Source organism: Hakea prostrata, chromosome 7, assembly GCF_041222555.1.
Source record: "Hakea prostrata isolate BN-2017 chromosome 7, UWA_Hpros_2, whole genome shotgun sequence".
NCBI lineage: Eukaryota > Viridiplantae > Streptophyta > Magnoliopsida > Proteales > Proteaceae > Hakea > Hakea prostrata.
Window position 1 is genome coordinate 39,944,656 of NC_142606.1, and position 72,089 is coordinate 40,016,744.

Genomic DNA, 72,089 nt, shown 5'->3' on the forward strand with positions numbered 1-72,089 from the left:
TTAAACCTAATTATTTGTTTATGTGACCCCAATTTCATGGGTTGCTTGATCAAGATGCATATTTATTTCTTAGGGAGTTTGAGGAGGTTTGTGTTCTTATGCAAGTACAACAACTCACTGATGATGCCGTAAGACTACGGTTTATTACCTTTGCATTAAAGGACCAAACAAAAAAGTGGCTTTATAGCCTACCTTTGGATAGCATTACCACATGGGAACAATTCACTGTCCTATTCTTGAAGAAATTCTTTCCTTTTTCCAAGATGAATAAGATAAGAAATGACATTTTCAATTTCGTCAAAAACCCAATGAGTCTTTTGCTAAGGTAATGGAGAGGTTCCAAAGCCTCCTCCAAGAATGCCCTCACCATGGTTTAGAATTGTGGCATTTATGCCAAATAATTTATGAGAGTATTGATTATCAAACTAAGCAACTTTTGGAATCTATGTGCCCCACAGGATTTACATCGTTCACTGATGATTCCAAAGCTTGGGAATTTCTTTTAGACCTAGCAGATAGAACTAGAGAATGGGAATCAACTCAAGAATCTGAAAGGACTAGTAAGGGATATTTTGTTGATAGCCAAGTTCGTAAGGATGCACAAATAGATAATCTTTTGAAAAAGCTAGAGACTTTGGTAGTAAAAGCTACACCACCACAACCAAATCAATCACTTTTTGTTGACAAATCTGTTGCTATATGTGCGTGGTGTCAGTCTCCTACACATGTAATTGAGGAATGCCCTAGCTATTCTGGAGGCCAACATGAAAATGTTAGTGCGATGTTCCCAAACCCGGTAACACGTACAATCCTGGATGGAAGAGTCATCCTAACTTTTCATGGTCTGAAGGGCAAAACCAAAATGGATTAAGCAATTATTTTACACAAAATCAATTTGGTGTTCCTCAAAAAAAAAGTGCACAATTTTTTTATCATCAACATGTCCAGTTCCCTCAAGCCCCAAATTTTCAAAATGCCAATCTAGCTAGGCCTGTCAATCCACCTGTTTTGCCTCATATGCCTCTCACTGCACAAAATCAATCAACACTTGGTTTCAATAGAGGTAATAATCCGGAGTTTTCTCGTCTCTCTACCTTAGAGAAAAATATGGAAGTACTTTCCAGCACCTTCATGACTTCTATGCATAATATGGAAAGACAAATTTCCACTCTTGCAAGTGCTTTGTCTGAGCGAGAAAAGGGTAAAATGCCTAGCCAACCTGAGTTAAATCCTAGGATTCAGATTCAACAAAGACCATCAAATTTACCAAATCAAGTCAACCAAGTTGAATCCTCCCCTTCTTCTTTAGCTTCAATAAATTCTGTGTCTGCATTGCAAAGTGGGAAAGGGTATTTAACAGGTGAGTCACATATTAATGAAAAGAGCAAGAGTAGTGACCACTGTGATGAGGAATATGTTCAAGTACCTCCTAAAGAGGGTTTGTCTGAGAAACCCATAGAAGTTGAAGATGAGCCAACTACTGTAGCAGTACCTAAGTTTGTTGAACCATTAGCTGAAACAATGAGAAAAGAGCAAATTTCAACTAAGAGTCCTTATGTTCCTAAGGCCCCTTTTCCCAGCTGTCTAGTTAATAAGAAGAAGACTGTAACTATGGAGAAAATTTTTGATGTCTTCAAAAAGGTAGAAGTGAATATCCCTCTTTTGGATGCCATATCCCAGATCCCTACCTATGCAAAAGTGTTGAAAGATCTATGCACTCATAAAAGAATCACTAGTGTTCCCAAAAAGGCGTTCTTGGTAGGTAACATCAGTTCCATAATTACTCAACCTGTAGCAGCCAAGTATAAGGATCCAGGGAGCCCTACCATAGCTTGTGTCATAGGCAATACACACATTGAACATGCTTTACTTGATCTTGGTGCAAGTGTGAATCTTTTGCCTTACCATGTTTATAAGCAACTAGGATTGGGAGAATTGAAAGCAACTAAAACTACTCTTCAGTTGGCGGATAGGTCAATTAAGATTCCTAAAGGGATGATTGAAGATGTTTTATTGAAGGTGGGAGAATTTATTTTTCCAGTTGATTTTATTGTGTTAGATACTAAACCTTTTTCAATCAAAGATGAAATCCCAATAATTTTAGGAAGACCATTTTTGGCTACTAGTAATGCTTTAATCAATTGTCGAAATGGCCTCTTATGGTTGTCTTTTGGAAATCGAACTGTGGAGTTTAATATGTTCAGGATAGGAAAACAACCACAAATTGAGGAAGAAATCAATATGCTTGAAGAGTCTTTGGATTTTCCTAATGATTTGATTACCAACTTTGAGATTGATTTTGATCAGGAATTTCAAGAATGTATGGATATGTTGGAAGATGATAGTGAAACTTTCTTTTCTGAGGTCTCAAGTTTCACATACCTTTGGAGCCTATTAAACCCCCATCCATCTCCATCTCCATTCCTAAACCCTCAATAATTGAACCTCCCAAGCTAGAATTGAAAGAGTTGCTTTCTAATTTGCAGTTTTCTTTCTTAGGACAAGATAGTTCTCTTCCTGTCATTGTTGTCTCTGATTTAACTTCTGACAAAGCAGAAGAGTTTATCACATTGTTGCATGCTAATAGAGAAGCGGAGTTGGTCTCTTACTACTATCAAAGGTCTAAGTTCTTCCTTCCAACAATCTCATATTCATCTTATGAAGGATGCCAAATATTTTAGAAAACCTCAGCGTATGATGCGTATTTTGTCTGACATTGTGAAGGTTTTTCTTAAAGTCTTTAGGGATGACTTTTCTATTCATGGTTTTTCTTATTTGGAGTGTTTTCCCCATCATACATTGATATTGAAGATAAGGCTAAAGCTTCCAATGATAAGAACATTTTGATTGAAAGGTATACCCCTCTTTTGCCTTGTCATTGTCTTTCTTTTCATGCATGCATTGAGGACATTGCATTACTTAAGTGTGGGGGGAATACCTTTGGCTCCTTTGTGAATTTTAACTTTGCCTTTTGGTTAGTGTACATACTATTTCAATTGCAATGATGTGTGAAATGAGAGTGATTTTGGTACCCATTGTGAACACATAAAAACCCTGTTGAGAGGAAGGTAACTTGTATGTATGTTGAGATGAGAATTTCCTTAGAAAAATAAGAGGCCCTTAACTTGAGGCGTTGGATCATCTATGGGTTTTGTGGGTCCTAGTTTCTTTGGCTAGAGGTTGAGATCAATCTTTTGTATGGCATGACAAAAGTTCAAAAAGAAGTGAAAAGAAAAGAAAGAAAGAAAAAAGAGTAGAAAGTAAAAGTTGAATTTCTTGGAACTAGACAGGGCACTCCGACTCAGGAATCGAGGTGACTTGATCGAAACTCTTAGGAATGATATTATTGAAAAGAACTCTCGTATCACTGTCTATGTGGGCATATGCAAAGCAAAGCTACAAAGTAACTTGGGTTTCTGGTGTTTGCTCCACCATGTCATTCAAGCCAACCGTAGTGGAGTAAAGTAGAGTTCACTACTCAAAAGAAAGAAGAAAAAAAAAAAAAAAAAAAAAAAAAAAAAAAAGAGAGAAATAAATGCAAGTGTCATCAATGCCTTGGTAGAAATGTTTGGTCAAAAATACTTAAAAACCTTAGTCCTTGGTCCTCTTACTCTATTAGTGGTTTTGCTTAAAGGAGAGGTGTACTTGAAAGATATATGCAAGTATGGGGGATCTTAAATCAATGGTGAGGAAAGTTGTCATAGCTATTGATTCTGTATAAGTACTAACCAATTGTTAGAGTTGAAATTTGCAATATTTTATTTTGAGCTGAATTGGAATTTTTGATGTATATTCTTTGCAAACATCCACGAGACAAAACTCATCCTCTAGGGTAACCTAGTGGTTTAAAGGCTTGTTGCACATGCTAAGTGTAACCGTGATTCCAACAAAAGTGAGTTAGGATTTTATGTTGTTGCATTAGTTTTTTTTTCTGCATATGTCATTTTTTTATTCTTGCTTGAGGACAAGCTTAGTCTAAGTGTGGGGGAATCTGATGAGCACATTTATGTGTGAAATCTTAGGGCATAAATCATGCATTTTTAACACTTTGAGTGGAGCTACCTTGGGTTTTATGTTGTTTTTGCAGATTTTATGAATTTCTAGGACTTTAGCGAATATCTGGAGTTTTGGGTATTAAACATGCGGTTTTACACATCAAGAGGTCCGTTCAAATTCTCAAGTGCGAAAGTGGGCCTGATTTGGAGCATGATGGACTAGAGATGTAATTATAGGCCAACTCCAGAATATCTTTTAAAATTAGATCAGGATTTTTATTTTATTTTTGTTTATTGTAATTGAGAATTGTATGGGGCCCACAAGTAGTCAAAGACTAGGATTTTCTATTTTTTTAGAATTATTTTTATTTTGTTAGATTTTATTTATTTCTCTAATTAGTTTTTTCTCTTTCTTCCCACTTTCTATTTTATTTACTTTCTTATTTCCTTAATAACCAACCCACCTATGTTTTTGTTAACAAAATATATATATTTTTTGTTTTATTTTATTTTCTTTCTCTTTCCTTCTTCCACTTTTCTTTCTTTCTTCCACCTTGTCTCCACGTGAACTTCAAAAGCAAGTTTTTATTTTATTTTATTTATTTCTCCACTTATTCTCTCTCTCTCTCTCTCTCTCTCTCTCTCTCTCTCTCTCTCTCTCTCTCTCTCTCTCTCTCTCTCTCTCTCTCTCTCTCTTTCTTTCTCTCTTTCTTTCTAACGAATTTTTTTTGCTCCTTCTTTATTTGTTTTTTCTTTTTCTATTTTACTCTTATTATTATTATTATCATTATTTTTCCTTGTTTGTAAACTATTATCCTTCTTCTATAAATATTACCTCCCTCTTAGGTCTAAAAACACTTGATTTTCTCTTTAGTTTACACTTTACTTTCTCTTTAGTTTTACTTTAGTCTTGCACTTTCTATTCTCTTTAGTTTGCTCTAGTTTTCTCTAGTTCTTTGATTAATTTTTGGGCTTTAGTTCTAGTTTTTAGATTGAATGTTTAGGAAGATTGAAGTTGTGTAATTTTTCTTTTATGCAAGTGTAATTCCTTTAGTTTTATCAATGCAATTTCATGTTCAAGTTCAAGTTCAAGTTTCAAGAGGATTCGCTTTCTCTTTGGGTCTAGCAATTGCAGATCTAGTTTATTCTAGATCTGGTTGTTAGGGTTGGTTGAGATTCGAATTATTTATTCAAGTTTTGTTTAGAAGATGCAAGTAAGTAAGATTCTTCAATAGTCTTCTCTCCCATTCCCGCTTCTATCTACCCCTCAATATTCTTAATTTAGGATTTACTTTCAGCATTATTTATTGTTCTCCCTTCCCTTGAATCCTTGATCAGAGATGCCTACAGTCGTGCCTCTCTTTGGTTAAGGCTTCCTTTTCCTTTTATTGCTTTGTTATTTACTTTCTGTTATTTACTTTCTGCCTATTCATTCATTATCTCGGACCACATAACCAGAGGAAGCCTACAGTCGTGCCTCTGTTTCTGGTGACGGGTGGTGTTGCATCTGCATTTTTTTACCTGTATTTTATTTATGCATTAGTTATGTTTGCTTTATTTTTATTTTTTTTTTCGTTTCAATTCGATTGCATTAGATGTATGGATTAGGATCGTTGATTTAGTTTAAGTAATTAGTTAACAAAAATTGAATCATTCCACTCTCGCATTACTATTAAGAAGTTGAATTCTAGGTGGCATATCCTCTTGAGATCGACCCGTTAGCTACACGATACCGTGCGCTTGCTGTTATTTTATTTTGCTAACACGTGCTAAGGATGATTTTTCATCCTTTCCCTAATTGTTTCTCATTTGAATTCTTTCCATATTATTCCCTCCTCTCATTTGAATTATTTCCATATTATTTGCTCTTCTCATTTGAATTCTTTCCATTTGAATTCCTTCCATTCGTCATTCCTTCAATTTGAATTCTTTCCATACATTGTATTTCCATACAAACATTTCCATGTATTATATTTCTATACAAACATTTCCATGTATTAATAAAACACATATTGAACATGTAATGTACAATTGCCGTACATGACTTATTGGACCGAATTATTGAAAATACAGTACTTGTCAAAGAAAAAAAATATGGGCTGATTAATTATCATTCGTATGCGTACCTAAATTTACTAACTAGGGGTTAGAGTCACGGTCAACGTCAAGCCAAGATCAAGGATTATTGTTTAACCAAGCTCAACCCGACCTTGTAGGGTTAGGTTAAGGCTTCAGGGTTTGTTGGCCTATTATAGGGTTGGGTTAGGCCAAGCTTTTAAACCCTAACCATAACCTTACAAATACTCTAGTCTTTTGCTCAGCCTCTACCCATAACTTAACCCTACAAGAGTGCATTGCACTAAGTTGGGGTAAGCCAAGTTAGACACACAATCCTGCACCTAACCTGGACCTTAATCATAGGACAACAAAATGATGTGTATTTGCATTTTGTTGCCTAATTTACTAAATAAATAAAACCTACAAGGTGGAAGGGTCAAGTTCGCCCAACATGACTCACTCTATCTTGATCAGATAGGGCTCACCCTGGCCAAGTCCAAAACCCATCCTCTGGGTTAAGGGTGTCAATTCAATAAGGAATTGGTATTTGGTACAATATGGTACTGTACCAGATGAATTTACCTCATACTATCATTATACCAAATCCAAAATAGTACAAATAAATCATATTATTATTGTACCATATCAATTTGATACAAGATGGTTTTGTTATGTTTAGAATTGGCTGAATATTGGTATGTGTCTATTATTGAGAAGCTAATGTATATAAATATGTGCGTAGAATATTACCTAGAATAGAATATTATAATAAATGAAAGAACTACTTATAAATAGAAAATTACAATAAAAGAAATACCTATAATAGAATATTATAGTAAGATCTACTTAGATTACAAAATTACAATAAGAGACATACTTAGATTATAAAATTACAAGAAGCAATCCACCAAAACTGCAAGATATTTACAATAATATCATAATACTCCCCCTCAAGATGGAGCATGAAGATCATGAATGCTCAGCTTGAACTAAGGATGATAGACCGATACACACCAAGAGACGTTGCATATAAATGGGGAAGTTGCTCAAATGAAGCAATCCTGATTAGGTCGAAGATAGCATTTAGGATTTTGAGTTCAGGGTTTAGGATTTGAGATTAAGGATTTTGAGTTTAGGGTTTAGAATTTAGGATTAGGCTTTGGTAGAGATTTGAATCAAGATTAAGTGTTCATGGTTTAGGTTTGACATTCTATGAAACAAAAATGTTTAGGTTTAGCATTTGGAGATAGCTTTTGGACACTCCCCCTCAAGGTTTAGGTTTAGCATTTAAAGTTTCAGATTAGGATTCGGACTTAGGAAAGTTTAGTACTAGGATTCAGACTTGGGAAAGTTTAGGATTAGGATTCCAACTTGGGAAAGTTTAGGTTTACCATTCAAAATTGGGGAAGTTTAAGATTAGGATTTGGAATTATGAACAAAATAAGGACAAGATGGATTAGCAATTGTGATGAAAGTTTGGTTGCCATGATGAAGAAGACTCCTGGCTAAAGATATAGATCAAACGTTATGCTGTTTTCATGTTAAGTTTAGAATTGCCTGAATATTGGTATGTGTCTATTATTGAAAAATTGGTGTATATAAATATATGAATGGGAGATGGACTTTCTTCATAAGGAAAATAACCTATCTATTAACCTACCTAGAATAGAAGATTACAATAAATAAATGTTCTAACTAAAAAATAATAATAAATAAATAAAATAAAAATAAAAAGAAGAGAAAAAAAAGATGTACCTAGTTTAGAAGATTACAATAATGTATACTTAAATTAGACTATTAAAATAAGAGATAGATTAGAAAATTATAATAAGCAAACTACCAAAATTGCAAGATATGCACAATAATATTGTAATTTTGATATTAAATACAACATCAGTGCAATATGGCTCATACCATTATCGTACCATTTATCAAACAACAGCAATATCATGTTGATACTATACCATAATTATTCGGTACAGTATAAATGGCCCAATTTCAGTTTCACTAAATGGCACATTGTATGAATTGACACCCATACTCCAGGCCAGAATTTTGAGCTCGAATAGTTTTAAGTTTTACATGAACTAGGGTGTGGGGGTCGTGGGGGGGGGGGGGGGGGGGGGCGGCCCCCCCCCCCCCACCTTATCTTGGGGGGGGGGGGGGGGTTTGGGGTTTGCGCGCCCAATTTGGGGTTTTTTTTTTTTTTCTTGTTGAGAACCGGACCACCCGGGTTGGCTTTCACGTGATGTCCTGCAAAACGAAAGCGTCAGATGTGGCCCGACCGCTGGGGTCGGGAGTCCACCTCCGAAGGCTAAGTCAATTGATGAACTTAATCACAAACGGCTCTGCTAGAAGCACAGAGCTAAGGAATGAAGAACTGGGAAAGGTGATCTAGATAGCAGATCGCTGATAGTTTAGGTCTATCAGTATGTATCTGAACCTGAGTCTCAGATAGTATTCTTTTCGATCGATTGATCCGTCCCTCACCTTGTATGGTAGTGAGGTTTATATAGAGTGTACCTTCGAATCTCCTTCGTTGGATGCACTTGAGCCTTCTTCGGGTAGTCGTTGGATCTTATCAGTTAGATCCGTTGAGCGATAGACTTCTACTAGTTTGGGCTAGTAGAGGACTCCTGAGATAACCTTTAGGTTATGCGATGGTTATCCCTTCGATAATGATTATCCGCAGCCGTCGTTTGAGTCCGCCATCATCGGGGTGATTACCCTAATCCATAAGTAAGATTAGGGCACGCTTGTAGCCGAATAAGCTTTCTTCTTCAGCAAGCCATCTTCCGGATCCGGTTCGCTCGGGAGCGATTCGGTTTTCTCCGTCTCCACCGGGGTCGAGGGTCGGACCAGGTATGAACCCGGTCTGATCATAAACTCTCCATATCACGAGCCCCCCAGACCAAGCGTTCGGTCCATCCCGAGGGCTTGGTTTTTAATCGGGTTCGTCGTCAAGTGATGATCTCTGCGTGCTTCATTAAATGTCATATCACATTTAATGCGGTGGTCACTTTTCCTCGAGCGTTGCCTGAGTGTAAGGCCACATATCTCGTTGCAGCTTGATCCGTCGTGGCTCACATCATCCAAGCGACGGTTTCCAAACGCCTATTTCGGATTCGTGAGTTCAAACTTTCAAAACGTCTTTCAATCTTGATCATTGATTTTGAATCAACCTCGATCGTTCAGATTCCCGAACACTCGTGCGGGAGTTTTAAAAGCGGTTCGTTGTCTTCGTAGGTTTCATTCTTCCCGTCTGGAATTTGAACCTTTGTTGTCCGCTTTCGCGCCTTCCCCGCTCTCAAGCTTCCGTCTCACCGAATCAGTAAGTTTAATGGTCTTTTTCTTTTTGTAGTTTATCGAAACGAGTAATGGCGGACGATAGGGCTTCTTTAGTACCCCATGTTGGTAATAGCAAGTGATGCTTTTGCTTCTCCCACTCCCGAACAATCGGATAGTGATAACAAAACCCTAACCGTCCTCTCGGGCAGGAGTTCGCCGAAGTTTCTCAAAAAGGTTTTGAAAGAGAAAACCGAAACTTCTCCCGTCCTTCTCGAGTCTGGATCTTCCAAGATTGCCGAGTCTTCTAGGCAGCCTCAAATCTCCGGGTCCAATGGTGGACCTGGCTCTGTTCCCTCCATTTACAATGAGGAAACCCTTCTTTCAGCCGTTTAAGATTTTGATCTTCCTTCCTCATATCAGGTTAGGGCTCCCTCACCCTGATGAGAGGGTTGATTCATCCCTTTCGGGTGAATTTTCTCTGTATATAGATGCACTGGAAAGTGGGGTTCGCTTTCCCTTTTTTAATCCTTTGTTCTCCGCAGTTTTGAATCACTGGAACATTTGTCCCGGAATGCTCCTCCCCAATAGCTGGCGTCTCATCGTCGGCTTCTTGGGTTTGTGTTTTGAGGTTGGCATTACGCCATCTCTTTCTCTTTTTGTACATTTTCATGTTCTTTCTATCTCCCATCCTCCCGGATGGGTTTTTCTGTCCAAACGCAATAAGGCTGAACTTGATTGGAGAGGCAGCATCCTTGTCAAAGGAACTTGCCCTTCTAACCACAAAAGATGGCGCGAACGATACTTTTTCAGTCGAGCGCCTCCATCAGATCTTAACTTCCCAACCACCTGGAGGAGGTTTACTTCTTCGTCCGAGAGTAACCGAGGCCTTCCCTTATCCAGAGAAGACGAGGCGGCCATCAGGAAGATCAAATCCATTCCGTGGTATCAAGAGATACATGGATATGAAGTGGAGTATAACTCCATCCTTCAAGATCGGGGCTTGGCTCATTGTGAGCTTCTAACCATCATCCTTTGATTTGATCGAAGAGATATGTTTTGAATTTCGACTCTTGTCCTTCTTCTTTGCAAGGTGCCTCCCGAAATGAACCCCGAAAGCCTCGGGTGAAGGCCGCTAGGGCTGTTGTGACAGCCGAGCAACGATCGCCCTGTGGTCTTGACCGTAGATCAAGAGGCTTCTCTTCCCTCTCCCGACCCCTCTTATAGGGGTATCAGGAATATCAGGCCTGTAGCCGATGCTTTGGGTAAAGGGAAGAAACCAATGGTGGAGAGGGCTAATGTCTCTTCCTCCGCCTGAACCAAGAGGAGGCATGACACAATTGATGCTCCCTCCAATAAAAAATCCAAAGCTTCGACGGATGGTGAGGAGGTCTTCACCCCCCAGTGGACCCTGAAGATGACCGACAGGGTTACTCGGGATCCCGAGAAAGCCGCAGAATGGAGCTCCCTCGGCCTTGCTCCTTCGATCGCCAGGAGTTTGAAGCCCCGGATGACACCTCCCTTGTTAGTCAATCTACAAGGTACCGGTCTTCTTGCTTACTTATGTTTTCATAATTTCTTATGACTTCTTCTGATATCTTCCACCTTCCCAGGATGCTGTGTTGAGCTTTTATCAACACATGGAAGCATTGAGCCGGGTTGGTCGCACCAGCTCCTTGCTGCAAACTTGTGAAGAGAAATTGGCCAAGGCCAATTCCGAAATAGACCAGCTGACTGCAGCTACCGTGGAGCTGCAGAAAAAGCATGAGGAAGAAGTGATCTCCCTCAAGGAAGCCCTCGAAGCTTCGAAAATTCGTGTCACTGTTGCCGAGCGCGAGGCCAGAAAGCAAAAGGCAGCTGCCACATTGTTTGGTGACAGCCTTGAAATCAAAAGTAGGGAGCTCGAAGAACATCTAAGTTGGCAATCCCTAGCAAGCCTGAGCATATAAAGCCAGAGCTTTGGAAGGAGTGCATTCGGAAATACCTGAACAGCGTACCTTTCTCCGAGTTGCTAGGTCTCTACAACATTCAAGCTTATCGCATGGGTCAGAACGACGTTTGGGAGCAAATCCTTGGATCGATCCCTGACTTCGACATCGCTCCTTTTCGTGAGGTATGCCACCAAGAGGTCTTCGGGAAAGTTGGTATGGATCTCCTGACCGGGCTCGGGAAGAAGATGATCCTTTTCCAGCTGACCCTCAATATGAGGCATACCTGAATGACGAGCCGGCACTTCCAGAGGAGAAATCACAAGCCGAGTCTCAAGTTGTTGCTATAGAGGACTCAACCGATGCCACTCTTGAGGAAGGCTCTTCTCATGGTCTTGAGAAAAGTCCTCCCGACCGTGGTCCCTCGGGCAACAATGAAGAAAAGGCTTAGGGAGTTGTCCTTTTGTAAAGATTTACCCTCAATTTAATGAATAGACATTTCTTTTTTCATGTTGGCCTCTAAGTTTCCCCCTCTCCTGTCGGAATCTTGCCTTGAATATCAAAGTATTAATGATAAAACTTATCACTTAACTTTTCATTCCTCGCCGAATAATAATCTTGTAGAAATATTGTGAAGATGCGTTTCGGGAAGATGCATTAATCTTCCCCACTACTTCATTTATTGCAAAGTCCACACGTTTCCCTTCTCGCGAAGTTCAAACGTTTTCCCGCTTTTTGTATACCATTCATCGTTTCCAATGAATCGGAAATACATCCGTTATTTTAATGGCAAGTGCGACGATTGGAGGTATCTCTCGCATCAGGTGCTCGCTTCCACATGTTTCCATGTGGCATCCCTTCGACCGTTGATCTTGCTTTTTGCGGATTTTGAAGCGTCATTTCGATCTAGGTCGTCGGTTGTCCTTAGCCTTCAACCGTCTGCCTTATACATGAGGCTATTTAAAGCCTTCGTGGGTACTCTCCATCTATCCCGACTTCGCAAGTTAGATTTGCTAAAGTGCCAAAGCGACCTTTCGTCCTTCGGCCCGCTTCCGTATTCCTCGTACTCCAACAACAGCTCTATCCACTTCGAACAAGTGAGTTTTTTGATTACTCATCTCTTTCCCCACTTCCCCCCCGAGTAAACCGCACAGTAGTTATACTTGGGGTTTAGTTTGTTGGTTTGTCGGAAGCTGTAAAAAACTAGGGTTTCCCGCCGTTGTCGTTGTTTATTTCAGATCGATACGGCTGGTTTTTTTGTTGTTTTGCATAGTGGCTCCCAAGATCAACCCAAACTTTATCAGAGCAAAATCTTGCAAGAAAATCGTTTCATCGGTGGTGGTTGGGGCCGCATGCGGTGGTTTCAGCTAGTGAATCCTCCAAGCGTAAGGCGATCGCCGGCGGTGAATCTTCAAGTCGATTCCCGCAGTTACTATTGATGCCGTCCCTCGCGCCTCCTTTGCCCGAAGTGATCGCTCATCTTTCCCGAGGAAGATCTTGATCACTCCCGCCGTGCCGATGGTGCCGCTGGTGAGCCTGTTGGTGAGCCCCCGAAGGACACTCTTCGGGTCATCCGAGGCAACTATGTTGGCATCTCGATGAAGGTGTGGTCCCCAGCAGTGCTGCTCCTATTTCTAACTCTAGTGCTTGTTTGGCATCCTCCTCCTCTCCTTCCGAGTTGGAGGATTTTGCCACTAGGAAGCGCCGTCGGGTGACAAGTGATGAAGCTCATCCTTCTCTTGGTGTAGTTCATCCTTCTCATCCTTCGCCCGAATTAGTGTCAAACAAGTTTGACAGAGCGTTGGAATGGTGTACCGCTGCTCGAATGACTTCGAGAGCGCAGCTTCTTTCCAAACTTCCAGATGAAGTCTTTACGAAGCCACCGGTGATGTAAGTCTTTCTTCATTATCCTCCGATTTTGAAAAATTACTTTTCTCGCTCCTCGCTAACTCGGAAGTTGTTTGCAGGAGTCTTTGCCGGTAACTTCCACAACCAAGTGGAAGCAAGTTACTAGACTCAATAGGTTGAGCAATGAAGTTTCTAGGCTTCGGGAAATCTCTCGAAGCTAAAGATGTTGAGATTGCTCGCCTTCGGAATCTAGCTTGGGAGGTGGCAGGAGAAAAAAATTCGATGATTGGTCGTCTTCGGTCGGACTTGGATGATGCCAGGGAGAAGATCCGGCGATCGGAGCGAACATTTGGAAAGTCGGGAGCCAAAGGATCCGAAACGTTACCCGAAAGGCAAGTTGTCATTCCTTTGCCCAAATCCCTTCCAACTGATGTTCGCAGAGCCTCGCGTCTTCAAGTATTTACACAAGAAGCCTTTTGTTGATATGCTGAATGCTTATAACTTGTAAGGCGCATCGGGATGGTGAGAACGAAGTATGGGAATCAATATTAAGGAAGGATCCTCATTTTGATACGACTCCCTACAAAGTGTTGTTTGCCATCCCGAAGTATTTACCGACCGGGTATTCCTCCTCCCGACTGGACCAAGGATAAGATTGATCCTCCACCTTCCGATCCAGATATTATGCAATATCTGGAAGATTCTCCTGTTTATTCTCCGCTAGAAGAAGTCAATTATGACGAGCTTGTACTGAATGCAAGTTTGGTCGAGGACCATTCTTCTCCTGGACAAGCTGGACAAAGAGTATGAAATTGCGGAGGATTTTATGCATACCGAAATATTTTTGTAATCCTCATTTCTTCTCTTCTTTTCCTTGAATCCCCACCAATGGTTGACTCATATGTTTGTTCTAGCAAAGTCGCGTCGATCTTGTATAACTTGTTAACAGTCACCTATAATGACTTTCTTCTTTGATCGAAGATTGTATCCAGCTCTTGTAATTGTTTTGATACTGGCCTCTTTGGATCTTTTGAAGAAATAAGAAATTACTTTATCTTGAACTTTGCTAGCCACTTGAATCGCCGTTGTATTAGGTCTTAGTTAAACAATGCCTTTACTTAAGGATTTCCGGAGAAATACAATAAGTCCGAGAAGGAACTCACTCGGGTTTTAAACCGATGCCTTTACTTAAGGATTTCCGGAGAAATACAATAAGTCTGAGAAGGAACTCACTCGGGTTTTAAACCGATGCCTTTACTTAAGGATTTCCGGAGAAATACAATAAGTCTGAGAAGGAACTCACTCGGGTTTTAAACCGATCCCTTTACTTAAGGATAATTCAAAAATTCAATAAGTCTCGAAGGAACTCACTCGGGTTTCAAACCGACGCCTTGCAAAAGGAACTCACTCGGATTTTCATCCGATGCCCCGACTTAAGAAAGTTCAAAAAATTTCCATAAGTGTTGAAGGACCCATACGAATTTTCATCCGATGCCTTATAGTTGGATCTTGTTCTTGAATGTGGTGTATGATGCCCCCCAATCAAAAGATAGTTTGTTGAAAGCCAAAAATTGCATTGATTGAGTTGAAAATGATTACATCACGAACAAAATTGAAATCATCCTCAAGGATAAAACTTTTTGAGATGCCTAGCATTCCACGAACGATCCAACTCTTTTCGGGAATCGATGTTCTTCAGCCTCGTAAGCTCCCGAACCGACCGATTTCACAACCATATAAGGTCCTTCCCAGGAAGGGTCCAACTTTCTTTGGTGACGCGGGTCAGAAGCTAGGGTGTTTCTCAACACCAAATCTCCGGCTAAGTATCGACGATTCTTCACTCGAGTATTATAATGAGACGCTATCCTTCTTTGATAATGTTGAGTTCGTGCTATTGTCTTTGCCCGAACTTCGTCCAACAAATCAAGGCTATCAAGCAGTCCTTGTTCATTTGCTTTTTCCTCGAACTCACGATCCCGTAATGTGCCCGCCATTATCTCCACTGGTGCCAATGCTTCGGATCCATATGCCAACCTGAATGGAGTTTCTCCGTAGGTGTTCGAACCGTAGTTCTATAAGCCCACAAGACATTATGTAGTTCCTTCGACCCAAGAAGCTTTGTCACCTTCTAGTCTTCTCTTTATTCCTTCCAGTAGCGTTCGGTTAGTAACCTCTACCTGGCCATTGCTTTGGGGGTATGCCACCGAGGACATACGATGCTCGATCATATATGTTCCACAGAATTGCTCAAATTGTGGACAAATGAACCGAGTACCATGGTCGATGACAATAATCTTTGGAATCCCAAAGCGATATATGATTGATTCAAGCACAAATTTCTCCACCTTTTTCCCAAGAATTGTCGCCAGTGCAATCGGCTTCTACCCATTTTGTGAAGTAATCAATTGCTACTATCGATATTCCCGTCCGCCCGATGCCTTGGTGAATTTGCCCATGATATCAATTCCCCACATTGCAAAGGGAATGGGATTTAGAATTGAAGTCATAGTTTCCGCCGGGCGCTTCGACATCTGTAGCATGAATTTGACAATTACTACATCGACGAACGTAGTCCATAGCAGCCTCTTGGACCTTAGGCCAATATAACCCAAGTCTTAGAATTTTGTGGGCCGGGGCTCGGCCACCCATGTGAGCTCCACAAATTCCTTCATGAACTTCAGCCAAAGCTGATTTTGCTCCTTCGGGGCCTATACATCTCATAAGGGGTCCAAGCATAAGATCTTTTGTATAGTCTCCCATTCCGAATGACAAATCTAGCTGATCGAATCTTGATCAACCTTGCCTCTATTGGATCCTCGGGTAATTTGTCATCCCTTAGATACTCGATTATTGGATCCATCCAAAGAACGTTCGCTTCAATATAAGAAATTTCTTTCTCATGATAACTTGGAAAAGTTATCTCTTCACTGTAGACCGAAGGGTCTAGATTCTTTTCCTTGGCATTGGCTAGTCGGGATAGCTCATCTCGCCATCGACATTCCTCGAAATCCGAGATATCTTCAAATTCGAAATTGGTTTTGAAATGCCCGCACTATCTCCCAATATTTTTGCAAGCGTGGTTCTTTAATGCCATACTCCCCCCTGGACTTGGTTGACTATAAGCCGAGAGTCACTATAAATAGTAACATCTGCAATAGCTAATGCTTTTGACAACCGAAGTCCCGCTATCGGGGCCTCATATTCCGCTTCGTTATTACTTGCATCAAATGCGAATCTCAAAGCATATCGAATAATAAATCATGCTGGACTTTTTAATAGAATTCCAACGCCTGCTCCATCTTTATTACTCGAACCATCCACATATACCTCCCAAGTGGTTGGTATAATGGGATCCTCAATGGTGGGCTCCACCGGTGCAGTAGTTTCTACTACAAAGTCGGCTAATGCCCGAGCCTTGATTGCAGTTCGGGCTTAAAGCTCACTTGGAACTCGCTGAGCTCAACCGACCAGGACACCATCCTTCCGGACAAATCGGGTTTGTTAAGAACTTTACTAAGAGGAAAAGTTGTAAATACCTCAATTGGATGAGCTCGAAAATATGGCCTTAGCTTCCCGGCGGCCATCATGAGAGCCGGAGCCTCGCTTCTCAATCTCGTGAATATCTCGTCTCCGCATCTAGCAACACGTGGCTTACATAGTAAATCGGCCACTGTTTCTTATCTTTCTCCCGAACAAGTACCGCACCGACCGCCGAAAGGGACGTCGCTAGATATAGCTGTAATATTTCCCCCTTCTCCGGTCCCGGACAGATCGGTGGTTGTCCAAGTGCTTCTTTTAATTCCTTGAAAGCTTTTTCGGCACTCTTCAGTCCACTTTGCTTCCTTATCGCCCTTCAGGTCTTTAAGTGCCTTGAAGAAAGGCAAACATTTTTCTCCGGACTTGGAGATAAATCGATTCAAAGCAAGAACTCTCCCCTCGTCAAACATTGTACATCCCGAACGGTTTTGGGAGCCTCCATATCAATCAAAGCTTGTATTTTGGCAGGATTAGCCTCAATTCCCCTCTCGTGATACCATGAAACCCAAAAATTTGCCCGAGGAGACTCCAAAGGCACATTTTTTCCGGGTTTAACTTCATTTGATGCTTCCGCAAGATCGAGAAAACCTCAGTCAAATCTGCAATATGATTTACTTTTGTAAAGCTTTTCACTAGCATGTCGTCAACATAAGCTTCAACATTCTTTCCTATCAGCTCTTTGAAAAATCTTGTTGACGGCCCTCTGATATGTTGCTCCTGCATTCTTTAGGCCAAAAGGCATGACCTTGTAATAATAGCTCTCACGATCAGTCATGAAAGCCGTATACTTCTCATCCTCCTTATTCATAAGGATCCGATTATACCCCGAGTAGGCATCCATGAAACTTAAAGTTTCATATCCCGCAATCGCATCTATCAAGAGGTCAATCCGAGGCAACGGGTAGCAATCTTTTGGGCAAGCTTTGTTTAGATCTATGTAGTCTGTACACATCCTCCACTTCCCATTCGCCTTTTTCACCATCACCACGTTGGCCAACCAAGTTGGGCACTCGATTGATTCTATGAAACCAGAATTCTTAAGTTTTTCAACTTCGCTCCGAACGGCTTCATACTTTTCAATAGAGAAATTTCTTCTTTTACGTATCACCGGTTTCGCCTTAGGGTCTATCCGGAGTTTGTGCTCTACAATGGCCCGATCGATTCCGTGCATGTCCTCAAGCAGACCATGCGAATACATCTTTATTCTCGTTGAAGAAATAACTTCAACTCATCTTTAAACTCTTCCAATTGTTCAGACCCGATATAAGTAATCTTTTTCTCGTCTTCGGTACACAGCCTGGATTTGCTCCAGCTTTCTCCACCGGTTCGGGCCTTTGCATCTCTGTCTCTTCCCGATCGTCTCGAACTTCTATGGGGAGGGCGGTTACCTTCCTCGGACCCTCCTTGTCTTTTAAATAGGCAACATAACACCGCCAAGAGATCTTCCGGTCGGAGGAGACTTGACCAATTCCCATATCGGTCGGGAATTTTATCTTCGTGTGTTTTGTTGAAACAATAGCACCTATCTTGGATAAAGATGGTCGCCCGAGAATCATATTATAGGCTGGTAGTTCTCGAACCACCAAAAAATTGATTCGGACAATTGTTTCCTTAGGAAAACTTCCAATGGATAAATCCAACCGAACCGATCCTTCCGCTACCGCAGATGACCCCGCAAAGCCATATAGGTGTGTAGATGAAGGTTTCATCAAGTCCCGATCAACCTTCAATTTTTGATACACTTCGTAGGAAATTAGGTCAGTTGCTGCACTCGTATCAATCAAAACTCTATGCACTTCCCGTCGTGCAATCTCTACCTTGATGAGTTAAACATACGTCTCTTTCGTCTTCTTCGCTAAAGGTGATAGAATCTTCACCATTCAGCTTCTTCCGCTTCTGCGCCTCTCCGGCTCCAACAAATTTGGATTTTGTTTTCAGACTCCGGAATGATTCGGGCTCTGGTCCCCCGAAGATGGTAAGGATCGGTGACCGAGTAGCAACTTCAATCACCTCCTTGCCTTTTTTAGACTTCGGGGCCTCCCTCGATCGTTCTGAACTAACCAAACGATCCCTCTTTGGAGCAGCCGCACGTGGCCCACGTGGCTCCTCCCTTCTCCTACTAACGAAACTGGACAGATGTCCCTGAGATATCAATCTCTCAATATCTCGCCTTCGATAACGACAGTCATTAGTATAATGACCATAGTCCTTGTGGAATCGGCAATACTTTTCCCGATCCCGCTGCTCTCCGGGGTTTCAAAAGAATTTTAGGCGGCCACTTTAAAATATTTTTTCTTTTGAGGATATTCAAAATATCAGCCCGAGGAGCATTCAATGGAGTGTACTCACTTTTACCGGGGGATCTTTGGCGCCAAGGCTGGGATTTTCCAACCCGATCGCGAACATTTTTCTTTGGCTTCTGGCTTCGCTCAGGAGCCTTTTGTTCCTTATTGGAGACTTTATTATCTCCTTGGCGCGCATCTAGAATCTCCATGACTTCGGCCCTTTCGGCATCTCTCGTACCAACTCAAGCATAAGTCGCAGGCATATCCCGTAGTAATAACTCCAGGAGTTTCCGATTAGTGAGTCCCGTGAATAGAGCAGTTCGGCTACTTGTTCATCCAAGTTTTCTATCTCCATCGTCACTTTGTTGAATCTTTTCGTAAACTCTCTCGATCGATTCGCTCTTTCCTTGTTTGACAAGAAACAAGGTTTCTTCCGTTTTCTTGACTCGTATCCCACTGTGGAATCGCCCTATGAATTGGTGCGCCAATTCGTCCAAAGTTTACGATCCTTCCGAGAGGGGAGGTTAGAAAACCACTTTTGTGCTGCTCTAGTTAGAGATGAACCAAAAACCCTGCATAAAATTTCATTAGAATTACCTGAAACTGCCATGGTCTGTTGGTAATAGCCGATGTGAGCTGTTGGATCTCCGGAGCCATCGAATGTTGAGAAGGTAGGCAAACGGAAGTTATGGGGAAACCGATATCCCGCAATTGGCTCAGCAAAAGGAGTCTTCCGAATGACTGAGTAAATATCCTCAGTTATTCTTCCCTTAGCCAATCGCCCTAATTTCTCATTGATGTTGGCCAATTCTTGACCAATGGGGGGGGGGGGGTCCGCAAAAATGAGGACCACGCCCCCCCCCCCGCCCCGGGGGGGGGGCCGCCCCCCCGCCCCCCCCGGGGGGCGCGCCCGCCCGCTGGGGCCGGGGGACCTCCCACAAAAAGCACCCGGCCCCCCCCCCCCCCGCGGGGGGGGGGCCCCCCCCCGCCCGCCGGGGGGGCGGGCCCCCCCCGGGGGATCCATGGTTTTAGTCTATCAATAATAATAAATACAAATACATGAATCAAGAGCAAGAATAGTACAATAATCAATAAAAAGGTTACAGGAGTCCAAATACTCCAATAAAAATCCAAGAACGAACGAAAGAAGGAAGATCAAGAATCAAAAGTAATATCGAGTTCAGCGGAAGCAAAATAAGTAACTAAATAGTCTTCATCTTCAGGAGGCTTCATGCTCGCAAGTTCATGTATCCACTGTCATGTGCCACATCAGCTTCAAACGAGAAGGCTCTTTCATACGAATCATCTCCAACTTCCGACGTTGTGCAACCATCTCGTACAGTTTATATAATACATACAATGAAAGGAATGAGTTCCAACGAACTCGATAAGGAACAAGCAATTCTCATATATATGTCAATACAATCCACGAATGCACATATGAAATGATATGGATGATATGCGGAAATATGAATGCTACTAAGATCTAACTATGCAAGTCTCTAATGGGTGACATGCTTTAAGATATACACCAGCCCTCCTTTGGGTAAGTCTCATCACTCCGATCCGGCAAGGACCGGTTACCTCTGTAGGGATCCTGGGCAAAGGGGTAAGTCCACACCGGCTCTCAAAGCATGGCTAGGGGTTAAGTCAACACTCTCTCACCACGACCATTGGCAATGAGTACCGGCGCATGTCGGGGTTTCTAATCCAATGCAAGTCATAATGGTAACATACTATATGAAGTCCGAGATACTTCCCCTATGGCACCAACCAACTCGGTTCAAGTATCCTTCGCAACCTAGGAGTGTGAATCCTCACGATCGGCTACCTCTGTTGGACTCCACTCCTTAACCCTATGGTCATCCACATATTATTGGGGCGGATGCTCTCATGACTCCTCGCGACACCCGGTCCGCTCCTTGGACGTCCATGAGCCCAACCCTAACATATGCAACCCTACCATTACATGACCAATAGTGGACCACTGAGTCTCCGCACGGACTGGTTACCGCTGTTGGATGAAACATAGTCACGTCACCATTGTCACGGGTCACCCGGCTTCAATTCCCCTGCCGAAAGGGTAATAGCATGTGGGGTACCTAGCCATGCAATTCTAGACTCCCTAAGTATGTCATCAAGTAATCATGATAGTGCTGGAGACATCAGCAAGCATGTGTCCCATTCCACAGCCTTCTGATATCCCAAGCTAAGATATCCCAAAGGAATACCCCTTCCATCACAACTACACTACAATCACTCTTTATCATACCATGAACAGTTGTGCAATATCATAAAAGATGAAGTACATCAAAGAACACCACTAACAGCAAGTATACAATAAGATTCACATGCTTTATACAATTACAGCAAGATACATGATCAAAGAATAGTAAATAGAACAACAAAATCATCATGTATATGTAATTGCATATAAATAAGAATGCATGTCCTTACCTGTAATTTAGTAGACTTTTATTTGAAACAGAGAACACCTAGGCATAGGGTTACAAGAATGTATAAGAGTCAAGAGTCAAAACAATTCAAAAGTCAAACCTACACAGTTACTGGAAACCAGCCGGTTGCTTGTGGCGGTTGCTTAAGTTAAGCGACCTCCACAAGCGACCGCCCCTGTTTCAGACAGTTTCCAACTCCGAAAATCATACTTTTTATCATCCGATTTCAATCTGTTTTGGGATGATCTTAGTCCGAATTTCAAGCTTAATAGGTCTAGAACAAGGGGGTAACAAGAAACCCTAAAATTAACAAAGATTTAATACCCAAATCATTCCCCTTGATGGGATCCATCCATTAAACAAATGCGGGGATTCGTTTCTGGACAGGATCTCATCAAGAACATTGAAAAGGGAGATACAACAAATCAATTGGGTAACCACTAACAAAATGGGGATGGGTTCATATCAATCAGAGGTTAAAAAGAAGAGAATAGAAGATGGAGACTCATTACCTTAATAAGAATCACCAAGAATAGAAGAGAAAAGGTTTCATATCATTAACAGCACTTCAGACCTGAATCCCGCACGTTTCCATAGCCGCCTAATCGCCCAAAATAGCAATCCCGAACATAATAATGCGTTAATAGGGCGAGGGATGCTATTTATAACGAACAGGGGGCAAAATAGGGCATTTTCCCGCAAGCAGAACCGGGCGGTCGCTTGGTTTAATCAACCGCCACTAGTAACCGCCCCCAAGTATATTGCTATACAAGGGTGCTTTGCTCATGGGGTTGAAGACCAAGTACAACCAAACCCAAATGAAGACATGGGGGAGATCATTAGTCCGAAAAATCAATCATAATAGGTTTGTAATAAAGGGGTTAGGGTTTCATCATAACATATGGCTCATGAAAAGGTTATGATCACGGAAAGAGAGGGAATGATTGTTATCAAGAAAATAACAAGAAATCATAGGAAATCTAGTTTATGTTAACAGAAACATTACCCATGAGGTTTCCCGCACATGGAAGGTTACAAGAGGTTTCCAGAAAGATCATTCAAGGGTTAGGGTTTCAAGGAATTTATTTGGCTAGGGTTAAGATCATGATGATGATCATAGATCTCAAAGAATAGAATGAGATCATGGAATAGATGGTTGCAAGAATGCATCATCTTCTTCCTGATCTCAAACAAGAACAAGAACGAAGAAAGAATAATTAGAAATCCTAATTAGGTTAAACATGGATCATGAAGAAAATATAGTGTGATCAAGGATAAACAATTAGAGAATGATAGGTTACAATTTTAGTAAAGAAAACACATTGATTGGCTGTTAACAAGATCAAACTAAGGGTTCTTGGTTTGATCCAAGAGGTTAGGATTTCACCCTTTTTTTGGCTCCCAATGAAAAGGTTGAGAGCACCGGATGAAGGGAAATAAATTGATAGCCAATAAAACAAGAAAACATAGATGATCAAGTTTAGGTTAACACAAATATCACCCAAGGGAAAGAGAAACAAAGAATCAAGATTCACCCATGGGAAAGAGAAACAAAGAATGCACAATCTGGAAAAGTGTTGGGAAGTTTCCAATAGATAAAAGAACAATAGGTTTTTAGATATGGTTACCTCTCATAAGAGTTGGTTACCTCTCATGAGAGTTACCCATAATTAATTCTCACAAAAACAACCCAAGATAGATAAAGGAATATCTCATTAGTATTTCAAAATAAAGAATGAAATTAGGAAGGATCTACTAATGAGAGAAAATAAGGTTCTCAATTAAAGTGAAGGGAAAGAAATTCAAATCATACAATTAGGGATTACTAACAAGAATCCGTGTATCCCACGAAAAGACTAGGGAGAATAAAAATTCACCCTTAGGGCAAAGAATTTACAATCAAGAAAGGTTTTGGGGAGGGTCCAATGAATTAATAGAAAATAAAAGGGTTGCCAATTGTTCCAAGGAAAAACAAGGATCAACTCCTCAATCATGAGGACACAAGGGAAGGTCATGGTAATAATATGAGACCTTCCCCACAATAATAAAGATAGGTAGGAAATTAGGGAAAGTATCATTAAGAGCTTTGGTGGGATCAAATTCAAGGATCATCGCCATATGGCTTCAAGATCATAGAGTGAATTGGGGGATTCACTCTAGGGCAAAAGAATTAAAGAAGAGGTCATTACAGTAGTGTAATACCCTTCTCATGATCAGAAAATCAGAAGTAGAGAAGAAAGAATGAATTAAAGAAGAAGCGAATTGAATACCAACCTTTTAGAAGAGAAACCGCTGAAAAAACCTGAACAGATACTTGAGGATCTGTCTTGGCTTCGAAGGAGAGGTTCTAGGGATCTTCCCACGTTCTCCCAAGGCTTAGAAACAGATTGAGAGTGAAACACATGGAGTTCCCCCTTTTAAATAGCACAAAGAGTTCAAGAGTTACTAGGGTTTCACCAAATTGACCAAATTGACCCCGATGGTTGATTGGTTGCAAAAGAGGAAGTTCAAAGGTCGATCCCACACTATCTAGAGGTTTAGAAACATGGTGGGAATAGTTTACCACGAAATTAAAGGAAATAAAGCTTTTGAAAACCTTCAAAACAGATATTTACCAAAATGCCATTGCCTGGACAGCTTGTTCAAAAATAGGGATTTAATGGGCTAAACTTCAATATTTTTGGATGGGCTTCTTTCAACACATCATACTACTTACCTAGTATGGAGGGATGTCTTCAAACCAGGTCCAACTAAGCTTTAGGTCCACCAACCAAGTTCTTCTTCACAAATAAATAGTTCAACACCAAATCAAGTAAGGTTTCCATAAGGAAACACCATCATCAATATCCATGGGTTTTGGGTCAAACACCATATCTTCTACCGAGATGGCCCACAAAGACATCTTCCTAAGATTTTCAAAGATAGTAAAACGGAAATCACGGTCAAACTTCGAAGTCAACATTAAACAAAACCCGACTTCACCCAAAACAGATCGGGTCTTCGGGCTAGATTTGGGCTGGGTGTCACAATCACGACCTCGATTAACACGATCATCCCGTGCTACTCGATCATCACGAACAGCCCGTCCTTCCCGAGCATTCCTCTCGTCACGAACTGCTCGATCATCACGAACGGTTCTTCTGACAGTGGGTGAGTGAGTTCTTACCCCTATATCCAACCTTGTGTTTGAATCAATTGTACTCTCTTGCGGTCTGTCGAACCGATCGCCTCGCCTCGGTTGATCATCGATCCTCCGAAGTCCTCGGTCTCCTTCACGGAAATTCTGATCAACATTCCGGTCTTCAGCCAGTCTCTGGTCACGTGGCAATGCACGTCTCCCTGAATCGCGCTGATCAGGCTCTTGTGGTAAAACCACTCGTCTGGTGAGCATGCGGAGTGCTTGGCTCACCTCCAAGAGTTGAATCTTTACCTGATTCAATTGATCTTGGATTGTATCATGAGGAGGATTACGTCCTCCCTGGCCATCATCCACTTCGATAGGATTTTGGCTTTCCTGGGGAATATCTGGATCATTCACTCCAGGTATCTGAACACCGGAATTGCGTTGTGCGGCTGCTGCACTGCTGATCTAGTCACCATGGCTTTTCAAGTCGTTTCCACAGACGGCGCCAAATGATGCGTCCAAAATCTGCTCAGCCCTTGGATCTCCACGTGATGTCCTGCAAAACGAAAGCGTCAGATGTGGCCCGACCGCTGGGGTCGGGAGTCCACCTCCGAAGGCTAAGTCAGTTGATGAACTTAATCACAAACGGCTCGCTAGAAGCACGAGCTAAGGAATGAAGAACCGGGAAAGGTGATCTAGATAGCGGATCGGCGATAGTTTAGGTCTATCGGTATGTATCCGAACTCGAGTCTCAGATAGTATTCTTTTCGATCGATTGATCCGTCCCTCACCTTGTATGGTAGTGAGGTTTATATAGAGTGTACCTTCGAATCTCCTTCGTTGGATGCACTTGAGCCTTCTTCGGGTAGTCGTTGGATCTTATCAGTTAGATCCGTTGAGCGATAGACTTCTACTAGTTTGGGCTAGTAGAGGACTCCTGAGATAACCTTTAGGTTATGCGATGGTTATCCCTTCGATAATGATTATCCGCAGCCGTCAGTTTGAGTCTGCCATCATCAGGGTGATTACCCTAATCCATAAGTAAGATTAGGGCACGCTTGTAGCCGAATAAGCTTTCTTCTTCAGCAAGCCATCTTCCGGATCCGGTTCGCTCGGGAGCGATTCGGTTTTCTCCGTCTCCACCGGGGTCGAGGGTCGGACCAGGTATGAACCCGGTCTGATCATAAACTCTCCATATCACTTCTATACTTATATTTAACTCATTTTACTAAGGATTTAAGGGTTTCTCGATTGTGTATCATTGACAAAACAAATACTTTTCTACCAAAAAAAAACAGAGAAAACAAAACATATATACTTTATTAGTTGAACGTAGTTGGACATTTTGGAGGGGTGGAGTAAGGCGCCAGATAAAAGATATATTTATTTAGCTTCAAAGATGAACACAACAAGACAGTTTGGCCGAGTGGTCTAAGGCGCCAGATTTAGGCTCTGGTCCGAAAGGGCGTGGGTTCAAATCCCACAGCTGTCATTTTAGTAAAACATTTTATGAAGGTTAGTCTATTCCCATTTTAGTAAAACATTTTATTGGGGTTAGTCTATTCTCATTTTAGTAAAACATTTTATCCCATTTTCGGGTTTATCTAAGAAATAGAGGATGTGGATCTTTCCAAAAGCCTGCCTGTTTGGTTACTTGAGTCTGTAGATTTCAAAAATTTAGAGATTTTAAATCTATAGACTTCAAATCTCTGTTGGTCTATGGTTACTTGAGTTTGTAGATTTCAAAAGTTTAGAGATTTTAAATCTATAGACTTCAAATCTCTGTTGGTCTACGCAAGAAGGCCTCAAGAATATTGTTTTTGAATGTGATTCTATTACCCTGTGCAAAGGTGTGGTAGACCGGTTTCTTCCCCTTGAGCTGGATGCTCTTCGTGTGGTAGAGGATGTGAGAAGATTGCTCTCTCTTGAACCAACTTGGTCGGTTCGATATGTCTTTAGGTGGGCTAACTCTATAGCCGATTGCCTAGCTAGGAAGGCCCGATCCATGGCAAGTAGGACTATCTGGTCTAATTCCGTTCTTTGGTTTCTTGAAGCTTGTAATCAGGATGTCTTGGGTTTTTCTCGCCCTTCTACTAAATAAAAGTATGTTTACCAACAAAAAAAAAACTCTAGAGTCATGGTTCATAAAGTTAACTGTTTGGTTAGCTTGAATTTTTGGAATGAAACTTGTAGATTTATCCTAAAAAATATTTATTGAATTATAGTTCAAATGTTTAACATTTTGATAGTAGGGGTGAAATTCTGGATTTCATCTCATACCCATAAATCTACAAATTTACGTTTTTAGTGTAAAAAGGTGAATCTCTAGATTTCATGAATCTAGGGATTCACACAACCAAACGGGTAAAAATCTCCCAGTTGTGAATCCAGAAATCTTTAGATTCACGTAACCAAATAGGCCCTAGAGATTTCAAATCTCTAGATTCACAAATGGGAGATTTATACCCGTTTGGTTGTGTGAATCCCTGGATTCATGAAATCTAGGGATTCACCTTTTTACACTAAAAATGCGAATCTGTAGATTTATCATGATGAATTTACAGATTTCATTTCAAAGATTCAGGCTAACCAAACAGTTAATTTTATGAACCATGACTCCATTAATTTGAAACCTCTAGATTTTTGAAATCTCCATACTCTAGTAACCAAACAGGCCCTATAAGAAAATGGATTGTTAGTCTAGTAAAACCACCCTTGTACGTTTTATCCATAGGGTTGTTGTTTTCTTTTTTTTGGCAGGGGGTGTTGGGGGAAAGGGATGAGCTACTCCTCTTTCTTTTTTTTTTTTTTTTTTTTTTTTTTTTTATAAGAAGAAAAACTTCATTCATTAAACTTGAAAGAAATATAGAGATATACCAAAAAATGAAATACAGATGCATGAAAACACATAACATTTTATTGGGGTTATACCCCCCCCCCCATGAGAAGAAATAGAGGATGCAGATCTTTCCAAAAGTCTAAGAAAGTGGACTCGATATTAGTCTAGTAAAAACCCTTGTACGTTTTATCCATAGGGTTGTTGTTGTTGTTGTGTCTCTTTTTTTTATTATTTTTTTTAGAAGAAAAACTTTATTCATTAAACTTGAAAGGAGTATAGAAATTTATCAAAAAAAGAAATATAGAAATATAGATGCATGAAAACGCAAGATTCGAACAGAAACATCCAAAACCAATGAGCAGAATTCGACCAAACTGTCATACATGCAATAGACAAGATCATCTAGGCTAAAACCTTAGAAATAAAGTTGTAAATATAACAACAATCAATAAGCTCAAAAGATGTGAAATACACATCCTCCATCATAAAAGCCCAAAAAGACAAAAATACACCACAAAAGCCAAGACTAACATGCCATATGGGCAAAGAGAAAACATGCCACAAGAGTAGAGAGATAACACGCCACAAGGGCGAAACAACTATAGCTTGAACAACTACTGGATCTAGTGGGAAGTTAGGCATGTAGGGAAGTTTTGCCGCTTGACTTCATGCTTCAGCAGCGGTGACTTTTCCTTTGCCAAATCTGTGGCTAGATGATGTTGGGGTACAAGCTCTAGCTGAGGAAGTTGTAGAGGTTGCGATGTTGGCAACAAGCAATAGTACAAAGGCTACAGCATGGGCACGCAACATTAGAACTTCCAGATCCAAGGCAGTTACTTCCAAACCTGGCATCTACTAGAAGTAAGGGAAAAGAAAAGTAAAACGGTGGAGAAAGGAGAAAGGAGAAAGAGAAGAGAGAAAATTGTAAGAAGTGAAGAGAAGATAGGAGAAAGGAGGAAGATGATGAAGAAGAATAAAATGTGAAGAGAGGAGGAAGAGGAAGAAGAAGAAGAGGCGGAGAGACAGAGGCTCTCTGCCTCAAACGTTGCTTGGGCCTTAGAGTTTCTAAAAGCGGCTAGGGTTTTCTGGCGCACAGTTCCATCTCTACTCAATCAAGTAGTAGTGGTGCAAAGACAATGGGGATGACCTATTCATAGGGTTGACATTTGTGTTTTTGCATATTAAAGATCCTTTGCTGAAAGAATCTAAGAGAAATGAAATTTCTATTTGATAAGCTCCATCTTGAAATCTTGAACCCCACATTATATATGGATTTGAAAGGTGATAATTGACCATTAGCTAACATGAGGACGTAGGACATCAATTGTAGAAATTACAAGAGCTAAGGGCAAGCCTAAGATAACATTAAGAGAAGTGGTGAGAAGGGATATACATAACTTACTTAGGCTTTGTATCTAACATGTACTCAAACAAAGCTGGTTGGAAGGCAAGAATCCATGTAGTCGACCCCATTTAATTGGGATAAGGCTTGTTGGTGTTGTTGTTGTATCAACAAAATAGTTATTTGTTCGACTAATGATGCACATGCATATGCACGTGTGATGTGTTCTTGAATATAATTTTTTATTTTTTGTATAACTTAAAATTTTTATTTTTATTTTACTTTTTGAATTTGAGTCTAAAACCTATATGTTTCATTGTAAACATTTGATCAAGTAATTTCTTATAACATTTTTGACATGCCCCACCCTCTCAACAACTTTGCATCAATATACAATTATTAAAATCAGATCCATATCATTTAATAAAAGCACAATAATAAATTGGATCATTTTTATACTCTTTATTTAGTAAATATCCACTAAAGAGATTATACCATATATGCCATGATCATCTCTGAAGCCTTATTGAACAAACTTCTTAGGAATTTTTATATGCTTCAGTCATTTTGAATCCTTCAGGGATTTTCATATAAATTTCATACTCGGGTGAGCCATATAAATAAGCTATAATAATATCTAATAGACGCATGTTAAAGTTTTCATATACTGCCCAGTTAATAAGATATCTGGAGGTGATTGCATCCACCATAAAAGAACATGTTTCCATGTAGTCAATGCCAGACCTCTGCGAAAATTCTTGTGCCACAATTCATGCTTTATATATCACAATTTCATTCTTTTTCTCATTTCATTTTTCGCACAAAAACTCATTTGTACCCCACTGGCTATATACCTTCAGATATTGAACTACAGGTCCAAAAACTTTAATTTTTCAAGTGAACTCAATACTACTTGAATTGTGTCTTTACGTTGGCTAATCATTTCTTCATTTACATTCATCAACAAATTTGTGTTCAAGATCCTCGTCTTGTTGCATTATTTCAATAATAATATAATATGCAAAAATGTTGTCGACAACTTTATATTTTCGGTTCCATCTTTTTCCTGCAATGACATAACTAATCGAGATCTCTTCATTATTTTCAGGTACCTAAACCTCTTCTGGGGTTTTATAGAAAGTTATGTCTTCAGGATCTTCATAATCAATTGTCTCCATATTATGACCATCTTGATTGTTGGAAAATGCCAAGTCAGCATTTACCACATCAGTCTCCAATCAGTTTTGATGATAAAAAACACTTTACTAATGTTTCCATGTAGATATGTTTTGTCCAGCTCATCACTGCAGAGAATCTCGATGTAAATATCCGGTTCAAAGAAATTTCCGAAGAGTCAAGCTCAAGATCAAACCATCTTAGACAAAGAACCAAAATCAAGAGGAGAGCATCAAGATCACTGATCAAGATCAAGTCAAAGACCAAGTCAAAAATCAAGACTTAGGCTAAATCAGGGCTTAGGACACCTTTGCATACACACACATGTAAATGCATCCATAATATGTAATCCATGTTACTAGAGTGACCTAGGACATGTTAGTAAGGTGTACAACGCTTAGGATTGTCAAAAATATCCGAAAATCCAAGCCATATCCTAGCCCAAAATTGTTTAGAAAAACAGAGCCCAGACGGATGTCCGTCTGAGCAAACGGACGTCCGTCTGTTTTGATAACTCTGTTTCTCAGAAACAACAGAAGGCCAGAAAGAATTTCCGTCTAGCAGACGGATGCCCGTCTGAGCCAGTCCAGGCCAGATGGATGACCGTTTGGGCAGACGGACGTCCATCTCGAACAAAATCTTGCAAAGATTTTATATCCGTTGGGGAAATGGGGAAGACAGTAACTTGGGGTCTATAAAAGCCCAACCATCCCCATTTGAGAATCATCCTTCTCCACCATCAAGCACATATTCACTCACAAGTGAAAGAGCAAAGTTTTGGTGTTTTTTTATCATTATTGTTGTCCTCCCAACTCCGGTTAACTTTGAGGGATATTCCAAAGTTGAAGCTTTCACTGAAGCAAAGTCTGGAGTTATTGAAAACCGCTGAAGTATATTGATTCTTGATTCATTCATTGCATCATTTGCACTCAAAGGGTAAAGGGTTACTCTCCTTTGATAGGTAATATCTAATACTTTTCGTATTGTGAATTGGTTATTTTAATTCTAGTCTAGGTTGATTAGAATTCATTGTATTGGATACTCTTGTCCGTGAACGAAGATTGTAAAGGGTACTCTTGCCCCGAAACGAAGATTGTAAGGGTTTGATTCTCTACCCACTGTATTGAAAGAGATTCGTTAGTGGAAACACTCTCTTGAGGCTAAGAGAGGAGTGGACGTAGACTCGTAGAGTCGAACCACTATAAATTCTGTGTTTGTGATTGCTGTTTTTCATTAGATTTTATCTTGAACTGTCAATCCATTTTGAAATTGCAACTAAACCGGAAAATTGGTATAAACCACTAGGTACAACCTAATCACCCCCTCTAGGTTGCACCTTTCTAGGATTTTATCCTTGGAACCGATTGATCTTCCACGTTTTAAACGTGGTTTAATTTCATTTACACTGATAGATTGTCCTGCTGGGACATCAATTCTAATTGGAACATTTACAGCTGGAATATGAAATTTAGTAACTCTTAGCAGGTCAGCAAATCTGGTAGTTGATTCATAATATTTATTGCATTATCCTTTGAACTTCAAGTTCACAGTGCTCAGTGCGAGGATCTAATAAGATGATGATAATGCATACAATCAATTTCTTTTTCCAACTGTTTATTCTCTCCCCCTCATGTTGGAAAAACTAATTCATTAAGGGTCTGTTTGGTTACATGAGTCTAAAGATTTTCAAATATCTAGAGATTTCAAATCTATAGATTTAAAATCTATGGAGTTATAATTTATAAAATAAAATGTTTGGTTGTGGAATGAAATATGTGGATTCATCCTAAAAAAAACTATTTGATCGACGTGATTTTTGTGAATGTGCAAATGTATAGGTTTTTTGAAATCTCTGGATTTCACCCCTTACCCATAAATCTATAGATTCACGTTTTTAGTGTAAAAAGGTGAATCTCTAGATTTCATGAATCTAGAGATTTTTACAACCAAACGGGTATAATTCTCAGATTTATGAATCTAGAGATTTGAAATCTCTGGATTCATGTAACCAAACAGGCCCTAAATAAATCTTCTATCATTGACAATATATTGAATTATATAAGGAGATTCATATCTAACATATATTCCCAACTTTATTTGGGAACATATCTTTGTGCGCTGTGGTGGAGCAATTAGGACATAATTGCACATCCAAAATTTTTTAAGATGATAAATATTTTGCTTCTGACCATAAGCCAATTGTAATAGGGAGAATTTATGGCAACCTTTTGGCCTGATGCGTACAAATGATGCTTTGTTCTCATAAACAATGGTTTAGGTATTAATTGGAAACATTTAATAAATAATTTTACCAAACCATTTTGGATATAAACATGAGCAACAAGCTATTCAACTGTGATCTCAGTTGTTGTACAATAATCATAAAGCCTGAGATGTAAATTCACCAGCATTATTAAAACAAACTGTCTTTATCTTATAATCAATAAATTATGCTCTTAATCTCATTATTTGAGCAAACAATCTCGCAAACACCAATTGCGAGTTCATAATGAACATACATGTGAGCATTTTATAGATGCATATACTAAAATCATATATTATCTGAATGGTCCACATGATGGGTGAATGGGCCCATATATTTCACCCTTGATACGTTTTAAAAACGTAGAATGTTCAATCTCAACTTTAGTTGGTGAATATCTAATAATATATTTTCCTTGAGAACAAGCAGAATAAAAAAATTCACTCAATTGAATAATCTTCTAGTTATTCAATAGATGACAATTGAATTTTCAATAATTTTTTGCATCATACTTGATCCGGGATGATCCAACCAATCATGCCAAATAATAAAACTAACAGAATCAATGTTCTTTTGATTTACCCAAGCATGTGTTTCAACCATGTGGTCCTCATGATCATAATTTTAATTTTGCCTTCTTTCAGACATATCATGAATTGCTGCATTCACTTCAAGGAATGAAACATAACCAATAAGACGAGCTTCATGACTTTTCATTAATAGTCCATTATTTTACTCGGCCACAAATAGGCATGATATCATTCAGAGTATTTCTTGAAACTCCTTTTACAATATTGCTATTGTAATAACAGATTTGAAGCTTGAAAATTTGTTGACAAGTCTTCATTAATAATATTTTCTCCACATAAAATCAATAGATAAATAATTTCAAAAACTGCAGAACTGTATTTATTTATAGTTTTAAATCTTGCAATTTCATGTGCACCTGAGAAACTGTATTCATTTATAGTTTCAAATCTTGCAACTTCAAGTACATCTGTCGAACCGTACTAATTTACAGTTTCAAATCTTGCAACTTCAGGTGCATTTAAAAATATTTGTGGTGCAAAGCTAGCAACCACTATATACAATAAATGAAACAAATTGTTAAAACAACATAACATCTTATTATTTGTTCGATTATTAATTTCAATAAAACGCATACATTTTTATCACGATGCACTTACATTATGAGATAAACAATGTAAACTCCATTGTTTACAAAAACGCACGAAGAGATCATCATCATTTTCACTTTGGAATAGAAAACATAATGATCCATAGTCTGGTTGCTTTCTTCTCAAACGCAATACTTTGAGCAAAGTCATCACAATTACATCGAGTGGAATCGTGTTGATAACATGTTATAAAATAAAGAGAAAATATATAATACAAAGAAGAAAGACAAGATTAATTCAGCACTTCTATTGAGATAGTCACTACATATTTATAATAAAATTGACATTTTATCTAATATGGTAATATCAGAGTCTACAAAGAAATACAATATATGATTCTCATATACAATAAGATAATCTTGATATGGAAAGATAGATTGCCACCCAAGATAGAAGGTGCCACGCAATACTTTGAGCAAAGTCATCACAATTACATCGAGTGGAATCGTGCTGATAACATGTTATAAAATAAAGAGAAAATATATAATACAAAGAAGAAAGACAAGATCAATTCAGCACTTCTATTGAGTTAGTCATTACATATTTATAATAAAATTGACATTTTATCTAATATGGTAATATCAAAGTCTACAAAGAAATACAATATATGATTCTCATATACAATAAGATAATCTTGATATGGAAAGATAGATTGCCACCCAAGATAGAAGGTGCATAGAATGGAAATATTAACTGCCAACATTGTGTAATGAGATGGTTGTGATCTTCACCAACATTGCATCTTGAGGTAGTTGAGATCTTCTATTGGAAGTACAATCTCTTTGGGGTAATGGACATCCATAATAAATATTATTTATAACAATAAATTAATTAAAAAATCAATGATTATGATTAGAAATAATAATATTAATGGTAGAAATTTAAACATCCAGGTAATAAAACTTAAAATTAAAATTGCTTTAATAGGAATGGAAACTTTATGAGAAAATTTAGGGATTCAAAAATAAAATTAAATGATTATGATTAGATATTATAAAATTGATAGCTAAAATTCTAATGAGATTTAAATTTTCATTACTAGGAATGAAATTGTAGGAAAAAAATTTAAGGATTAAAAAAAAAATCAATGACTATGATTAGATCTGATAAAATCAATGGTTGAATTCTAACGAGATTTAATTGCTATTAGTAGAGTCAAATTTTAGGAGAAAGAAAAAACAACTAAATAAAAAAAATTATGCTTTATGAAAATAATACTAGAAAAATCATGAGTGTGAGAAAAAGAGATGAATAATTTGAGAAAGAGAGTGAATACTGATAAGTGTGAAAAAGATTTCGGAAAATTTCAATGTCTACTAAACTCCAATATTTTGTGAGACGTATGAGAAAAAAAAAAAGAAAAAAATAGGAATAAAAGAGAAGATTCATGAGAGAATATAGGGAGAAATTCATGGATCGTGAGTAAGTTTTTAATTAGAATTTAACATTTTATTCCCTAAAACTAGGGGTTTAATGATAACCATTAGATTATGATTAAGAATGACATTTGTACCCATAATCTATATCTTAAATTTTTTTTTTTATTATTTTTGGAGGCGGCCAAATAGTGGTATTTCACATGTCAAATGAGAAAAATTAGGAAAATATATGGGGATTTTTAAATTTTATAAACATCGGGGATAAAACACTCAATTTATCATAAATTAATTTTAAAAAATCAATTATTATGATTAAAAATAATAATATTAATGGCAGAAATTTAAACATCCAACTAATAAAACTTAAAAATTAAAATTGATATTAATAGGAATGGAAACTTTATGTGAAAATTTAGGGATTCAAAAATAAAATTAAATGATTATGATTAGATATAATAAAATTGATAGTTGTTGCAAACCCACAAAAAAAAATGATAGCTAAAATTATAAACCAGATTTAAATTTTCATGAATAAGAATGAAATCTTAGAAAAAATTTAAGGATTAAAAAAAAAATCAATGACTATGATTAGATCTAATAAAATCAATGGTTGAATTCTAACGAGATTTAAATTGCTATTAGTAGAGTCAAATTTTAGGAAAAATAAAGAACAACTAAATAAAAAAAAAATCATGCATTATGAAAATAATACTAGAAAAATCATGAGTGTGAGAGAGAGAAAGGAATAATTTGAAAAAGAGAGTGACTACTAATAAGTGTGGAGAAGATTTTAGAAAATTCCAATGTCTGCTAAGTACTCCAATATTTTGTGAGACGTGTGAGAAAAAAAGAATAAAAGAGGAGATTCATGAGAGAATAAATAGGAATGAAAATATGAGAGAGAATATATGGAGAAATTCATGGATCGTGAGTTAGTTTTTAATTAGAATTTAACATTTTATTCCCTAAAACTAGGGGTTTAATGATAACCATTAGATTATGATTAAGAATGACATTTGTACCCATAATCTATATCTTAAATTTTTATTTTTAATTTTTGTTGGGGGCCAAATAGTGGTATTTCACACATTTTCAACACAAAATCAGTTATATATATTACTACATAACCTTACAAATATAATGAAACTTGTATCCTTTGTAGGTTATTCTTATTTTCAGCATTTCATTTCTCAAAATTCACGTATGTTCTTTCATTTTAATCAAGTGGATCACCTCTAAAGTTATGTCAATTTTGTCGGTAAAATATGTATTTAAATTTAACTAGAAACCTGTTTAGATTTTTATGTATTTATTTATATATTTCCTTTGCGATTATTCTATGCATTGCATGTCTGGTTTTATTTATTGACAAATGTTGTAGCCTCTTTACTCAGATATTTTCGTCTATTTTTGGAGTTAAGTGTTTCATCCTGTTATTTTGATGACACACACACCATTTTATATAGCAGCTGCTTTTGTTCATCAATTGTACTTTTACTCCAAAAAATACATTTTCCCTGTCAAAAACTTTTTTTCCTTTGTGCTATGCTCCAATCACATAGACTCATAATCCTATAGGCAATGAATTAGTTGATTATCTTTTTTTAATAGAGTTTAAACTACTACAATGCTGAATGTTAGTTTCTTATCATTTGCATTTACAACTCAAATTAAAGAATATACATTACAAACCACCAAACACCAACATTAGTTAGACCCTTAACCAATCAAAACCACCATTATCTATTGTGAAAAACTTGAAAAATTAAATTTAGAACTCAAATAAGAGGATAATAACAGAAACAACATAAAATAAATAGAATTCAATATTACAACTATTCTACATATATCACCTTTGAGGTTTATGTTCAATTTTAAAATATATTGTACAATTATACCATAGAACCATAATCAAAATTCAAACGTGCAGCCAAGATGATAAAAAAAGCATGCATCAACGACTTATCAGTTTATGAAGAAGATGTAGAAGTATAGTTGATGCTACAGCAAAAATAAATCACAACATACAAGAACAATCAAGGACTAGGAAGAATACTGAAGATTATATTCATGGATTCGGAGGTCAGTGAACAAAAAATTCTTTAAAAAAAAATTTAAATAACCAATACGATTAAAATTAAAATGAATCGTATAAAATTATTTAATACAACTGATTGTTGACACAAGGGACAAGAATGCAAGGTGTGATGTTCAACCAAACAATAGACAAATACGAAGAAATGCTGCAACAGAAAAAGACATACATCATCACAAAACCAATGATAAAAAAAAAAAAAAAAAATCAATACCAACTTTAGCAACATTCACAAGGAATTGGAGTTGACATTCAATAAAGATTCAACAATAGAAGAAGCGGTGGACCAAATTGATCCAAATATATTCCAACACAACTTCATAACTCTTGATGCAATAGAGGCACAATACGAAAAGAAAAATCTCACAATTGGTAAGGACTCATAACGATAAACCATAATTTGGAATTTACCATTACTTAAATATTATATACTACAAATTGACATTCTAATTCAAATATATGTGATTGCAATGCTAACAAAAGTGTAAAGGCTTATCAACTTTGATGAACGGCGAGTTAAAAGAGACTTACATATATGCAGCAAAGAGTAAGGTTACAACATTATAAAATTACTATTATTATAAAATTAAAAACAAAAACTCATATGATTATTATTTTCTAAAATTGTTAATAAGTTAGACCACATGACAGTAACATTGTGGGGAAACTATGCAATAGTTGAGGGACAAAAATTGGAAAAAGCAAATTCTAATAAAACAGTGATTGTATAAATGTCAATCAAAATAACATCATATCAAGGTAATATCATTACTTGTCAACATACAACCAGTCCAAATACAGTAGCATCATAAGTTGTACTAACAAAATTTATTCCAACATCAGGAAAACTATCAATGTTGACAACAGAGCAACAACACTTGAGATCAACCCAGCAATACCAGAGATATAAGAACTACTTAATTGATATTCATTGTTACTGTACAAATATTATCACCAAATTACATACTTGTGCAAAACATTAAACAAAAACCGTTTTTATGTTATGATGATAGGTTTACAACTGAAACTGGAATAAAGAAAACTGATCAGTTAACTTCATTGTACTTTAAGTACAAAGATGTTGAACAGGTAAGTTTAAAAGATCTGATGCAAGAAGAGTAAGACTCATTCAAGGTATAATATCATAACTTCTTATTATTATATTATAATAATCAAATTGTACAAATACGTAAATGTAAAAAGATTATTCAAAAAAAAGTCCTTACTTAGAAACAACACTACTATATTCATGGAATAGTGTTGGAAGTTGTTAACATGGAGGAACCATAATACAATACATGTAACAAATGCAAAAAAATGATACAACTTCAGAAAGAATAAGTTACATGTGTCAAATGTGGAGATAACATATCATACTACAAAAGGTAATAATATCTTACAAAAATCTACAAATATTGTCAATTTCATAATCATATTTCAATAGCTAACAACAATGTTCGTTATCCTACAGGTACATGTTTAAATTCCAAGTGTCAGATGCAATTGAGAAATTCTACATCACTATTTTCGACGAAGCTGAAATGTTATTGAAATGTGCTGCAACTGAATATACTGTCAGATTAAAAGAGGTAAACAACTATAAATACCCGTCATTATTAATTAGTTATTTAATTCAATTATTATGAGAAACTTATACACTAATAATTTATTGCAGAACCAATAAATCTTTCATCAATTCATCTCAAAGATTTGCAAATTCTATTTCAAGATAGACAACTCAAATAAGCAAAGTAGATCAAGAGGAAGTATTGTTGCAGAAATAATCAAACCAACAAATATGTGGACATAGAAGCAACACCAAATGTCCCAGAGGAAAATTCAAGGGGGAAGAGGATTAAAAGTAAGAATTTATAAAAAATGGAATTACTTCTCCAAAATATTGTTTCGGATATTAATTTCAGATTTCTATCTTTACATATATTGTAATATGTTTAATGAATACTTTCTTAATATTATAGTTTTCAGATTTTTAAATATCTTGTAATCTATTTAATTAATACTTTGTTAATATCATAATCACAGTTCAACATGTTTACCAATTCTTAATTCATAAAAAAAAATACCGTTAAGATAACACGAATGGAATTTACTCTAATAGAATGGAGTAATAGCAGCAACAAACTATGATTTAATTCATTACTAATCAGTTAAAGTCCACATTGGACTTCTTCATAACTCAACCAATTGAATTTTGTAAAGCAGAAAGTTGAAATGAAAAACTATGTTGCAACAGAATATATATACAATAACAACATAGTAAGAATCCAAACTCTATTCCTTGTCCATTTACTTTTCATCATACTCAATATCTAAATTAGGTTGTCTACTTTACATTACACATTATTAATATGTTGGATTAAATAAATATTCATTTTATTTGTCATAATTTTTTAGCATGTTAAACTTAGATTATTTCATCTTCAGTACATATATATTATCATGAATTTCATAAACATTACATGTTAATATACAGTTTATTCAAAATAGTATTATTTATTACACCATTATAACCGTGTCGACATAATAATCAACCATATCATAATACAAAATCTATTACACATTACAAAATCCACAATAACGTAAATACATAATGAGATATACAAAATCTTCTTAAATAATTACATTTCAATTTTGTTGTCCAGAGTAAACCACAATGCAGCGGACAAATAAGCGTTCAAAAAACCAAAAGAAAAAGTACAATGAATTTAAAAGGCTGAAAAGGGCAACAACACAAGAAGCCAAAAAAGCAGAAAAACAGTTGATTATTCTAACACAATATAACGAAAATTCAACTTCTTCAAATCAAAATGACAATGAATCACAAATTATAGAAGGTAAGACAAATCACTTTTCATTATACCTGCAATTTAACCTAAAAAATCTGTATATATTTTGCACCAAACTAACGTATTATGTGAATATGACTGATTTGGAACTACAATGCTCCGACATGCATATACTAAAAAAAGTACCACCATGCACATACTGTGGAGCAAAGAAATTCCAATACGAATCTCCTTCATTTTGTTGCTCAAATATAAATGTAGTACTAGCATCAACGACAATTCTAAATGACATATATGAGCTTTTCACCAATGAAACAACACAAAGTCCAGATTTCAGAAAATATATAAGGGCATATAATAGTATTTTCTCATTTACTTATTTCGGAGTACATGTAGACAAAAAAATGGCTAATGCAAAAGGAGTTTACACATTAGAGCTCAAGGACAAATCTATCATGAACTGCCTCCAATAATACCAGAAAAAGAGTACCCATGCTATTTGCAATTGTATAACTTCGACACAGATAATGAGCTAGAAAACAGATTGAAGATACTTCCAAGACATGAAATTAAAAGAGCCAATAGTGTTAAAAATAATGGAAATCCTTTCGATAATCCATATGCAAAATTTTTCAGAAGTTTGAAAGATGTTGGTTCTCTAGAGTCTCATGAAATAGTACTGAAGAGTGACATCAATCTGGACCAAAGAGTGTATAATAAGCCTACAGTTGATCAAGTAGCAGACATATGGATTGAAGAAAACAATCCAAACATGAAAGAAAGATGTGACACAGTAATCCAATGAAATTCAAGGAAAAAGCATACAGTGAAGCATTACTACGGATGCTACGATGCACTGCAATATCCATTATTATACCCAAATGGAGAAGTTGGCTGGCATCGAAACATAAAAAAAAAATGCACCAACATCAATTTCAACTCCAATTACTTCAGAGGATGAAGCACTTTTTCAAGCTGAAGCACAAGATGATCAAGATAATATAACTAAAGAAATATATACAATTGCAAAATTTATATTCTATTGTAAAACAAAATTACTAACAACTTTTTTACCTACAGGTTTTTATGAGAGCAAAAAAAATAAATATCTCCTAGATCATATTATTGCCACAAGTTACAAATCAGAGCTGATGATAAATCAATCCTATTGTACTCTGGAAGATTGCTACATCAGTTTGTAATAGACATGTATATCAAAATTGAGGCTACAAAGTTAGATTTCTTCCACTCCAGACAATCAAACATTCGAGCTAAATTGTACCAAGGAATTGTTGATAGCATATCAACTGGAGAAACAAAGGGAAATTAGGTGGGGAAGAAAATGATCCTGCCTGCTTCATTCATTGGAGGACCCAGAGACATGCGCAGACAATATCTTAATGCACTAGCTTTGATCCAAAAATATGGTAAACCAGATCTATTCATCACTATGACTTGTAATCCCAAGTGGATTGCGATTCAAGATGAATTATAAGGAGGAAAGTTCCACAAGATATGCCAGATATTACTGCAAAGATTTTTAGAGCGAAGCTGCATGACCTAAAAGAGCAGCTCTTTAAGAAATAAATATTTGGCAAAGTTTGTGCACACATATGTGTCATTGAATTCCAAAAAAGGGGACTACCATATGCACACATGTTAGTTATTTTCCAAAAGGAAAATAAAATTACAAATTCAGATATTTTTGGCAAATATGTTTGTTCAGAAATTCCAAATGCGGAAAAACAATAACAATGATGCATGGACCTTGCGGAAAACTAAACAGACATAATACTTGCATGAGGAATGGGGTTTGTAAGAATCGTTACCCAAGATGTTACAATGACAAAACAATGCTTGAACAAGATTCATACCCAATTAACAGGAGAATGAATAATGGAAAATAAGTCATGATAAGGAAACATCTATTGGATAATAGATGGGTTTTACCTTACAACCCATATCTCCTAACAAGATATGATTGTCACATAAATGTTGAGATATGCTATGGGTTGAAAGCAGTTAAATATATCTATAAGTATGTCTATAAGGGGCATGATCGTGTTGCAATTTCTATAGCATATAACACTCAAGAGTATTTCATGGATGAAATAAAGCAATATAGAGATGCAAGGTGGGTATTAGCACAAGAAGCAATGTGGAGAATCTTCGAATACAATTTAAATGAGATGTTCCCTTATGTGATAAACCTTCAATTGCATCTACCAAACAAACAACTCGTTTGGTACTGGAAGAATAGAGATCTAACAAATGTGATTCAGTTTGATAACACCATAATAACAATGTTGACTGAATACTTCACAATGAACACATCATGTGAAGATGTCAAGAATTATTTATACAAAGAGTTCCCAGAGAAATTTATGTGGAACAATCAAGGAAAATGTTGGACAAGAAGAAAAATTAAGGAGGCAATTGGACGAATCAACTTGGCAAACCCAACTAAAGGAGAACAATTCTATTTGAGATTGTTACTAAATAACATCAAAGGAGCAACATCATTTGAGAACCTTATGTGTGTAAATGGAGAACAATGCAACACTTTTCAACAAGCAACAAGAATAATAGGACTACTCAAAAGTGACAATGCAATCTCTAAATGCTTAAGAGATGGGGGCATTATTCAACATGCCAATAATGCTCCAAAATTTTTTGCAACCATATTGGTTTATTATGAGCCAACAGATGTTCGAAAGCTATGGGAAGAACATTTTGAAGACTTATCTGAAAACTTCACAAAAACAAATGCATGCATAAGAGAAAAAAGTAATGAAACATTGAAAAGTGTTCATAACTTCTCACAGTCAATGGGCCATAGCATAAACCAATATGACCTCTCAGAGCTTGATGGACAAATGAATGAAATAGTTGCAAATCGTCTTAAGGAAATTCAAGATGAATATGCAATCCAAATACCGAATGAAGATTATAAAGCACCATCCATAATGAATGCAAAACAAAAAAAGACATATGACAAGATTCTAGAAGCAGTTAAAGCCAACACATGTGCCACATTCTTCATTGATGGACCAGGAGGAACCGGGAAAATATTTCTATACAAGGTAATACTGGCAAAAATAAGAACAGAAAAACAAATTGCAATTGCAACGGCAACATCGGGAGTTGCCGCTTCAATATTGCCTAGAGGGAGAACAGCTCATTCAAGATTCAAAATTCCAATTAACATTGAAGATTCAAGTATCTTCAATTTCTCCAAACAAAGTGTTACAGCTGAATTGATTCAAAGAACAAAGTTAATTATATGGGATGAAGCACCAATGGCCAAAAGGCAAGCAATTGAGGCAGTTGACAGGACATTCCAAGATATAATAGGTAATACAACACCATTTGGAGGTAAAGTTTTCGTCTTTGGGGGAGACTTCAGACAAGTATTACCTGTTGTACCTTGGGGAACAAGAACCCAAACAGTGAAATCCAGTTTGGTCAGATCATACTAATGGCCAACCATGCAAAAAATACAGCTCATAACAAATATGATGGCCATCAATGATCCAACATTTTGTGGATACTTATTAAGAGTTGGAAATGGAGAAGAACCCACAAAAGATGATGATATGATAAAACTATCAGAGGAAATGTTGATCAAAATTGAACACGAAAAGGTAGGAAAAGAACAATTAATCTATGAAATATTTCCAGAACAACAACAACATATCCATTCAGCAGAGGAGATTACAGATAGAGCAATTTTAGCAACTAAGAATAAAATAGTTGACAACATAAATGAGATGATGATTGATCGATTCTTAGGAGAACGTCTCACATACTATAGCTATGATTCAGCAACAGATGATGCAAATACACAATACCATGAGGAATTTCTCAACTCATTAGCACCAAATGGATTACCACCTCATCAATTGATATTAAAAAAAGTTGCCCTGTGATGCGCCTAAGAAACTTAAATCCTGCACAAGGGGAATGCAATGGAACAAGATTGGTTTGTCGACAATTTCAAAAGAATGTTATTCTAGCTGAGATTGCAGATGGTCAGTTCAAAGGACATTTGGTTCCAATACCAAGAATACCATTATGCCCAACAGAGAATGAAGGATATCCATTTCATCTAAAAGAGAACCGTTTTCAATTTGGCTAAGCTTTGCAATGACAATTAACAAGTCACAAGGTCAAACAATACCAAAAGTTGGTATCTACCTTCCAGAACTAGTATTCTCACATGGACAATTATACGTTGCATTATCAAGAGGAATCTCAATGTCAACCACAAAAGTATGGATCAAAAATACCAAGAAACCATCCAAAATTCAAGAGTACATAAAGAACGTGGTCAACAAAGAAGTTCTCATTCTAAGGTAATACAAACACTTCAATTTACATACAGTACTACAAATATAGTTAAATATTACTCATTGCCATTCATCGAAATATTCTTTACAGGATAACAAACCAATCAACATCGGGTGATTGAAAAGAAGAAACATAATACTACAAAGAAGGTAACTACCTTAACTATATCAATTTCACTATCTTCAAATAAACATGTATCTTTCATTATTTACATACATACTCACTTACATCAAAACTTCATTGCAGAAAATGGAGGACACACAACGTGGACCCTGTGAATGAACAAAGAAAATATACAATATTTTGTAAATATATTTTTTAATTTGTAAAAATACAATCAAATCTCTTATTTCTGTCTAATTTGTTTTTACTCTATAGGTAAGAGAGCATTCCCTCCCCCCCCTCGAATAGCTGACGACCATGGATATGGTTGGACAATACCAAAATCTCTTGCTGCAGAAGGTGCCGAAATCCTTGTTGGTACATTGGTACCTATATGTTAAATAACCCTCCTTCCATAGTTGTTATGAATTTGCACAACTTTTCTAATCCTGTGAAAAATTTGACCCCCTAGAACATTCCCTATCCTTCTGCAGGCACTGAACATTTTTAAAACCAGTCTAAGACGTTGGAAGTTTGATGAATCATCAAAGTAAGATTTTGTACTTAACATTACTCATTCAACATTCACCCTTAAAATGTTGAATACATATCACCATTCCCTCCTGTGATAGAGAATTTGACATTTCAGATTACCAGATGATTCTCTAATGGAGATTAAGAAAGTTTACACATTGGATGCGGTATTTCATAGCCCTAAAGATGTTCTTGAACCTTAATATGCCGAGTGATTTTATACTTCCAATGCTTAATATTTCAAATGAAAAGGTTTGGTTATTTTGGTTGATTTTACCCCTTCACGAACTACCATCGGCTTCTTACGATCAATCAATCATACAATAGAATGCACTCTATTGCATGGTTAAATATCATATCATTCATTCATAGGTGAAGCAATTGTATACTATACTTGTGATTTCAATGTTACTTGCTTCTGCCCACCCACCACCCTTTGGAAAGACGAAAAAGATCAGAGCATTAAATCTAAGTGTGTCATTTGCTCATAAAGGTCCAGCATAGGTTTAATGAACAATTTATTGTATGTGTGATTTGTTTCTTTCGCCTTCTTATGTCACTGCCATTAGGTCCACTTAGAAGTCGTACTGCAAAAGGCTATCGGTTTCATTGACAAGATAATTAAATATTCAAATGGCAATGCTCCCATATAGAAGGAACCCTCTACAACTGAGAATTTGACCATCCCCTCTGAATTTTATTTATGTTTGCCCAATTACAATCTCTAAATGGTTTGTTAAATAAATTTCAAGTAGATGAAGTTGGGAACACTACTGCCTTCCTTGTATCATCACTCTCATTGGCCATCACCGGTGAAGTTGTGTACATCGACAACGGTTTGAATGCAATAGGATTACGAATTGATAATCCAATATTTGGTCATTTAGGACCAAAAACGCATATGAAATCATTTTAACAATGATAAGAAAAAGATGTACCATAATGACCAGTCTCAGAAGTAAAACTCCACGTACATTTGCACGTGCATCCTCACTAGTTATTTGAAAAAGAGCAAATTGCACTGACACCCCAAAATGGAGGCCTTAAAGCACTGATACCCCACTTTATGTTTAAAAAGCACAGAGACCCCAAAATTGAATTTTTATTAATTATTTGTTCAATTTGTCACTGAAAACCTTTAAAATACGGTTTATTATAGGGATATCTTGAAAATAAACAATGACTTAATTGTTTTCAGTGATAAATTTGACAAATATATCCAATAAAAATCCAATTTTTGGGTCTCTGTGCTTTTTAAACATAAAGTGGGGTATTAATGTTTTAAGGCCTCCATTTTTGGGTGCCAGTGCAATTTGCTCTTTGAAAAATATTTGAGATTGCAAACAATCAAAATTTAGAAAACATATATGATATATTTATCATAATTGCTTATATTCATGTGAAACATGTCCATAATATAAAACCATAATGCAAGATACAAGCACCATGCCAAAAATCCACCCAACAACCAAAAAATATAAGCTATAAACATATCATATCATCAATTGACATATATAGAAGTGGAATTAGGTCTTGAAGTCCAAAACATCATACCCTAAGAGTACGTCCCAAAATTCTTTATTGTTTGGCCAAAAATTAAGAAATATTAATTATATAGTGTTCTAATCGTGACAGAACCAATTGTCACTAACATAGTGATATGTAGTAAAACTAGTTTATATTTATTAAAATCACCATAATCTAATTAATGAACCAAAGTAATTAAATCATTGAACTATGTCAATACAATGAGTCAACCCAAAACCAAACCACCCTTGGATGAGGAACCAATCTAACTGAACTGGTCAAGTATATATTAAACCTCGAAGCTTTTACAAAGGAAACAATTGACAGTTTTGACTTGATATTCCAATTATGGCTGTATTCCAAAATTTGAGAGAATCTCAAATGAAATCTAGATTTAATAGTTAAAAAACATTATCATAAGATAGAACCATAAACTTGAAACCAAACTCTGGTCTCTAAACTTGAAACCAAACTCTGGTCTCTTCAACATATGAATTAGTATATTATATTCAAGAATGAAGGCAGCATCATCCAGACACTCTCTGAAGAAAATAATAAGCACTGAGACAACAAAGGTCACTAGGACCATCAAATGTGATATAAAGCATGAGAAACTGATAATTACTACATGCAACTGAAGTGTGGTCTCATTCTTTTGAGTAAACCTCTACCATGTAATAATACTATAACCATTACATTATTGAAGTAGATAAGTTCAATGAATTATGTGAACATAGAAGCCAAAGTAATAACCAAAATATAACCTTGTGTAGTCCATTAGAAAGTAGATAATATAAAATAGATGCTAGAAACAAATTAAGTAGATTGAGACATATCAAATTGACAATTTCAAAAAAATATCATTTTATACGAATAAGAAATCCATGCAGCCCACATGATGTGCTCATGATATGACAATTTAAACAATGTTATGAAAAATACTACAATACCAAGAAACAAGCTTCTTCTTCTGTTTTAACTCAATTCTAACTTATATATAAGCATGAACAATAAATTAAACAAGAGATAGGATCCAATAGCCGAACTTAGAAAAACATTCAAGAGGCTCTTTTCTTGGAAAATGCTAATATCATGCATGGCTCATCAATTGTAGATTTGTCACAGATATTATTAATTGATTTCTGTATTTTTGAAATTTGCCTCAATGATACAATTTGAAGTTACTCTGTCAAAGTTAAATAAATTTAGCCACGAAGTCAACACTATAGAGTAGACTTCTAATTTAAACCATGGGTTATCTTTTAATATCAACCATGGGATTTGAGAATCCACTCAACCAAGGTGGGCTGATCAACACTCTAATATTGAAAGCCCAACCAAAACATTAGATGCTAAGAAGTGGTTAAGATGCTAAGAAGTGGTTAACATAGGTGGTCAACAAGAAAATTTATCATAGCCATGCATCATGGGTTTGTGAAAAAGAAAGAGCTAGTACTAATTATACTTGCTTATGAAAAAGCACAATTGCTACTATATAATAACCAGTAAACTAAGTTAGAGAATCAAAATTCATGCATCCATTTAGGGGCGGAGCCAGGATTGAAAGTTAGGGCGCCGAATATACGTGGGCCAATAATGGATCTACGGTGGGTCCCACAATTATAAGTAAATTATAAAAAATATATTAAAATAAAGTAAGGGTTAAATTTGTGGGATAAAATTTAATTGCTATTAGTAGGAATCAAGATTTTGTTAGAAAGTTTATGGATTCAAAAATAAAATAAAATGATTATGTTAGATATGATAAAATTGATGGCTAAAATCCTAAACGAGATTTAAATTTCCATTAATAGGAATAAAATTTTAGGAGAAGAATTTCGGATTAAAAAAAAATCAATGATTATGATTATATATAATAAAATCAATGGCTGAATTCTAACAAGGATTTAAATTGCTATTAGTAGAATAAAAAATTTAGGAGAAAGAAAGAACAGCGGAAAAAAATTATACTTTATGAAAAGAATACTAGAAAAATCGTGAGTGTGTGTGAGAGAGATTGTTAGGTTTTTTATTAAAATCTATATTATCTATATATTAAGTTTCAAAATTAGTTTTTGCATTTATTTTATTTAATTATTTTGTTGTGTGTGGGACCCATGAGGTAAGGGTGGTAATGAGGCACCATGGTAAAGGAGGCCATTCATGACCTTAGTTATGAGGCTCTTCATGACATTGGTCATGGGTCTTAAAGGTCTTGATCATGGTGATGAGGTGGGCTTACTTGAATGATGGAATTACTCAAATTCTAACTCTTGACCTTCATTTCTCATTTCAACTTCATGACCATTCATGGCCATTACCATGAGTGGGGGTTAAGGTCTTTGAATGGGTTAAAGCCTATTCATTCCAAAGAAGTGAATATGAGAGTTACTTCCCCAAGTAGTGGGGAGGTTAGGTCAAGGGGTTTTATTCACATTAGTGGAGGAGGGACAAAGCATTGATTCTCCATTAGTGGAGAATTGATTCTCCCCTTGTGAGGAGGTGTGGTTTGGGCCTATATAAACCCAACCCTTCCTTGCATATGGTGTGCAAATAGAGACACTCCTCACTCACATTATTTGTTTTACAAAGTTCATTTCTTTCTTGAGTTGTCTAAGTGTTGTGCTCTAGCTTTTGGCTCCTTGAAGGGACTAGAAGAACTACCTCATCTTCTATTTGGAGGTTGCTTTATCTTGGAGGTGGTGGTGCGAAGAACCCAGGTAGTAGGGTGCATCAATTACCTTAAAGACAGCACTGAAGGTGTGATTCAACCTTATTGATCGGTGGTTCGTTCGGTTGCAACTTCTAGCTCTCCGGATTGTCTAAAGATCTTCATCTCTCAATTGTATTGCAATTTCATTTTTGTATGTTTGAAGAATTTGTAATACAATTACCCCAACAAAGATGAATTATTTGAGAAAGAGAGTGAATACCTGATAAATGTGGAGAAGATTTAGGAAAATTCCAAAATCTCTAACTACTCCACTATTTTGTGAGACGTGTGAGAAAAAGAAGAGAGAAAAAATAGGAATAAAAGAGGAGATTCATGAGAGAATAAATAGGAATGAAAATAAGAAAAAATAGGATTAAAAGAGGAGATTCATGAGAGAATAAATAAGAATGAAAATATATGAGAATATAAAGGGAGAAATTCATGGATAGTGAGTTAGTTTTTAATTAGAATTTAACCTTTTATTCTTCAAAACTAGGGATTTAATGAAAACCATGATTAAGAATTACATTTATACCCATTATCTTTATCTTAAATTTTTATTTTTAATTTTTGGAGGGGGCCAAATAGTGATATTTCACATGTAAAGTGAGAGAAATAACAAATATATATATATATATATATATATATATATATATATATATCCGGGGGGCCATGGCCCCCTCCGGCCCCAACGTTGCTCCGCCATTGCATCCATTGTAGTGAATAATCTATTAACCAAACATAAATTAGCATAAACTAACATTCTCACAGCTAGCAAAAATCGGATTTTTGTTGGCGGTTGTGCGGATATCGTCCGCGCAGCTGCCAAGTTCTAACATGTGTCCACATTTGAATCCAAAAATTCAAGTAATCATGGTTATGTTAAAAGGTGTTAAAATTTACAAGCTCATCCTTTTAATTATTTAAATTCACAATTTGAAACCAAAATTACTTAGCCTCAATACAACGGGACTTCGTTCGAATCTAAACCCTAACTATCCACATCTTGTTGCCCTTCGTCTCATCCAATTTCTTTTCGTTATTCCTTCATCAGACCCAAGCAAACATCACCAAAGATGAAACCGGCAGAGTTGGTGGTGGTGGTAGAACGCCTAGATGGTTTTGGAATGATGTAGCCATCACTAGACCAACAATATGGAGAATACTCGCAGATGACTAAAAACTAAAATTACAACAATATGGAGAATACTCCCTAGAGAATCCTTCGCAAGGAGAATCCATGATCTAGCATAATGAATAAAATCGAAACAGCAGCATAAAGGACATGGAGAGGTTATGTTTTATATTGATTAGTGGAAAAAAAATCCCCAATTCAAGTTCAGCAGTTAGAACATCTTTCAGGTTGTAGATTTTTCTTCTCCTTAAAGATTCCCAAATCTCTTTCCTTGCATACTACACATCCCATCAAATCTCCAAAAAGAAGAATTAAAGCATGAAGATTAGCAAGATTGGGTCATCGAAGGAGAGGGCAACAAGTTCTGGATGATTAGGGTTTAGATTTGAATGAAGTCTCATTCTGTTGAGCTGAGTTATTTGTGTTTCAAATTGTGAATTACATAATTACAAGGATGAGTTTGTAAATTTTAAAACCCTTTAACATAGCTCTGATTATTTGAACCGTTGGATTCAAATGTGGACAAGTGTCAAATTTTGGCGCGAACAAAAATCCGCTGAAATCAACTAGTAGAAACGTTGATTTAGACAAGTAAACTTGCAATTTGCTTCCCCTTTTATATCTTGAATTCATGTGCTAATGTAGGGATTCAAATGAGAACGTAGATATCGTGGTGTGGGCCGAACCCAACAAAAAGGACAGATCATTCTGATTGTTACCAAACTATTAAATTACGGAATTAAATTTGAATCATTGTATTCAAATCTGGGCACCTGGTATTCGACTTGTTCTCTAAGGATTAAACTAAAACCTTCTATTAGAAAGAAAAGGAAAGAAGAAGAAAAAAAACTATAAAGTCACAAGTTATTTGTATTTACCACAAATCCACATGGACAATAGGGTTTTCCACTAAAGGGATTTTCAAATATAAATTTGGTGTTTAAGATTCCCTTCAAAAAATCAAGATTTGAAATAATCTCAACCATGGTAAAACATATCGCTGATGTTAATTGAAATATGGCAATTTCTTGCCAATTCGGCGAGCACCAAAAAAAAAGGGGCGACAACGATATCTGCTCAAAGTCGCCGGAAAATGCTGATTTTCGACGATTTTTCCAACGAACCAATGAAATAATGGGAAAAATCGTCAATACTCCACTAAACCTAAGCTTCACTCTCCATGATCTCACTGTTGAGAAATCCTTGGCCGCTGCTGCGTCATCCTCTTCTTCTACTTCTCTGTCTCCATCTTCTCTCTCTTTGATGTGATGAGCTCCTCGTGCGGCAACCAGAGGCATAGGAAAATCTGGCTGCCATTTTTTTTTACAAAAAACCCTATAAATTGTCAAAGAGATAGAAGACGAAGATAGAAGGAGAGATTGAAGATGATGACGCCATTTGTTTCTTGGAACTTGAGCTATTGAGCATGATTATTCAAAGAAGTAAACATAAAAAGATTTATCTTGGAAGTTGAGCATGGTTATTAAGAAAAAGACAAATGAAAAGGGTCTTGGTTGATAGACAAAGTGGTAAGGGTTTTTGGGTAAAAGTGCCATTTGAGGTGGGTCAGTGACTTGTTGAAGTATGCTATTTCATTCGAGTTTCATTTGAAATATCGGCAAAATTCATGGTTTCAATGGTTCCTCCATAGGGAGAAATGGCAAATTTTGCCGACATTCCACACCTTGATCTCAAACTTTTCAAAAGAAAAAGAATTTCTTCCAAAATTCAAATTTGATAGTTTGCAAAATGAGAAAATGAACCTATTGCATTCAAAATGAAACTTTTCTTTTCAACTTGAATGGAAGTTGAGGTCATACTGTCAAATAGGGGTGTCAACGGTGCGGTTTGGAGCGGTTTCGGGCTGAAAAACCCCTAGCCCATTTAAAAGATAATGGTTTCGGTGCGGTTTCGGTTTGGTGTGGTTTGAGTTCGGGTTGACTAACGGTTTGGACTAATGGTTTGGATTCAGTTTGGCTAACAATTTGGACTAAATTAAAAATCAATATTTAAATTTGTTTTTATTTTTCCTCAACTTCAAATCCTAGTTTCTCACACAAAAAACTACAAAAGAGAGAGATGAAGACTCTAAGTAGATCCAGTGATAAGTGATGGCATTAGCTTGATCCAAACCACCCTCCACCCTCAAAAAATAAAGAATTTAGATTCTTCTATCATGTGTAGACCAACCTCACAATTTTCATGTGGAGTTGTCGCTGCTTACTTGCTGCTGCAAGAGTTGTCGTGGCCAAGAAGATGAACAGGAGAGAAGTAGAAACAGGGAAAGTGAAACGCGTGCCAGCCCTAGTGAAGGTTATGTTGTATAGTCTTAGTCTCACATCTAGTAGAACTGGGAGTTGTTATCCCACATATAAAAGAAGTGGGAGTTTGTTGAGAGTTTTAGTCCCAGTTCGAGTAGATGTGGGAGAAGGTAGGATGGGGAGAGGCTATAAAAGGATGCCTCCTCCTCCACATGTAATTTATCCCAAAATCTTTTCCCTTGTATATTTCTTTATCTATAGTGAAGTTTTCTTTCTTGCCCGTGGTTTTTTCCCTTTAAGGGTTTTCCACGTAAATTCTTGTGTTATTATTTTCTCTTATTTGCTGATTGTTCTATTCAGTGGGTTTTTCATAACCCAACAGTGGTATCAAAGCAAGGTTTTGTTTTCATTCTATAGAGGTGCTGCAGAAATTTTTTGAAGTCATTATTCACGTGTTTGTTTTCTTTTCAGGTATCTTGGAAAGGTATATTGGGTGATTAAGTGCATGTCTAGGAAAATTTTGTCTAAGGAGTCTGGTATTTAAGCGGACCGGTTGTGTCCCTCCAGTATTTCTTGGAAATTTTTCTGGTGTACTTTAGTTCAACAATATACTAGTTGGAAGTAACCTAAGGAGATACTTTTCACATGAAATAGTGGGAGCAAGGAACGATATCGACAATGGCAGCAAGGATCGACATCGGCAAGTTTGACGGCACAAAATTCTCAATATGGAAAATGAAGATGAATGCATTATTGATAAAGAATAATTGCCTGGAAGCCATCAATAATCGGCCGGCAGAGATCACAAATAAAAAAAAGTGGAACATAATAGATGCAATGGCCCTTTCCAATTTGCATCTAGCATTATCTGATGATATTTTAGCAGGCATAGAAGAGAAGAAAACTACTAAGGAGGTTTGGGATCATCTCATCAAATTGTATGAAGCCAAGTCACTTCACAACAAAATTTTCTTGAAGAGAAAGTTGTATACCTCACGGATGTCAAAATCTACATCAGTTACAGAACATATACATACTCTGACTTCGTTATGTTCTCTACTTTTAACGTTAGGACATAATGTTACGCCACAGGAACGTGCTGAAATTTTACTCCAAAGTCTTCCAGATTCATATGACCAAGTCATCATCAATAACCAATAATATCCTCTTTGATTATCTAGTATTTGATGATGTCGCTACTGCAATTCTTGAAAAAGAAAATAGACGAAAAAGCAGGGAAGATAGACAGGCAAGCTCACAACAAGCAGAAGCTCTGTCTATGACGCGAGGAAGGTCAATGGAACGTGATTCCAGTGGGAGTCACAATCAAGGGAGGTCAAAATCCAGGTGTAAGAAGAATTTCAAGTGCTATAATTGTGGCAGAAGGGGACACTTCAAAAATAAGTGTCGATTAAAAAAGGGTGTAGATAAGGCAGAAACATCTTAAGGGTGCGTTGCTGAAGGAGATATTCTTTACAGCGAAGCAGCAACGGTATCCAAGGATAAATTGGAGCTCACTGATGCTTGGATCTTGGATTCGGGAGCAACATGGCACATGACCTCTTGCAGAGATTGGTTTCACACTTATGAACCTATCTCTACAAGGTCTGTGTACATGGGAAATGATCATGCCTTTGAGATTGCTGGAATTGGTACCATCAAATTGAAGATGTATGATGGTATGATAGGCACTATTCAAAATGTGCGGCATGTGAAGGGCTTAAAGAAGAATCTATTGTCTTTAGGACAATTAGATGAAATTGGGTGCAAGACACGGATCCAAAATGGAATGATGAGGATCGTCAAATGAGCGCTAGTTGTAATGAAGGCTGAAAGGAGCGTAGCAAATTTGTATAAACTAATGGGAGAAACATGTCTGGAGGAAGAAACATCAGTTGCATCAACCGGTACTGCGGAAGAGATGACAAAAGTGTGGCATCAAAAATTAGGCCACATGTCAGAGCAAGGGTTGAAGGTTCTCGCAGAACAGAAATTACTCCCAGGTCTCACAAATGTTTCATTACCCTTTTGTGAGCATTGTGTTACAAGTAAGCAGCATAGATTGAAGTTCAATGCATCTGATTCCAGGAGTAAAAGTACTATGGAATTAGTTCACTCTGATGTATGGTAAGCACCGGTTACATCTCTGGGAGGAGCAAGGTACTTCATATCTTTTATCGATGATTATTCCAGAAGATGTTGGGTGTTTCCTATCAAGAAGAAGGCAGATGTGTTTTCAGTTTTCAAAACATTTAAAGCGCAAGTTGAACGAGAAACTGAGAAGAAAATCAAGTGCGTCAGGACGGACAATGGCGGTGAATATACAGGGGATGACTTCTTTGAGTTTTGTAATCAAGAAGGCATTAAAAGACAACTCACGGTAGCTTACACTCCTCAACAGAATGGAGTAGCGGAGCGGATGAATAGAACTCTACTCGAAAGAACGAGAGCCATGTTAAGAACTGCAAGTATGGCTAAGTCCTTTTGGGCAGAAGCCGTAAACACTGCTTGCTATGTGATTAATCGATCACCAACAAGATCGATTTATCTGAAGACATCGATGGAGATGTAGACTGGCAAGCCAGTTGATTATTCACGCCTGCACACATTTGAGAGTCCTGTGTACGTGATGTATCATTCCCAAGAAATTTCAAAATTGGATCCAAAATCCAGAAAGTGTAGATTCTTGGGATATGATGATGGAGTCAAGGGGTATCGACTGTGGGATCCCACAGCCCACAAGGTCGTCATTAGCAGAGATGTCATTTTTGCAGAAGATAAGCTGCAGAAGGAAGATGTGAGTAACATTTCAATAGAAATTCCAGAGAGTACAACAATTTCAGGAGGAAGAGAAGTCCAATCCAGGAAATTTTTCTGGAGCAGAATCAAAAAATGAGGAACATGTACCAGTTGAGTCTATAACTATAGGCGGTCAACTCGTGAAAGACATACACCAACCTGGCAGTCTAAATATATTATGGAGAGCAATGTTGCATATTGTCTTCTAACAGAAGATGGAGAGCCATCAACATTCAAAGAAGCAATTGATAGCTCAAAAGCATCACTTTGGATGGCAGCTATGCAGGAAGAACTAGAAGCTCTTCATAAGAATGAGATGTGGGAGCTTGTACTTTTACCGCATGGAAGGAAGCCCATTGGTAACAAATGGGTTTACAAGATAGTGATGATCAAGTAGAGTGGTATTGTGCAAGATTGGTGATCAAAGGATATGCTAAGAAAGAAGGTGTCGATTTTACAGAAATATTTTCTTCAGTAGTTCGACTTACTACTGTCCGAATGGTTCTGGCATTTTGTGCTACGTTTGATCTACATCTTGAGCAGTTAGACATAAAAACTGCATTTCTTCATGGAGATCTTGAAGAAGAAATCTATATGCTCTAACCAGAAAAGAAGAACTTTGTTTGCAGGTTAAACAAATCTCTACACGGCTTAAAACAGGAGCCAAGATGTTGGTATAAGAGATTTGATTCCTTCATATTGAGCCTTGGATACAACAGACTTGCTTCAGACCCTTTTGCGTATTACAAGAGGTTTGGTGGTGATGACTTCATTATTTTGCTGTTGTATGTTGATGATATGTTCGTATGAGGCCCCAACAAAAATCATATCGTAGAATTAAAGGCTCAGTTGGCTAGTGAATTTGAAATGAAGGACTTGGGACCCGCAAACAAGATTCTAGGGATGCAAATTCACCAAGACAGAAATAACAGAAAGATTTGGCTATCTTAGAAGAGTTACTTAGAGAAAATCTGGTGCCATTTCAATATGCAAGACTATAAGCCAGTTGCTACCCCGCTTCCTGTTAATTTCAAGTTATCCTCAAGTATGTGTCCTAGCAATGAAGCAGAGATGAAGGAGATGTCTCGAGTACCGTATGCATCAGCAGTGGGGAGTCTGATGTTCGCTATGATATGTACAAGACCAGACATTGCGCCTGCAGTGGGAGTAGTTAGTCATCACATGGTGAATCCAGGACGAGAGCATTGGATTACTACGAAGAGGATCCTAAAAATATGTTAAATGAACCTCGGATGCTGCTCTATGTTATAGAGGATTTGAATTTTCTGTCAAAGGATATGTTGATTCTGATTTTGCAGGTGATCTAGATAAAAGGAGATCCACTACTGGCTATGTGTTTACAATTGCAGGAGGAGCTATAAGCTGGGTATCTAAACTACAGACAGTTGTATCACTGTCTACAACAATAGCTGAGTATATGGGAGCTACACAAGCTTGTAAAGAAGCAATCTGGATAAGAAGATTCATGTAAGAACTTGGGCACAGACACGAGAAGATTCTCTTGTATTGTGACAGTCAGAGTGCCTTGCACATTGCAAGGAATTCAATTTTTCATTCAAGGACAAAACACATAGAAATACAATATCATTTTGTTTGTGAAGTGGTGGAAGACGGAAGGGTGGATATACAAAAAATCCACACGAAAGAGAACCTAGCAGATGCATTGACAAAGACAATCAACACTTACAAGTCCATTTGGTGTAGATCCTTGTATGGCTTGACAGAGACGTAGACAATATGGTGGTGGCAAGATAAAAAATGGTGTGGAAATTAATTGGTTCTCAATCTAATCTCCAAGTGGGATATTGTTGTATAGTCTTAGTCCCACATCTAGTAGAAGTGGGAGTTGTTATCCCACATCGAAAAGAAGTGGGAGTTTGTTGTGAGTTTTAGTCCCAGTTCGAGTAGATGTGGGAGAAGGTAGGATGGCGAGAGGCTATATAAGGATGCCTACCCCTCCACATGTAATTCATCCCAAAATCTTCCCTCTTGTATAGTTCTTTATCTATAGTGGAGTTTTCTCTCTTACGCGTGATTTTTTCCCTTTAAGGATTTTTCACGTAAATTTTTGTGTTCTTCTTTTCTCTTATTTGCTGATTGTTCTATTCTATAGGCTTTTCATAACCCAATAGGTAAAACGGTGAAATTTGAAACCCTGATTTCACAAAAGTGAAATAATGAAACTGAAACACCCTGTTAAGGCGTTAATAGTTAAGAGTTAAGACTTTTAATTTTAAAATAATAAAACTTTGATTTCACAAAAGTGAAATAATGAAACTGAAACACCCCGTTAAGAGTTAAGACTTTAAATTTTAAAATAAAACAACTAAATGAAATTTGAAACTTAAAAAGTTAAAACTTAAAACTTAAACATGTTAAACACTCAACTACTCAAGTCTCAAAATCTCAAATACCGACTGAAATCATTAATTACATTCAATATTTTAATTTAATTTATGTAAAATGTTAACGGGCTGACGGCACATGGGCTGGCCCGGCCTAGCCCGAAACCATTCGGGCTAAGGACCCTCAACCCAATTACGGCTCATTAAGGAACAGTTCGGGCTATAACAGGCCGGTTCGATCCGTTTTTAACGGTTCGGGTTGAAAATTGACACCCCTACTGTCAAAATTAAATAAATAAACTACCTATTTTGAATTTTAAAACCCAATGTTTGTTCACAAAAATAAAAATCCGACATTTTATGAAGAAGCAACCCTCTGGATTGCACTGTTTCAATCAGTCTAATTATCATTTATCGTTTAAGTGTTTCTACGTCACACAACTCAAAGAGAAAATCAAAGGATAAAGAAACAAAGAATCACTGACTCTCATTTTGTACGAAGATGGCTCTGATACTAATTGTTGAAAAAATATTGGGTTTAATCAAACTTAAAATGATGCATACAAAATAGAATACGATATGACAATTAAGCGGAATGATAGACCTCATACCTCAATCTTTTGCTTGTAATTGATCTATATCATGCTCTTGTCTTCACGTTAGTTTTGGTCTCTTGAATCTTCTATAGTCTCTTACTTCCTTGGAATCATTCATTTGATTTTGCATAGAAAGAGATCAAACCCAAGTGTTGTGTATAATAGCTATAGAGACCCAAGGTGTTATTTATAACATAAAGCCCCAACACCAACCACTCCCACAATGGTAAGGTCAGTAATACCCCTAGTTAAATACCTTGGATGAATATAGGCCCAAATAATGGACCAGGGTTAGTTAACCCCACAACCAACACAATACCCATGTTGATACAGTGCCCCAATTTTTGAAATTTCATTTTCAAACGTTTTACATGTTCCATCATTAAAATTTAATCTTTTATCCGCTCACAAAATTATTGTTCCATTACATTTTATATAACTATTGAAACTTCTCTGCATTTGGATCGGAGAATTTATGGAGGAAATTGGGTTTTAAATTTCTACAAACCACACTATTATAAAACCAAAGGGAATACGCAGGGCCTAAAATCATCCCAAGCGCTGTTAATGTGGCTACTAAGCTATTTCTTTCGAAAGCTACTACTGAGATGGGAAATTCCCCAATAAAGTTGCTAATACCATGTGAACTCATCCCGATTCTTGTCTCTTTCAAGATCAATAGACAAAGACGAATTTTGCGATGTGTAAAAGACATGATGGTCTTTATTTATTAGAATCATCTCTTCCCATGGATTATTAGAAGAGATGATTCTAATAAATAAAGACCATCATGTCTTTTACACATCGCATTCTCTTTCCCTTCCCCATAAATTGCATAATTTAGATGCTAGTATTATTATTATACATAAAAATATTTGCATTGTGTACCCTTTAGTGAAACAAACACTCTTACCATTTCCATCTAATACAATTTATACTACTAATTGCTTTGAATTAATCCATATGTATATTGGGGTGCTTATTATGTTCATTGGCTCTTAAGTGCTTGCAATTTTCTCACTGTGGTTGATGATTACTCTTGTGCTACATGAGTTTACTTAACGAACCACAAAATATAAGGCAAATTCAATTATGCCTTATTTTCTCAACATGATAAAAACTCAATTTAATACATCTATTTGTCAATTCGTTTTGATAATGCTTGCGAACTTTTTAACCACGACACTATGTTTATTTTAATCTTGTAATTCTTTGGGGTCCTCCAACAGTTGAGTTGTGTCACCACGCCCCCAACAAAATGACATTGGGATTGCAAACATCAACAGCTCATTACAGTTGCTAGAGCCCTTCGTTTTCAAGCAAATTTACCTTTACAATTTTAGGGTGAGTGTGTGCTTACTGCTCGTTATCTAATTAACCGGTTGCCTAGCCCTGCACTATGGGAAAACTCCACATGAAATTTTGTTTTAAAAGGTTCCTAATTTTTCTCACTTAGGGGTTTTTGAATGCCCGCAAAACCTATATCAACCACAAATTTGATCAACAGGTCGTTCTAGGTAATTTTATTTGTTATCCTCATGGCTAAAAAGGATACAAGATTTTAAATCTCTCTACCAAAACTATTTGTCTTTCGCGTCATCGATGATTTTTTTTCCCCCTATTATCTACACTCAAACCTAGGGGTGTAAGTTTGGCCCTGGCGGCCCTAACCCGCCCTAAGCCCGCCCCTGAGCCTGAATAGGGCTTGGGCTAAAGATTTTGGCCCTAAGGGCGGGTTACGGCCAAAATATTATGGCCCTGAACTAGGGCCAAGGGCGGGCCTGGGATTACTCTTTGGCCCGCCCAGCCCATCCCGGCCCGTCCCTGATTTTTGGCCCTGAACCAGGCCTTGATTTTGGCCCTGATCTTGGCCCTGATTTTGGCCCTGATCTTGGCCCTGATCTTGGCCCTGATCTTGGCCCTGATTTTGGCCCTGATCTTGGCCCTGATCCTGGCCCTAATTTTGGCCCTGATCTTGGCCCTGATTTTGGCCTTGATCCTGGCCCTGATCCTGGCCCTGATCTTGGCCCTGATATTTGCCCTGATCCTGGCCCTGATTTGAGTCTAAAGACTCTGGACCCTCCACCCACATGGAAAGGAATTAATTGTAATACATATGGGTGGATACTTGACACGTGTCAAATTTTAGAAACATGATCATGTTTTGTAGAAAATTAATAAAAATAAATTATAACCTCATTACCAATGTAATAAGCATCTATTTGATTTTGGCCCTAATCCTGACCCTAATTTTGGCTCTAATCTTAATATTAATTTGACGATGATCATGTACTACAGTATTAGATTTTTACCCTGATCTTCATACTAACTTTGATATGAGTCTTGATTTTGACATTTAGTCACTTTGATCATATTAGACTATAAATTCAGTTTTTATATTATTTTTAAGGTAATTTTTATTTTTCCAACAAAGTCATTTTTAGTTCAATAAAATATTGATTTTGTTTTTTGACAAAGGCGAGATAATATATTATAAATAATAAAAACTATTACATAAATAATTAATATCTAACAAATCTATACCCCAACTTCTCATCATGAGTATTTAACAAATCTACTTTGATATTTCAAAAAAAATTATTAAAGACATATAGCTATGTTTGTAACTAAAACATTATTTTCTTTAACTATGAAAAAATTACATTTTTTTTTTGTTGAATACTAAATTATCGTCGATTTACTTGTTAACAAGGTTTTGAATATGAATTTTTTTGTATTGAATAAAGATATCAATTTATTGAACAGTTGTGAATGAAAACATACTTACCTACGGCTTAAGTTATTGACTTTGAAGATAAATTTTTCATTTTATCAGATTCCTTTTGAATTCTAAATCTCTGATGTTTCTAAGTTTACAAAAAGAGTTTGTGTGACATTCTCTATAATTGACTTGACTTTCAAATATGCCTAAATTTAATTACAATTCTTCTCTCTACTTATTCTATTTCAAGAATAATTTTAACTCTTTGTTACTGGAGAAAAACCAAAGGAAAAAACAAAATAAGAGAGAGAGAGAGAGAGAGAGAGAGAGAGAGAGAGAGAGAGAGAGAGAGAAACTTGGGGAAAGACAAATTTGAAATTTGGAATGAAGTTTGACCATTGTCTTAGAAGTTAGAAATTAATTAAGAATTGAGATAAATCTTTTTCTTTCTCCCTTCGAGCTTACATATAATACCATAATTTTCATCGAATAGCAAATTAGAAACAGATGTATGACATCAAAATTCATGCATTATTTGGAATTATAGAATGGTGTTGTTTTAGTTTCTGAAAAGCGAGGTGTCTGCTCTCTCTCTCTCACTCACTCTTCCCCCCACCCCCTTTCCATGCTTTTCCCCATGATTTCTTGATCATTGTATTGCTACCTGTCTTACATTTAATATTTATGACCAAAGATATGGCCAATTAAAGCTAGGGACAAGGCCAATTAGGGCCAGGGCCAATCGGGGCCAGGGCCAGGGCCAATCAGGGCCAATCAGGGCCAATTAGGGCCAATCAAGGAAAATCCGGGCCAATCCATCCCGACCCGGCCTAATTAGGGCCAATTAGGGCGGGAATGGGCTTGGCTTGGCCCTGTAGGGCTTAGGTCCAGGGACAATAATCATTGGCCCTGAACTAGGGCCAGGGCAGGAATGGGCTCAAATTATACCATATAGGGCTAGGCTTGGGATTGCAAAAGCCCGGCCCAGTTGCAGCCCTACTCAAACCCCTCCACCCCTATTTCATATGTTTTTTCTCTCTCTTCCCAAGACTATAATGAATCATTTGAATCCCTTGCCTAGCCGCTTAACACCTCTACACCCACTCCATCGTTTTACTTTTCTGCTTCTTTTAGATCTTCTTCACCCTACCTATAAAATACCCTTCCTATATCACCAAACCACTTAGCTATCTCAAAGATTATTTCCTATTTCTTACCAAGCAAATGCGTCTACCCATGTTGGTCACAACAAGACTTATCCTCTTATGATTATTTTGAGTCACCATCATTTCTCCCCTCCCCATTTGGCTTTTATTACTATCTCACTATCATAGTTGAACCCAAATCCTTCACTAAGGCAATGAAACATCAAGAATGGAGACAAACCACCACCGGGGGTGGTGGTCTAGTGATCCCAAGCTCACTCCCAAGTGGTTTGGTAAACCTCATGTCCCAGGTTCGAATCCCCTCTGCTCCTTTGTTTCTTGCATTGGACAGTTGTGTGCTCTTTGGCCTGGGCATGAGTGCTACCGGCTTCTGTGGACTATACTAGGCCTCCGATGGGGCTCTGCTGACGGGGCCAGTGCTTGCGCTGGTAGTGCACAGGGCTAATGCTTGCATAGGTCGCATTCGATAAAAAGTCCGAACATTGCGTAGCGGGGGGGAGCTAGGTCGCCGCTACTGCATCCCCTCTTTTTTTCTACCAAAAAAAAAAAATGAATGGAGACAAACCATGCAGCCTGAAATTTTGACATTCATCACCAATAACACTCAGGCCGTTGTCCCTTTACCAACTGGAAAAGGAGCTATTGGCTACAAATGGAAGCGGCGGGCAGATGGTTCTATGGAATGGTATAAAGCCCGACTGGTAGCTAAGGGTTGCACTCAAATTGAGGGGATTGATTATCATTGCACATTTGCTCTAGTTGCTAAATTTGTTATTGTCTGAGTTTTCTTTACAGTCGTTGTAGTACATGGTTGGCATCTACATCAATTAGATGTCAAAATTGCCTTCTTATGTGGGGACCTTTTTGAAGATGTTTACATGACTCCTCTTAGGTATTATTGTAAGGGGGAGAACCTTGTCTACAAATTGCATAAATCTCTTTATGGGCTCAAACAATTTTCTCAAAATTGGTTCTCCAAATTATCTGCTGCCTTACTCAGCTTTGGTTTCACCCAATCAGAAGCTGATCACTTCTTATTTGTTCTTCGTCAGATGCTTCCATATTTATCCTAGTCTTTTATTATTATTTTTTCAGGGTCAAAATTTATCCTTCTCTATGTGGGCGATAGTATCATCACTAGCTCCAATAGTGTTTTACTTCAAGAGGTCAAGACTTAGATGTGCACCAAATTTCATACTAAAGACATTAGGTCCCTTAAGTGTTTTCATGGAATCGAAGTTGCATCTACAACAGGGCTCTATAATTTGCCATCAAATACACGCTTAATATCTTTAATGATAATGGCTCAACTGGCACCCAAACAATGGAATTCCTGATGCAACAAAATTTCAAACTTTTTGAATCTACAAATATTATTCTATTATATCCTGCTCCTTATCGGCGCCTAGTTGGCCGCCTCATTTATCTCATTGTGAGACACCTAGATGTTGTGTACTATCAATATTTTAAGTCAATTTATGCATCAACCATGTCAACCACATCTGGAGGTTGTCCATCGTTTATTGCGATGTCTTAAGACTACCCCTAGTCAAGGAATTTTTATTCCAACAAAAAAATAATCTCCAATTGACAACATATTGTGACTCTGATTGGCAAGTTGTCCTATAATAGACGCTCCACCACTAGGTATTGTATCCTTCTAGAATCTAGTCCAATTTCTTTGAAGACAAAGAAATAGACGATTGTATCTCGTTCTTCTACGGAAGCAAAATACTATGCCATGGCAATTATTACTTGTGAAATTACATAACTTTCAAATCTACATCATGATATTGGTTTGCCATCAACACAAGACATTCCATTATATTACGACAATCAAGTTGCCCTTCATATTACAACAAATCATGTTTATCATGAGTATACCAAGCACATTGAGATAGACTACCATGTCATCTGTGAGGAACTTCAAAGTGGATTAATTTGCACAACCAAAATCTTTTGTACAAATCAAATGACTAATTCATTCACTAAGTCCCTTGGTCGAGCCTAGTTTCAACATATTTAGCCCAAGTTGGGCATTTGTGTTCTTCATGCTCCACCTTGAGGGAGAGTGTTAGCTATCCCCCACCTCAGTATGAATCAAATTAAGAAATCATGTAACGTATCATATTGATTCTAGTTTAGGTAGTTTTGTATTGCTTTATACGACGGTCATATTGATTTTAGTCTAGGTAGTTTTTTGTATTTTGTCTCCATATATATACAAAGCACGTGTGGTATGTAGAAATGTAGGTGTGATGACTATAGATATCATGCACCATCTATTTTAGAAAAATCACATCAGTTGCATACTAGTCAGTAGCAATGTGTGTACCAACTCGAATACCACTCAATTCATTTCCTGAACTGTAAATAGGATTTTGTTAGGTTTTTAAGAATAGATGAGTGAGTAGAAACTATGAAATATACATACACTTCAGAATGGTGCTACTTGAAATGATACAGAAACTTGTAACTGATTAGTGTAATACAGTGAGAGTCCAAAGGCTAATATAAAAGTCCCTGTATATTTAATTAGTTCATATAATTTGTGTTATCTAGAGAATTTGGGTCTACAACATCTGCCTCTCCATGAAGCACCCCAACCTCTTCTAACTCAAAAATCAATCATATTGGTAGTTAAACCTTTGAGCTGACAACATATGAACTCTTATCAAGCTCCCAACCATGGACCCTATATTTCTTCTTAACAGCATAGCACATAAGGGATTTTGCATTTGAAGAATCCCAAGGTCCCATGGCAGAGCCATTAATTAGATGCTAGAGTCCTTCCACTGAGTGCATTCAATTCCAAAAATAATGACAGCCTAAGTAAGACAAACAAGAGAAAAATGTAGAAGAAATAGACTAAAAAATGCATTAACAAATATCTCTGCCCATTTCATATCATTTTATAATACAAAGACGGTTTGCAGTTCAAAAAGGAAAAAAATGATGAGAAATCAATTTTTACCCAACGTTCTTGAAAGTACTAAGTTCATCCCATCTAGACATTGGTAGACAACCTTCAGAGAATCCAAATATTTCAGATATGTTTTTAACAAATTGGTGATAGGGTTTCTGTGGATGTTCAATCTCATATATAACCTTATCTTGCAATGTTCCACCCAATCTAAGTTCAACTGCTTCAAAGCTACCAAAATTTTCGAGCAGGGAATTATATCTTTGACGACAGTAAAAGTAGACTGCATAACCTGAAGGGTTCCAAGTGAAAAAATAGGGAGTTGTACCTTTGACAGCATTTAATAAGATTTCGTTATTAAGATCTTGCACGAAAAGCCAAAAGAGTAAACATATGAATTACATAAATCAGCATGAATCAATTCTTTGCTTGACTTTAAACCAATGTGTTTGTAATTTAAAATTAATCAAAGTAGAATGCATACCCAACCAAAAGGTAAAGATCACAGAACCACAGAAGCATGGAATCATAATAACAATCCAAAGAAAATTTTGTACCAAAGAAAGGGAGAGATGTGTGGGTTGGTTAAAATGAATATTGAATACCAGGGAATGGAGGATCAAAACATTCTTGTGTTTGCAATAAATAATTGTTAGATAAACACAACCACACATACAAATTTTCTATCCCATGCAACTCTGATCATTTGCAATATTCACAAAGAAGACTTACAAAGAGGAAAAGTATAGGAAAATAAGACCTCTAAATTCTTATCGCAGTAATAGGATCCACTGCGATATGCTTATCCAGGCTTCATATATAGCAAAAGCAATGAAGAGAAGAAGAACATACCTCTCTAGTTGATGCAGGTGTTTGGACGTAACTGTATAGCAATAATAAGTTTCACCTCCAATGGTTTAATTCAATTGAAGAAGGTCAAGATGGCAAGATTTCCAAACGTTGTGTATGGCAAAATTTCCAAACTTACTTAAACATAAGAGATTACTTAACACTGACAAATCATTTACACTATCACAATAATTTTGAAGAACCTACTCCTTTTCTACTCATAAGACAAATGGTACTAGCATCAGCAACTACTCATTGTTCTGAAAGTACTATGGGATTTCATTTAAGTTAAGAGAATTTTAAAAAATAAATAGAAATTGAACGTTTCAATGCAGAATGGGATGAGATAGGAAACCATAACGTTTCAATATTTATTATTGTTTGATTGAGTGTTTCATTAATCATTTAGAGAGAGGCTCGAGCTATATAAACCTCTTGTTTGATAAACCTCTTGTTTTGGATTTTATAAGTTCAGAATGTGGCAAATAGGCATAGAACTCAGCTTCTAAATTCCATAAAGAGAGAGGCTCGAGGCAAGGGAATTCACCAATCAACAACAAACTTTTGAGATTAGGACATCACATAGATAAAGTTTCACTAGATTTGCATCATGATGCTTATGTAGCCTTCGATCAATTTTCTAAGTCCCGAGATTTGGATGTGGTTTTAGATTTCCCAACACAAATAGATCTTGTTCTTCTTCTGATTTTAGTACCATGTAGACCACTCTGTCTCTGCATTTGAATCAGTACTCCAATGCAATGACAAAGATTGAAGTAATGGTTTGTCCTTCAAATTTGCTTCCTCTGCATCTCTCGCATCTCGTACATTTTCAAGCCGTTTGATGACTAAGCTCCTTCTAAGCTGGTTTAGGCCATGCAATTCCCTAAGCCCACCAATAACCTTCTTTTCCTTTCTTCTTCTTCTATTGTCATGTGGGACTGCGTCTGAGTCTCCCACATAGAAATAATCCAAAGTTTGAAGAGAAGTCAACTGTCCCAACCCATGTGGCATGTATTTTAGTTGATTTCATATCCTTTTGAACAAGCCTTTTATGAGAAAATCTTTGCCCACAAGAACATTCCCCAATCCCAAGATTCTCCTCTTGGAGTTGGGGCATGGAGAAAAGAGGAGGTTTGACAATACTTACTTGTCACGGTTTTAGCCCATAATGTGTGTGGGTTGTTTATCATTCTCTAAGTGTTGGAGAGTAGGGTCTTAAAACCTAAACCACCTAACCTCTTGTGTTGGCAAAATTTCTCCCATTTGACCCAATTAATTCTATGAGATGAGCCATTCCTCCACCAGAAATCCTAATAATTTCAGTTAATTGGTTTTTTATCTCCTTTGGAAGGAGAATATTGGACACTGCATAAGTTGGAAGGGTTGTTACTGCTAACTTGGTTAAGATTCTATTTCCGTGCATAAGATACCAACTTTTCCTTCCATCTTGCCAACTTAGTATGTAACCTTTAATAAAGGAATGAAAATATCTGGGTTCTGACTTAGCAAAAGAGGCCGGTATCCCAAGATATATTCCATGAGAGATCACTTCATTAATTTCAAGGAGTGAGGAAATATAACTTTGAATTTGAGTTGGGTGCATCTCCTAAATCGAATTGAGGACTTAGAGAGGTTGATATGCTGACTTAAGAACTGCTAGTATTCTAATGAGCAATGAGGATGAGCATTCTATAGTTGAGCAAGTAAGAAGATTATGCAATCATCTCAAAGAACAAATGGTTAATTTCAGGGCTTTCTTTGAGAAATGAATACCTGACAGTCTAAGGATCCCAGTATTTGAGGTGAGTCTCTTTGAAAGGTCATATTGGCACAATATAAATATATAGGGGCTAAAGGAACATCCCTATGTTGGCCCCCTGGAAGGGCTAATCTTTTTTCTTAATTTCCCATTTACTTTGTTATGATATTCCACACAGTGGATTATCTATTGGTTCCACTTCTTAGCAACACCAAGATATCTAAGGTTTTCTTCTGTGAACCTCCATTTGAGCTTATCATAAACTTTACACATTTCCAACTTTAAAGCTATAAATCTAGACTTTGATATGGATTTTTTTTTCTTCATGAAATGTACACATTAATGTGCCAAGTAGACATTATTAGAGATTAATCTATCTAGCATAGCTGGATAGATTAATATGCTGGAGAAAGGGCTTCAGCCTATTTGCTGGACACTTGGCTATTACCTTGTATGGTACAATGCACAAGCTTATTGGCCTCAAGTGACTTTGATGCATGTAGGGTAGCATATAGGGTCCCTTCGGGTCCCATACTCAAAGTGGGATGAAATTCGACCTGTTGGTCCAAAGCGAGCTTGTGAACAAGGCACAACTTTGTAGTGATTGTTGTCGTTTTTTGTACGTTTCAAGGTAATTTTGAGGGCATTTTTGGGCATTTTTCTGTTTTCAGTAGCATTTTCATAATTTTGCATTTTTCATTTTATCACCCTATAAAACATTGTTTTATGCTTGTTTTGGAGGTAATTGAATATTGAACTTCTTGTTAAGCATTTTTAAGATAATGAGTTTCTCCATTATCAATCCAATCTTCTGTCAATCTTGTTTCTTTGTCATCTGGCATTATTTTGGTACTAGAGCTCTAGATTGTTTCTACTAATGGCTGAACAAAATCATGGTGGTCAAGGACAATGAGGTGCTCGTGGAACTAGGAGATGTGGAGGTTTTCCTGCAACATACGAACAATTGCCTCTCAAAGACCTACAAGAAATAGATATAGAAGAGCAGAGAAGGCGGATCTAAGATTTGGAACGACAACTTGCACAAGCCAGGTTGGGCATCCAATCTCACTTTGAAGAAGAAGAGAGCTGGCCAATCCAAATTTTGGACAAAATTGGAGATCACGAAACCCTTTTTCAGAATATCAGAATGAAAATCAAAATTCTTGATGTTAAAGGTAAGGCTCATCCTGACAAGTTCATTGATTGGTTACATATAGTAGAATGGTTTTTTTATGTTAAAGAATTGACTAAGGCTAGAAAGTTGAAGTATCACTTATTAAATTGAGAAAACATGCATCCATATGATGGGAACATGTTAAGAAGCAACGTGCCAAAGAGGGAAAAGCGAAGACATATATACGGGATAAGATGAAGAAATTGCTACAAACTTTTTTTTATCCTCTCATTTTAGGCAAAAGGCGTTCATTGAGTACCATAATGTTCAACAAAGAGATTCAACTGTCAAGTTGTATACCAACAAGTTTGATTGCTTGCAAATGCAATGTGATGTGGCAAGTTGATGAACAGACTATTGTTGGATATTTTGCAAAGCTGCAATCTAAAATCTCAAATTTTGTTCAGTTGCAGCAGTATTGGACATATGAGGATGTGTGCAAATTGGCTTTAAAAGTGGAAGGGTAGTGCAAGAGGAAGTGTAGCAATTCGGGTTCCAAATTCTTGAATTGACTTCCAAACAAATTAAAACTCCTTTAGTGAGTTTGACACCATCCAGGTTTTTAGACATACAATATGGATTTCCAAGTTAGAATCTTGGGAGGTTTCACATACTTACTTGTGACTTATTGTATTTCATTTTCATCATTGTTATTCTCACATCATTTATAAATCTTGGATATGATGTGATAGGAATGGGGTAGTACAAGGCATCATGGATATTATTCGCCCGGGGTTGTGGGTTAGCCCAATATGCCCCTATTATCATGTTGTTACCCTATCAACATGGGTATTGAGACCGAGTGACCCGTGACAGCCATATTGGGTTCTCGGCATCCAACAGTGGGTAACCATCCCATGAGGAGACACAAATAGATCATGTGTCATTCATAGTAGAGTTGCATATGATAGATGTAAACATCTTGTGAAGGGCATGAGAGCATCCGCTCTATCATATGTGGGTGACCATAGGGTTACGGGTGTTTTCCAATAGGTGAAATATTTTGTGAGAACTGACTTCTCTAGATAGGCCAGGATACTCGACTGAGTTGGTTGGTGCCATAAGAAAGGCTTCTGAACTTAGTATAACATGATTTAGTAGATGACTTTTGCATTAGGCTAGGAAGTTCCCATGTCAATGGTTGTGATGAGAGAATGTGGCTTTAATCCCCAGCCATAGTTGTGGATTGGATTGTCATCCCTATACCTAAATCGTGATGCCCAGTTCTATTGGAGCCATTAGGGCTCTGTTTGAGACTCCCCAGAGGAGGCTGGTATTGAGATGGTTAGTACTTAGGAGCATCCCCATTTGCATTACTTATCATCTTCCATGAATGAGCCAAATATATTTGTTAGTTGTGTATATTGGTTTTGAATCTTGATAAACCATTGAGTATTTACTACATTTATTGAATAAACAATAACTTTTTGACTCTTTCTATAATTAATTTTATCTTTGAATTAGTTTTTTAATCCCACACACACAATAACCTGAGTATATTGGTTTCTCTATTATTTCTATGATTCTACTACTTCAATTATCTGTAATTTTACTCGATTTTAGCTGACTTTCTTCTTAGCAAAGGAATAATTCTTGAATCAAAATCCAAATTTTAATTTTAATTTATCCATTTTTTTTATCGAATCAATACCTTTTTTTGGTTTCATTATTTCAGTCTACACTCAATTTATTAACGATTTAAGCTGACTTTCTTCTTAGCAAAGGAATAATTCTATTATTTCTTGATTCACCCATCGTTCCGGGACTTCTCTTAGCAAGGAATAATCTGATCAAAATCAAATTTCAATTTTAATTTTCATTTTTTTATCGAATCAATACTTTTTTTCCAAGGGGATAACCGGGGATGGGAATATTAATATGGTCTTTGCAGTAGGGTCGTTCAAATCCGAATAATTCTTCATCCGAATAGTTCCCAAATAGATAAGTATGGCCTTTGACAAAAAAAAAAAAAACTATGGTCGTTCCCCCAAGGGAGGTAGGGTCTGAACCGTCACACTACTGTGGGCCTATATGAGTCATCTCGCACTCTAAACCGGCTCGACCAGGTTTATTGATTCATCTTGGCATTTTCATAAACCGGACTTTTTCTTCCGGTCTAGTAGTTTTGTTCATGTTCGTCGCTCCAAAACCCTCGCATTGTAGTCTTGGAACCTTTTCATCAGAAAAGCCAGCTGAGAGCTGAGACAGGGGAGATGTGGAAATTCAAAGCAACTACTCTTCTTTTCAGATTTTCAAGCCGTTTAGCTCCATCGCTACGAAACGTGGTACCATTGAAGGCCGTCACGGTAACTCGATTTTCGTCTCCACATTTCTCGTATTGGGTTTCCAAAACCAAACCCCTCTATCAAAGTCCTAGATTTTTCTCTCTTGATTCGTCATCTAATGGGCCTGATTCCACTGAGGAAATTCATGATTCATCAGATGCTTCTTCCTCTACTAATACAGATGGTGTTCTTCATGAAGAAACTGATTTTGTTTCCCAAGAATCGGAAGAAATCTTCAAAAATGCTGCAGATAAGGAGGCTGTTCAAGGTGAAATTCCAGATGGTGGTGATGAAATGAGTAGCTCTGTTTCAGAAGAATCTGTAGAAGAAATAAAGGCCGAAATTCCAGAGATTAATCTGGAACAACTCGAGAATGTTGTGTCGATTCTTCAAAGTACTTTGGAGGAGCCTTTAGAGTCAACTCTGGAGGAGATGGATTTAACAGTAAATGAAGAGTTTGTTATCAGGGTACTCCAGACGCCACAAATAGTGGGTGAGAATTTAATTGGATTTTTCCAATGGGCTTGGAAAAGATCTGAGTTTTCTATCGGAACTGGGGTTGTTGATACCCTTGTTCGAGTGGTCAGTGCTGGTGTGAGGAAGAAAGATGCCTACGCTTTATGGGATTTGGTCAAGGAAATTGGAGAGAAGGAGAATGCTGTACTAAGCACTGACATTCTTAATGAGTTGATCCATCTATTCCGGAAGTTGGGCAAGGGAAAAGCAGCTCTGGAAGTTTTTAAGAAGTTTGGAGAATTTGGTTGTGATCCTAATGCAGAATCTTACTATTTCACTATTGAAGCACTTTGTTGCCGGTCATTCTACGATTGGGCCTGGCCTGTCTGTGAGGAGATGCTCAACACTGGAAAATTGCCTGATTGTGACAAGCTTGGTAAGATTATCTGTTGGTTCTGCAAAGGAAATAGGGCTAAAGATGCACATCTGGTCTATCTAATGGAAAAGGAGAAGAACAAGTACCCACCACAGTCTTCTGTTTCTTTTCTAATTAGTTGCCTATGTAGAGAAGATGCAACTGTCCAGTTAGCAGCTGAAATGCTAAATGATTTTGCGAAAGAAACGCGGAAGTACGCTATCAAGCATTTTTCATCTGTTGTTCGTGGTCTATGTAGGATGAAAGATGTGAAAGCGGCGAAGGACTTGCTATTTAAAATGATTGATGAAGGCCCACCTCCTAGCAGTCCAGTGTTCAATTTTGTCATCACTGCGCTT

General features: G+C 37.1%; 2 protein-coding genes and 1 non-coding gene across 3 annotated transcripts in view; all 3 read left to right on the top strand.

Annotated features, from left to right (window-relative positions):
- The first annotated feature begins 25,928 nt into the window (after positions 1 to 25,928).
- Positions 25,929 to 26,008, top strand: TRNAL-UAG (transfer RNA leucine (anticodon UAG)). The gene has a single exon. It is a non-coding gene; the product is annotated as a tRNA-Leu (tRNA).
- Positions 26,009 to 37,866: 11,858 nt separating this feature from the next.
- LOC149011131 (uncharacterized) lies at positions 37,867 to 45,085 on the top strand. Its single transcript, XM_089162569.1, has 7 exons — positions 37,867 to 37,877; positions 38,260 to 38,377; positions 41,647 to 42,970; positions 44,324 to 44,433; positions 44,542 to 44,597; positions 44,697 to 44,748; positions 44,954 to 45,085. Exons 1-7 carry the CDS (start codon positions 37,867 to 37,869, stop codon positions 45,083 to 45,085), a joined length of 1,803 nt encoding a protein of 600 aa, XP_089018695.1.
- A 25,628-nt stretch (positions 45,086 to 70,713) lies between these two features.
- LOC149011132 (small ribosomal subunit protein mS80 (rPPR6)-like) overlaps positions 70,714 to 72,089 on the top strand; it is a 3,575-nt gene continuing 2,199 nt past the window's right edge. The window contains exon 1 of the mRNA XM_089164307.1: positions 70,714 to 72,089. This exon is cut by the window's right edge and continues 523 nt beyond it. Coding sequence (XP_089020433.1) covers positions 70,788 to 72,089 — 1,302 coding nt within the window. The 5' untranslated portion in view covers positions 70,714 to 70,787.

Excerpts from the sequence above, each read along its gene's own strand:
- LOC149011131 (XM_089162569.1), top strand. Across the intron at positions 38,378-41,646 it reads ATACTGTCAGATTAAAAGAG|GGGCATGATCGTGTTGCAAT; the intron begins GTAAACAACTAT and ends TATGTCTATAAG. Across the intron at positions 44,434-44,541 it reads AAATCCTTGTTGGTACATTG|GCACTGAACATTTTTAAAAC; the intron begins GTACCTATATGT and ends ATCCTTCTGCAG.